We start from the raw sequence: 72,089 nt of genomic DNA on the forward strand, positions 1-72,089 counted from the left end.
AGAAACAAAGCCGCAAGGACAATGTTCCAGGATGGCAAAAGATGAGAAGAACAAAAAGTGTTCTATAGAAATAAGCTCTTGGGAGTAAACTCAGAAATAAATATTCCCAAAGCCAAACCCCACTTTTCATCTGAAGGTGAAATAACTGATGTGCTCCAAAAAGAAGACTGAAAATTTGTTTTAATTTCAATAGGCCATGTTAATCACACTCCCCAGGGTACATATTGGGTTGTGAAGTCACTGCCCCCTTTTGTCCACTTTCCCATCTTTTGCCGGTGAGACCTTCACCAAAACTGTTGCCAGCTGTTCCACGGACTCAGTTTATTGCTAAACTCATGTCTTTAATTACAGTGCAAATTGTTTGTGACAGAGAAAATCGAGCTGATGAAGATCTCAGGAGACAATTTCATCTTTTCCCAATCTTCAAGGCAAAATTATCTATACCATTTTTTTCCTCGTAGACAAAATAGCTTGGCTTTAAAAGGAAAACAAACACCAAAAATAAATAAATCAAAAATCTAGACACCAAGAGTCTCATCAATTATCTGGCCCAGAGCATTTTAATTTTTTTTTCTTACTGTAATTCAATAACACAGTAGATACGGAAGACACTGGATTATACTGGTTTTGCAACAGTCTTTCCAATTTTTCTAGAATTGATTGCATATTTTGCACTCTACTAAACCAAATTCCATCTGTCTTTCCTCAAGGGCCATATCTTTCATATGCCTTCAGTTTCACTTTCTTCCTTAATTCCTATCACCCATGTCTTGAAACAATGAAATTTAGGCACAGCACTCCAGCTCAGGACTTGAGAGTGCTACACAGTGCTACTCCATATGTTTCACATGTGACTCTTCTGTGCTTTTGAGAATTTTGGTGGTTTTCATCCTAGTTAAACAGCATTGGCTTCTATTCAGTTTTCCTTCCAGTACATCTCCCAGATGCCATTTTCTGGAAAAGCTTCCTGTAAATTCCTTCCCAGCTTCTGCTTATTCATAGATTATTCCTACCCATGAATCTCATGCTTCTGCATGAAATGTTCTTTTATTTGTGTAACAAGTTCATAAGAAGTTTCTATTAATTACCAACTCTTTTTATACTTTTTGCACTTACACTGCCTTTCCATGAGTAACGATAATCCTATTGAGTAAAAATAATCTTATATTCAAGCTTTCATTTATTCTGTTATTATTCCTTTCTTTTTCACTAAATATGAACTACTATTCTCTAAATTCTACTACTACTGAGCTACAGAATATCACCATCTCTTTTATGGAAATCTCCTTCCTTGACCTCATTCAGTTTCTCAGGATTAAATGAAGAAATGGCCATCTCCAGTTACTTCTTTTGACTCTTGAAAGAAAATTCTGTTCCTGGCATTTTCCAAGAATTTAAGGGGCATTTTTTTTACCTCTTGTCTCTGTTGCCCACTCAATACTCCTGAACTGATAACCCATTGTGCTGTCTTTCTCCTGACACAGGATGGAAGGCCCTAGAATTAATTACCTGCTTACACAGGGCAGCTTCTCCTCCCTTTCCCTTTCTTTCCTCCTGTCTTTCTGAAATATGTGCATAACAACATCCAGTCCCCTCAACTACCTCTCTAGATCTTTACTGACTTAACTCACCATTTCCATAATATATGAAATTTTCTTGCTCAGAGCATACAGTTTTCAGCAGAATGACTGCCTTCTTTGCTTGATATGATCTTACTCCTTATCTCACTCTATTACTTAGAAGGGAAAAAGAATTAAAAAATCTTTTTTATAAAAAGCAATGAATCACACTGGTTTGACTTTCCTTTTAAGGCAAGAGGAATTATAGTAATCCTGCCAAATTCTTCACACTTATCACTTAAGTGTCACCTAAAACAGACCTACAAACTTCACAGGCAAGAATAAAATGCATTTCTTTGTTCTTATTCCTTGAGAAAATGTGTACTAGAGAACTTGTAAAACTGTTTCAGCATTAATGAATTCTTTCAAGTTGTTCTGTTTAGAAACTGTTATAAATAAATAGCTATCTTTGATGTTAATGTTTAGTTAAAATAATCAGACGTGTTCTTGCTCCTCAGTTTCTGGGAAACCACCAATAATAGTTTTGCTTGGTTACAGCATTAGGGATTTTGGATAACATAGGTCAGTTTTTCTCAGAAAGTTCAAGTGTAGGGACATATTTTTTATCTGATTTTTCATTCTTCCAACTTTCACCTCTACCCAGACCTTCTCCCTTCACTGCATCAAATCTCTAGCAGCCCTACAGCTGTCAATGTGACAGCAGAATAACTGCAACTTTGTTTCAGTTTGGAGAATTGCAACGTTTCGCTGGCTGCTTCCCTTATTAGAGCACTCCATTTATGCCCACCGAAATCCAGTCTCCTAATTCCAGAACTGTGCCATGACTACAGCTACTCCCAGTGATTACTAATAGTTTTACTGTTGAGCTTGAGTAAAGTACAAATGTCACTGTACTGCTGTGGATATGTGGGAGGGGATTATATCTAATGGCCCCCAACCCTACAATAACAATTTTTCACTTTTAGTCTGATTGCCAGCAAATAAATGATAGTATCTTAAAGTGATATCTTAAAGTGATTATGTCAAGTCCTTTCTGGCAGAATCTGGCATAAACAAAAGTCACAAAGCAAGAAAAACCAAAGTGCAACAAGGTCTTTTATAGGTCCTTTCTATGAATTACTAGGCAGCACAAAATATGAAGGTGATCAGCTGTAATTAAGGTAGTGGGCCAAATACTAGCCCTAACTTCCCTCATGTGGTTTCTGAGTGCAGAGAGGTGTCTTGCTGGTGTTCTGCTGGTCTGTTGGAGAAATCACAAAGTGGTTAGGAGCTATGATACCTGTATAATACATTACACATTCTTTGTACTTGACTGTCATTTTGAGGAAATGTTTCAGTAAAGTTGTGTGTCACCTGGTTTTGCACACCGTGTTTTGCATTCTTTTCAGGGTTAATGGTTTTCTTGGGGAAACAAGTCCTCATTTTCAGCTCGTGTAACAGGGTGTTTCTGGTAGGGTGTTTGATCTGCTTGTTTTTAATAATGTGCTTACGGATAATAGTTTTTTAAAGCAGATACATTTTCTAGTGTGTTATGGCTTGTGTTAATTGATTATATTTAATTGTGTTTAATGTTGCTCTTCCTGTCAGTGACAATGTTTGGACAGATGAACCAAACACATGGAGGCATGGGTGTATATTGGCTGTTTGGGATAGAATATTTTTCAGATGCATATAATACTTTCCAAAGATAGAAAATATTTTTGGATAAAGAAAGAATAGCATTTCTTCTCCAAATTGCATGATGATATTTTTACCATAATGTGTTCGTCTCAAAATTACAAAGGCAAAATTGTAAACTACATTTTTTTGTGTTGCTCCTCTCCCTTCTATTGATGGGAGTCTTCTCCATTTTACATGTGCATTTTAGTCCAGAATTTTTGCTTCTGCAAAGATATCAGAGTACGCTGATTTATTTTTAACTTAAGCGTAGAGTGGTTAGCTGTAGCTCAACTACAAGCTCATGTTTCTCAGTAGGTTTGATGGGGAATATTTTTCCAAGAGACCATTTCTTATTCCTTCTTTTTTAAATTTTCTATTTAATCTCTTCTGTCGCTATAGAGCATGACACGGTACAAAAGTACTCGACTCCATCAAAAGGTGCAAGAGAGAGATTTATTATTTGCAACATTGCTTTTATACTTTTTAAGACAGTTACACCCATCCAGCATACACATTCAGTGTCCATTGGTCATATAAGAGAAACAAAGTTCCCAGTAGGTGATCGGGAGCCAGGTCAGGTTGTAAGCTAGCCAGAGTCCATATCTCTTAGCTTTCTCTCCTTTACCTTGTCTCCATGGTGACAACCTTGGTCTTCCTTCAGAAGAGATATGGGGCTTCTCCTTTTCTTCAGGAGGCCTTTGCTAGCTCACAAAAACAGCACAGAATATCTTTCCTACACTCTTTGTTTATAACTTGGGTGGGATTCTTCCTCTTTTGAAGATGCTCATTAGCTTGCATAGAGCATATCATCACTTCCAAAGGAAAAAATGGGGAGAGGAGGAATAGAGAAGGAAACAAATTCCTGCTCAAGAACCCTGTGATTCTTTTTTCTGCATGATCAGTTCTTTGCTCTTCTCCCACTCCATTTTTGGACCAACTTTTCTATGCAGGAGAACTCAGGCACTTTCTTGCCAGGCCTGTGGAGCGCATCGCAATGGATCTGAATTGTGGTTGTAACAGCTTTGTTGTTACTGTGTGCCAATAACTAATAATGAAGCTTTGAAAAGTGAAAGTGTCTTTCACTTTTCAAAAACCCCACTTTTCATCTGAAGGTGAAATAACTGATGTGCTCCAAAAGTAAGACTGAAAATTTGTTTTCAATACCTCCAAAGTGTTTTGGAGGTATTAAGCACTCAGTAGCTGCCAGTGATGCTGAGTACCCTCTGTGAGTATTGCATAGCTCTAAAAGAGGGTCCTAGTGACTTGGGTTCATGCTACTCCATTAATCTACTTTGCTTTTTTGGGGTTCACGCTACTCCATTAATCTACTTTGCTACCTATGTGCTCTCAATCGCACACCAGAAGTCTGCTTTCCTGGTGGGATGTCCCTCTAAAATTTTATATGCAAAGATAGTTTCTTCTGAAAATAATAGTATCATTAACCTGAGAGGGATCTCATCAATGCCTGTGAGCATCTCGTGCCAAGAGGACAAAGCATCTCTTCTCAGTGATGCCACGCAATAGGGTAAAGGGCAACAAGAGAATGTGGAACAGAGAAAGTTGCACCTGAACACGTGGAAGAACTTCTGCATTGTGCTTGTGACCAAGCACTCCAACAGGTTTCCCACAGAGGCTGTGGAGTCCTCCTTCGCAGGGAATATTCAAAATATGTCTGTACCAATCAATCCTAAGTTATGTGCTCTAGATGACTCCACTAGAGCAGAGGGGTTGGGCCATCCAGGATGACATCCAGTGGTCCCCTTCTAAGATTAACTATGCGAGTGTCAGCACGGAAGCGGTGCTGCGGAAGGGGCTGATGGGCTCTCCGTGCGCGCTTTGCAGGCTCGGACACCCTCGGGCGGCTTCTGAAAGGCGACAGAGGGCAGGAGCCGGCCGGCATCCCTCTGCACACCCCTTATCCTGGGCGGCTCTGCCTGGCTGGTGCGGCCTGACCTTCATCTGCAACGCGAGCCGAGAGCAGCTCTGCCCGGCCGCGGCGCCGACCTTCATCTGCAACCCGAGCCGCGGGCGGGAGGGCGGTGCCGCCCCATAAAGGCCGGGACGGGCTCTGCGGAGGCGCCTTGCGGGACCGCGCCGCCGGGGCTGCAGCCACCCACGCGAGCGGCTGGCTGTGCAGGTGAGCTGAAATAACGAGAGGGGAAAACCACGGCCAGAAATCGAACAGGTGTTTTGGGGTTTTTTATTTTGTGGTTTTTTTTTTTTTTCTCTTTATCTGAAGTCGATTAGGCGTTTTCTTACCGATGTTGTTTTAGGCTTCATCAGATTCACTTGTGGCTTTTTGCTAGGGATTTTGTTGCTGTTGTTTGTTGGGGTTTTTTTGTTTGTTTGTTTGTTTGTTTGTTTTTATACATTTGATAGATCTAGAAGAAAAGCCTGGGGAAACTAAGAGCATCACTTATTTACTGCCTCTCTAAATGCATCCTAGTACCACATGGCATAACGAGTGAGTGTCTTATGATCATACTCATGACCATGTTATGCCTGTTTGTTTAGTTCTAATCAAACATAAGGGAATGAGGGAAATCATCTATTTCTGCAAAAAATAGATTGTTTGCAGTAACTTTTATATTAATGATTTCAGGATTTATCATAAAATACTACTAAAACAGGCTACTGACCTAAGTTGCCTAGTAATACTGTGCACTGTTCTTAATAGCTCACTAGTAGTACTTATTTGTTCATGCTTTTTTTTTTTTTTTGTTTTTAATCTTTCTGTTTAAGTAGAATATTGTTGAGACCAAAATGTGATGTGTCATGGGAAAACCCACAGATGTGAAGTCTTTAAATATTTACTAAATCAAAGTGTTCTTTGGGGGGGGCTTATTGCAGGTTCTAACTAATAATTATGCAACAAAAAGAACAATGAAGGATTATTCTGCAAATTCCATGGAACAGAACCTCTCCCATCCTGGTAAGAAGGAACACCACAAATGTGTTTGAGGAATATGTTCCACAGATTTGAAACTAAAGAATGTTGTAAAGCTCTCCTGATTGCCATAGTGATTTTGTAGGTGATAACATGATAAGTTTCCTGCGAATGAGTGAATTGAAGCCACACCTATAAAATATTTTTGTGTGAATCATTCAGTCAAGTTCAGCAAAAATGATTTGTGTTTGTAAAACTGTAGGATTTGTGTTTGTAAAACTAGGACTCAGGAGGGTCCTAGCCTGGGCATGAAAATTCTCCTGAGGTGAGCTGGAAGAACGTTATTGCTTTCAAATTGTTGTCTCAAACAGCTGTTGTGGGCCAACTAACCTTAAAACAGTAGGTAAAAATTCTCCTCTTTGTGAGTCAGCCGTGAAAGTTAAGATAAATGTAAATTGGGAGTGGCTGGTATGGGAAGCACCTTGTCTCCTTTTGTTTTACAGCTAGCTCCTCACTGTGGTTGCTCATCTGTTCCTTTATATATATTTTTGTGTCTTACTTTATGCATTTAGAACCATAAGCTTCCTGGGTAGGATTATGCTTTTATCTAACTTTCTGAAGCTCCCAGCCAGCACAAAGAAAGTGGGACATGTAACAACTACTGCAGTGGAATAGTGAAGATGGTTATTAGAGTCAAGGACATGATTCTTTAGTTAACTGCCACCTGTTCTGTGTTACCTACAGCAAATGTAACCTTCACTTTAAGCAACTCCACTTATTTTGTGAGGACTTCTCACAAATTTGTGTTGAGTTGGGCAGGTATATGAAGGAAGAATTAATTCTTTCTTTTAGCCTTTGATAATCTTTCTGAATAAATACATTGTAATTATGAAAATGAAGTTGTTTCCATCTCAAAAATGGACATGGAAGCTTTTTCTGGGAATAATGATGAACTGAAGAGAAAGAGCCTGGTGAATTTTTCTTGAAACCCCCTCGCAATATTGTGAGAAAAAACGAGTCTTTAAATGCAAAAGAATCAGCAGTGAAAGACCCCAGAAGTTGTACAATAGATGGATTATTTTGCTAAAAAAGTCTTTTTATTTCACAGAATCAGGAAGCAAGGAGTGTGATGATCCTTCTTTCCAGCGTGAAGAACATGTAGAACAAATTGACCAGTTAAAGCCCAAGAAGGAAATGTAGGTATTTTTTAACTTAAAGTTAACTGGGTGTATGGGGATGTCAGAGGGGCAGGAGGAGGAGGAGGAGGAGAAGAGCTTAATACAGGTTTGCTAAAAACCCCCTCATCTTAATTAGTCTTTTGTACTCTACTCTAGGAAGGAAGATGAGAAGCCAGAGAAACGAATGGTTGGCATTTTTGAATTGGTTAGTGTCCTGTCTGATGGTCTGCTTTATACTTTCTTTTCTTTCTTTGACATTGTGAGCTTTTTATGAATGATAATCCATAGGCAACTAAAAATTGGAGAAGAAGCCTGAGGACTACTGATTCTAGAGCTGCTATCTGAGAACCAGTGATAATGGTTTTGTGGCAGTTTTCTGTAGGACAGCTATTCCCAAACAAAATAGTTCTTACATGTGGACTTGATTACTCTGAAATGAGAAAAGTTTTATTCTTCTGTGGTTTATTCCATGTATGTTTGCACTTTATGAGATGGTTAGGCCAGTCAGGAATAAAATGCTCTGATTTCAGATTAACCACATCCTGGGATATCTATAGCAGTTCAAATTCACACCCTTCTTCAAACAAAACAAAGCTTCAGGGGTAGACAACTCTTAAGATACAGTCTATCTCTGCTTAAAACATTTTCTACTGGTAGGTATAAGCCAGGTGCTGGTCAATAACTCACTCTTGTTTACATAGTAGAGGCATTATCTTAGTAAATATGTAACTCAATTGAACATAAAATGCAATATATTCTACAAAGGTCATCATCACTTGCAAGCATGTTGTTTTTTCCCAGACTGAGAATCTGTGTCCTGCCAGTGTTCTCTTAGCAGCCTGGGTACTAATTTGAAGATGTGTTGCATTACTACAAAATCCTTGTGTACTGAGTTTGCCTTCAGTTGGAGTGCTGCTACTTAGAATATGTGGATGGAGCATGTTCTGAGAGTCTGCTGTACTGTAGCAAATGCATGAACTGTCAGGTGTAATGTCATTCTTTTCTCTTTTTTCTTTTTCTTTCTAATGCTTACCTAGTTTCGCTATGCTGATGAGGTGGATGTCCTGTTGATGGTAGTTGGTTTGGTTGCAGCAGCTGCAAATGGTACTGGAATGCCACTTATGATCATTATCTTTGGAGAGATGACAAACAGCTTTGTGCTAAGTGGCGTGCAATCCAATGGTAAAAAGTTTAAATTTAATTTCTCTACATGTCAGCTGTGCTTGCTACTGAGGCTAAGATTCTTTTTTCCCTCCAGACTATACACTGATACATATCTCAGGAAGCATATAATGAGCAACACTCATCCTGCTGGAAATAACCCAGTCATTTCAATCCATCTTTAATGACTAGACCAGGGCAAAACCAAAGCATTGGATGTGCACATTATGAATGTACTTTGTTGAGACAGTAGGGAGTACGATCAACCTCAATTATCACTAATTGCTTAAAAATGTGTATTTGCAAATTATTTTGTATTTAAGTTTGTATTGCAAGACCCCACTTGCAAAATACAAAGCATTCCCAAACTTGACGACCCCATATTGCCATGAATCAATTCTTCTATATAGCACTTCCACAAATATTCCTACTGTTTGTTTCCTCTTCACAGATACTTCAGTAAACAATTCCAACTGCCCATCAAATCCAGGTGTGGATATAGAAGGTGAAATGACAAAGTAAGGGTCTGTAGTTATCCTGTTAATAATGTATTAGAGGGTTTTCTTTTACTGTGCTATCTGTTTGAGCAGAAGCCACGTTTGCTTTCCCAATAATGCATCACAAGCTTCAGTGTTTCCTTTGGTGTGATTAATGAAGACTAGCTGCTGCTCTGTGTGTCTAACTTCTCTCATGACCTACAGTGGGATCACATGGACTTTTGTTCCCTTGTCCCAGGTACGCTTACTACTACGTGGCAATTGGCTTTGCTGTGATGATCCTGAGCACCATCCAAGTGTGGACATTTCTGGTTACTGCTGCAAGGCAAACCACAAGGATCCGGCAGAAGTTCTTTTTTGCAGTGCTCCATCAGGAGATGGCTTGGTTTGATATTACCCAGATAGGAGCACTGAACACCAGACTGACAGAGTGAGGGTTCTGTTTTGTTTTTGCTTTTTTTTTTTTACACGCATACACACACCCCCAAGTGCGGCACTTAAAAGAAAACTGACATTTATCTCAGCAGAATAGCCTATAGAGAGTTTAAAAACAAAAAAACAAAAAAACAACAAAAAAAAAAAGTCTACCAAACCTAAAGTGTGACATATTGCAGCTCAAAGTGAGAAATTCATTGTCCTTTTCTGCCTCATTTGTTCAGTTTGTGACATGTGCATTGGAAGGGGTTTTTTTCATGAAATGCCTGATACTGGATTTCTGAAGTCCATGAAGTACATGTTCAGCCACTGCTAAACAAACAGCTCTGCTGTCTCCACCTAGTTTATACACACCAAGAGCTGACACTTAATTGAATGGAAATGAGCCTGTACTTCAGTATCAGTACTTGTACGAGTTTGGCTTGTACTTGTATCTCAGGCACTAGTCTATCTAGCCAGTTAAAGTCTTTGGAGCTGTTCCATAAATTTAAATAGATTTAGGGGTGAGGAGTGTAATGCCTGTGTACTATGGGATTATATGTGTGAGCAGTATTTTTTTAAAAAATACTTTCTGGATTTTGTAGTAGCTTTGGACACAGAAAAAAAGTGTACAAGAAGCTTAAATGAAACCACTCTCAACTCTAATATCTGTGTGTTCTGGGAAGAGAAAATAAGGAAGAAAATTTGTAATAAAAATTGAGGTTATTCCAAATAATGGCATGATGGAATGGAGGTAGCTCTTTATCTGAGTCAGTAGCCAAAATTACGAATATAAAATGCATCAGAGAGCTGAGCAGAATAAATCATTTAGAGATGGTCAAGTTGGGTGAAGAGGTCACTTGATTGTTTACTTATATTGCTCTATTTGGATGCCAGATGAGGAAACTAGGTCATTGGTGACCTAGTGACATGGCACAGAAGCAGCAGAGAATGTTGAGAATACAGAAAATGAATCTTTAAAACCAGGAGGTTTCTGCTGTGTTTTGGCTACAGAAGAGCCTAATGGTACAGTTCAGTAGCTGTGGTTAGAAATTTTCTTATGCCAGTTAGGAAATGGCAAAGCTCCTGACATGAGGCCACAGAGCAAGAAAAGGGGGAGGGAGTCAAAATGAGAGTCATTCTATGCTAACAGATCTTTTTTTTATTATTGTTATTTAAAGTGATATCAACACCATCCGTGAAGGCATCGGAGACAAGATCAGTATATTTCTGCAGTTTTTTTCCACGTTTGTGTCAGGGCTTATTATAGGATTCATCTATGGGTGGAAGCTGACACTGGTGGTTTTGTCAGTCAGCCCACTTCTTGCTGCATCAGCAGCAGTTTGGTCAACTGTAAGTGTGTGGGGATTTTTAAACAAAGAAACCAGAAATACCTTACAATTCTTATGCACAGAAAAGGGGCAGAGAACGGGAGAAACCCTAATGTGGTTTCTAATTTGGGAGATTGGCCCCACTCTTACTTTGATTTCTACTCTTCCTGCAGCCTTTCTCTGGGTTCCCAAGCACACTCTTGTAAGTTGTGTTCCTTCTGTCTGCGTATCCTCTCCTCATGCCATGTTGCATGAGGGTAATCTACATCAGAGCATCTTTCTGGCACAGCAATTTCCTCATGGCAAGCACTGGGGAAGCCCAGCTTTTCCCTCCTAGCACAAATACCTTTCAACCTCTTTCCATCTGCACATGCATGTACCACTCTCTTGCAAATAATTTACCAAGTTTCATGCTGTGTGCAGAATAAATCTATACAGCTATGCAGATACATACAGGTGCTGAAAACTGAAGTGGTATAAATCAGTGAGATGGCTGGAGAGTTTTCCCTTTCAGATCGGAAAGCTTTCCCCTTATGTACTATTTAGCCACATTCATGTGTATGGCTCATACTCCTGAGTGGCTATTTTTATGATTTTGTGGGTTTTTTCCTACTTGAAGCATTACAAATAAGCTAAGAGAAAGCATGTTAGAGGCTGTAATGTGATTTTCTTGCTTTCTTCAATATCTGCTGGTGCTTTAGTGTCTGAACACCTCAGAAAGTCAGAGCAGCTACAGCAATCCCTGCTTCACTCTTCCCAGTGTAGTTTGTAGGCTTGGGAGGAAAGCAGATGGATCAGAAAGCTCACCTGATGTTTGTGTAGCCTTTGATTGTAATGAGGAGATGATGATAAATTGAACTCTATTTGAGGGAAATTCAGGGTATGGGGAGGAGCTGAGCCTCATGTTGCTAGAGTCTTGTCTTGTGCACCTTTTGGGATTGTTCTTATTTAACAAAGCAGTGTGTGTATTCTTTCAGTAGGCTGCAATAACAGCTGTTTTCCAACTTTTCAGCTCCTGGCATCCCTTACTGCTAAAGAGCTGTCTGCTTATGCCAAAGCAGGAGCAGTGGCAGAAGAAATTTTGACAGCAATCAGGACTGTTGTGGCTTTCAATGGACAGCAAAAGGCATTAGAGAAGTAAGTTTTAAAATCAATAATTATATTTAAATGTGGCAAGGACATTTAGTTGTGGATTTATTTTGTGGGAATATTTTTTTTTTATTTTTTGGAGTGGCAGAGGGATGAGATTCTCCTGAGTGTCATTTTGTCTTTCTGTAAGTGGAAAAATCAGCTGAAAACAAAGGTGTGCAAATAGACCTAGTCAGTGAATATGGACTACTTGGTGTTGTCACTGCAGCAGAGATGAAAATTTCTCCTTTGATGGAGATCTGGAGTTGAACTAAATGTGAAAGTGGTGGGAAGGTTACCTTTACCCATGAGTCAGATTCAGCAAAGCATGCAATCAGTTGCTTATCTTCTAGAGTATAAGCTCTGATCTTTGATTACTGAGCTTATTTTTAAACTACACTGGATATCAGCCTTGGGCAAAATCACATTACTGGCTTTTACAATGATTTGCAGCTTTAATGACTTGCAAACAACTGTAGCTGCCCAGTGTTGGCCCTAGTCATGCATAAAAGGTGGAATGATTGTGGCTGGCCACAAACTTTTTGACGTGTATATCAGATAACTCCACAAGCATAAGCAATAAATTTTTTCACACCAATACAAATTTATACAAATACATAATCACTGATTCCATGCAGTTGGGAAAGGCAAAGCAGATGAGCTGATCCATATGCCCCATGAAACTCTTCTATCTTTTTCAGCTCATATTTGCCTTCATCTTGTGCAGAGTTTTTAAGGTGGTGTGAACCCTAGCTTAGGATCCTGTGGCCTGTTCCTGTATTTGCTTCCAGGGACTGAGCTCTGACTATCTTATAGCCCTGTCTTCTGCTTACTGGAATTTGTTTTTAAGATGCAATAGCATTTGTACTGTTCCTGTTGCACAGTAAAGGCAAAAAAAGCCCTAAGATGAGCCAGATAAGTTGCTCCCTGCCCTTCTCCCCGTATTCTGCAATTACCAGTGTTAGAAATTTAAATTACAGGAGCTGTCAATATTAATTTAAAATATTTTGTCTAAAGACAAAATAACTGATAACTGAGTCAAGTAAAGCCTTTCCTTTTTATGATTACCCAGTCAGTTTCTTCCACAGTTCTACTTTCGTTTAATCTAAAACAAACAAGCACAGTGGCTCCCTTGGGAACATCTTCTACTTGGGACAAACTCCTTCCAGAGAGTCCATTTTTCAGATAGTGGATTGTGACTCCTTCACAGCTCTTGAATGCTGACCTCAGAGTTAGGAAAAGCATCCTTTCACTGCACAGTGCTTCCACTGACAGCAAAAGTTTACTCTTGCAAGGGATCCTCAGTCACCTTTAGTTTCAGGTAGTGGCTTGGCTTTTCCTCAGTACTTGAGTGATCACCTGTATTTATCACACTACTTAAATACAATACCCATTTCCCTGGAAGACCTATGATGCTGCTGACTCAAACCTAGAGCCTGGTTTTAAGAACACAATCAAGTTAAAATATTTCAATATGTTTGGCTAACAAATACAGTGCTAGTGGAATCTTAGAAATTTATATGAACAAAATTAATGCATTTTTTTTAAGATTGCCTCCCAGCTGAATGAATTGCATGTCTTCCTAGGATGGGATTGTACTTTATTGAGAATACATATTGGGAAAAGTGTGCAAGCTACTGAGCATGTTGATTACAGGTAGAAAGTTATACTATTCCTAGGCTACACTTTGCATAATGAGCTTGAGTAAATGAAAGCTACTTGCTGAAAACTATGGATGAGTGAATGAATTTGAACCATCCTTGGAAAAAATAATTCTCTAGTTGAACTTTTTAGTCTCTATACTGATCTTCCATTGGTTATATATGTTAATCAGTAAACTGACCTAAGGGAAAAATACTTGACATCCAAAAATGGCCGGTAAGAGAACAACTTTGCACTTGGAGGGAGCTCTCATTTATCTCCTTCCCTACTGCCTGGGATTTTTAGAGGATTTTCTTTTTATTTTGCCTATTTTAAATGTGGACAACTAACTTTTACTTTTCTGATGAACAATGCTGCTAAAACCTTTTCAAGGTTTCCTTTCAGGATTAATGGAAACAATGAGTTCAAGAGTGCTATTGCATCTTCTGTTGTGATAACAAAGTTGTGATGCATAATTGTTTTCTGAATGTCTTCGATAACAGTATGGCAATATTGTTGGCATATGTCAGAGCAGATTTATTCAAATTAATTACCTCCCCTAAAAGTCCTCTTTAAAAAAAAAAAAAGAAAACCCCCTGTATTCTCTTTGAGATTTTAATTGTTTTTCTTACATAAATCCTGTTAATTAGGAAAAGGGCACTGGGAAGTATTAACCAGAATGGCACGTGGTACCTGTCAAATTAATGGTTTCCTTACTCACTTTCAGATATGATGGTAACTTAGAGATGGCTAAACGTGTTGGAATGAAAAAATCAATTACCACTAACACATGCCTAGGTCTTTCACAATTTTTTATCTTTGGATCCTATGCTCTTGCATTTTGGTATGGGACCAAGCTCACTGCTGAGGATCCACATTATGACATCGGCCGTGTATTAATTGTAAGTACAGCAAAATGCAGCTTTTGAAAAATCTTTTGTATCCTCAGGGAAAGTTATGTAAGTGGTGTCTCTGTTTTCTGCCATGTGCTTGCTAAATTAGCTGTCAGAGACTCACTTAGTATAAAACAACTGAATGGTATTCATCTTGCCTAGCTTTTAATAAAACAAGTTTGATTGTCTTGGACTCTATTTGTAAGGTGGGATGAATCACCTAAAGCTGGTGCTTAAGTCTTTCTAGTGCCCATGTAGGCACTGGTGGCACTGTAATCATTGACTGCAATGCTCCTCTCTGTCTCCCACAGGTGTTCTTCTCTGTGCTTGTTGGAGCTTTCTGCCTGGGCCAGGCAGCTCCTAACCTGGAGAGTGTGGCCAGTGCACGTGGGGCTGCCTATGAAGTATATAAGATTATCAATAAGGTAAACATCTAACCACATAGAATGGAAGTCTTTCAACTAACTTAACTTCCCTTCCTTCTCCTTTTTATTCTTTTTCCCTTGAGAAATGTAACAAAAGCACTCTAAAGCCCCAAATCATCAGCTCTATAGATATTTACTACAGAAACACACAATATTTTCATCGATCTAAAAAACCCCAGCCTCTTTGTTACAGTGAAAGCTGTACAAAAACCTGGTATGTGTGTCTGAGATATAAGGTTGAGGTATTTCTCTAATACTAGACTTTCAGCACAAGAGGGAAAGTAGTATGGCACTATACTAATTTTTAAAAATGCATGTATGCACAAATTCAGCTGAGATGGGGTTTATTGGGGAGAGGGAATTGGTGAGGAGGGGATTAATCATCACTATTGAAAGTTACAGCAATAATAATCTGTAATGCTGAAGTTACTATAAAAAAGGTTTTCCTCATCATTATCTTGATGTTGCTGTGCTATGCAGCAATTGCATATCTGTGTATATAAAATATTTTAAAGTAGGAATCAAAAGTTCATGGAGAAATGGCTACATCATTCTTTTTGATGCAAGTATAAAACCCTCCTTTACAGATTACTGAGGCCCATGATTTGGTTGCAAGAGAATGCAGTTAAGTTCTGCAGTTACAGATTTTCTGCTGTGGATGTTGTTGCTTTTGAAAATGCACTATATTTGTCAAGTAGAATTCTTGATTTGGTGTTCCCCCATATTCAGCATTCTGCAGGTAAAATGCAGCAGTTCTGCAACAATGCACTGCAGTGTAAACCAGCCTCTGAGAAAGTAAAGTGTAATGCATGTAGCAGAAATAACAGCTCCAAAAGTGAAATAACCACCAATTTATTTTCCAAACCTCTTTCCAGAAACGGCTCATAGATAGCAGTTCTAAGGAAGGTTACAAGCCAGACAAACTCATAGGAGAAATTGAATTCAGAAACATCCATTTCAGTTACCCTTCCAGACCTGATGCTAAAGTAAGTGTTCTCTTTAGACTACTGAACTTATTCAACTTGTGTCCATATTGTCTAATTTTGTCTTTGAATGTGAAAGGCATTCCTGGTTTGGGGGATGGGGCATAATTTTCCCCCCAGTGATGCACAAAGACAAAGCTCTAGATCTGCTGTCACTGTGTACCTCATTCTTTTCTGCAGGACAAATCTAATGTTTGTTGTTCCTAGTCTGAATTTCTATGATAAAGAGTTTTGATAAATCAAGTAAGATTTTTCAAAATCTTTCATTAAGGCTTCCAGACTTTAAGCAGTTAAACCAGAAAATTACTTTTTTCTGGTTTCTTGGCTCTTTGGAGTTATGACATCCTGTGTGAAAAATTATCAGAGATAGACTTTCAATACATTGATAGTGTATTTTTGTGAACATATCATCTTAAATGTACATTTGGAAGTCAAACATGGTTTTGGGAATATGTTGAAATTGCTGTTCAAGAGACTGTTGTGCCTGCTCTTTGCTAGTTCAGTTTCCACAGTGACCTGTGTACATCATGTCATGGTGATTGCTTTTGTGGTGGCACAGTTGGTTTGACCTCTCTGCCGTATTTTTTTGCAATCTTTTAAACACCTTGATGAAGGTGAAAGGGAAAGGAATTTGCTGCTCTTCTTTCTTTCTTGGTGAAGAACAAGGTGGAAATAGAGATTTCAAATGTCAACAATTAAAAACTTGACGTGATGATTTAGTGGTGAGCATGGGAATGTTTATACTTCTCTGGCTGTTTTTTCAGGTGGCTTTTCCCATTGAGGGAAAAGGTCTGAGGTCTGTCCCATTGTGCATCAAATCTGTTTGCAGGACACTGTGATGTCTGGAGGGCAGATTCAGAGCTGGGCTTTCTCCTCAACTGAATTTTTTACAATGCATCTTCTATCCCTCTTGGCTCAGAAATCTGAAGGGACAGAGCAGAGTCTTCATCCTTCTTCCTAAAAATCCTATTCAAGCTGCTTTGCTATGTTGTGTGTCAGCATACCAAGTGGGAGGGAAATAAAAAATATTTCTCATCCTTCCCAAATCTGAGTCAGCATCTCTCCCTACTAAGAGCATCATTGTTATTTAGCAGAGCCAAAGGAATCAGCAAAGCTGTGTAGAAGTTACCCACAATCTCAAGCAGTTGATGCAACACATTATAACCTTTCCTGTCCAGGTTAAACCACATCAAAGAGATCTAAGTAGTACAGTTTCTGTTGGTTTAATCTTGGCAATGCATTGCCAGGTGAAAAAGAGTTAGAACTAGCCTAGTGTAGCAATTATTTGCATCTGGAGATATTGTGGTATCTAGAATCAAGTTTATTCTTGATAATGCAGGCACCAGGATATCAGCTTCCTGGGGATGTAAAACTGTGTGGATGTAATACTGGGATAGGAGAGGAATATTGTAACTATTTTAATCTCTCATTGAAAAAACATGTGTAGGCAAACTTATAAATCAGCCTGGTATAAACAAGAAGAGTTCCCATAGCAGCCAAATATTTTGGCAACTACACAGCATAACTTGTAGTGACATGGACATCTTTTGAGGTAAAATGTTCTCTAAATGTGTAAACAGCAAAAACGATATCATTAACTGCAGCTACTCTGCAGGTTGCTGAGCCTGTTAAAAATAAGGAATGGGACTTATTAAGGGCTTCCCAGCAATTACTTTGTCAAAACAGCCATTTATATTTTAAAAATAGAAGAAAGCAGACCTGGTTTTCAGTGATACCTCTTAGCACCTGAAAATAATTTTCTGTGAGATTCATAATTATTATGCTCTGGAAAATGGAGGACAGCAGGATAATTTAAAACCCCAAGCTTGCTACTAGATCACACAAATCAGAGAAAATTAGCTATGAAGTTCAGAGTAGTGTGGCTGTGTCTATATTAGTTTGAGCGTGCTGGGGAATTTTCCCAGGCAATGGAATGCAATGGTCTATGCAAGGGAACTCTTAAAATGTTTCTTGGCATGAACTTGGCCTGTTCCAGTTATCAATCTTCTCAAAAAATTCCCAGGCTTGTTTTGGTAGCCAGAAGGATCTACGGGCCATTCCCAAAAGGCAGGTTGCATGCAACCCTCCTGTTTCAAAGGCTAATACATTTCACAAGCATAGATGAAGACTTTTTGCTATCAGTGCTCCAGGATATTCCCAGGTAAAATTATTATATTATGGTTGTCAATAATACAATACAATTATACGTTCATAATATTAATGTTGCCATACCTTCAAACGGTGGCCCTCACTACTGCCTTGATAGCAACAGCTATACTTACCTTGACAGACAGTTCTCTAATCAAACTTCTTAAACTAATATGTATATACTTTTTTATTTCTAGATCCTCGAAGGTCTAAACTTGAAAGTTCAAACTGGGAATACCATTGCTTTAGTTGGTGCCAGTGGCTGTGGAAAAAGCACTACTGTTCAGTTGCTGCAGAGATTCTATGATCCTGACCAGGGAGAAGTGAGTGTCTCCAAAGGAATTGTAAAAACTCAGAGCTATTAAGACGTGCATGAGTTTCCCATATGGACTCAAACTTGCTTTCTATTTTAGGTGAATTTCACCATATATCTGCATAGTTCATATTTCCACAATTTAAATTTCAAATGAACTATCTTCTCTTGTTGGCTTGACTTCATTATTCTGCTCCTTCTTACAGTACTCCGTCACAAATAGCAAATGCCACAAGTCTTGGAGTAGACTTGCAAGATCTGAATTTAAAATAATTATAAACTGTTCATTTGAAAAATTCCCTAAACATTTTTAGGTAAAGCATAATCCAATAGAGTCCTGCTGTATTTTGCTTCCTTTTTATTGAAAGTAAGCAAAAACCTGGGGAGAGTTTTCCTATTTTAAATGGCTGATTTCTTGTTTTTCACTGTCTGCTAATCCACAGCAGAAGTTTCCATCACTATGCATTGTATGTTTTTTACCACTAAACACTAAATCCAGTTGGTAAATGGTAAATACTTCCCCCGTGAAATTTCCAAAGGGAAAAAGAGAGAAATGAAACAATTTATTTTTAAGAAAATTTGCTTTTTGTTCTTTATATTTGAAGGATGCTAGTTGAAATTGGGTAAACATTTCAAATATGAAAAATTGAATTATCAGTTCTAAGGTATCAAGGCAGCTGTTTTCAACACAATTCTTTCTTAAATTTAGTTTTCTTGTGGCTGTTCATTCCTGCCCCCATGCCTCATTTTGCTGTGTCAATGCCAATGTTCATAGGACCGCACTGCAAATTACCTAGGTTAAAAATTACTTTCCCTTTCCTTTTAGTCAACTTGGATTCTCTTTGATCTGGTGCTAAGCACAGCCACAGAGATGATTGTGTAGCTGCAATAGTGAGGACATCAAACTGGCACAGGGGCATGAGAATCATGTACAAAGTGTGCAAGGAAGCTGTAAAATTCCTAAGCCAACTCAGACACGATGGTTATTGGGGGATAACAAATGGGGGGGGAAAAAAGCCCCTGATGTCTTCTATGTTTATGCTGCTCATCATAATTTTCTGTCTTGTGCAATGAATGGAAAAACTGCAGTTGTAGCTTCTCCCCCAACATAGTTTTCTATTAAAGACTTTAAAAAAAGTCTTTAAAAACCTTCTGATTGATGCTTCATTCTAGTAAGAGTAATTAGTTGCTTTATTATGAACAGAGTGCATTTCCTTGACTTCTTTGACACACTCTTTTCCTCTCAGATTTTATTAGATGGTCGGGATATTCGGACCCTTAACATAAAGTGGCTACGAGAAAATATTGGCATTGTGAGCCAAGAGCCTGTTTTGTTTGCAACCACAATAGCTGAGAACATTCGCTATGGCAGAGAAGACATTACTGATGCTGAAATTGAGCAAGCAGCCAAGGAAGCCAATGCTTTTGACTTTATATCTAGACTGCCTGATGTAAGTTCATGAACTTATTTTGAGTATAAGAATGAAAGGTCCATTTAGGCTGGTGTCCTGTTTCTGAGAGGCAGAGCATGGGAATTGAAGTTAACTGCAACTTCTCAAAATATACTTATTGCCTCCAGCCGCATTCAGTTTAGAGAGTTTTTCAACTAGATTGGTTGCTCTCAAAGGACTTGTGCTGGAGTCTGAGAAAAAATGTCAATGCCTTAACTCAGGAGAAAGGAAGCTTCACAGTGGTATTGCCATCCCTACCCATCTCATAAGGCATAGAAGAGTTGGCTTTTGAAAAGAAGATCCAGAAATCTAGAACCCTTTGTCAGGAGCTGTCTGTACTTTAACAGGAAATGGGGGGAGTGGGTGGAGGTAAGTAAGTATGCCCTGAACTAAATAAGTATGCCCTTTTAGCAGCTACAAAGCTCTTCCTCACTGCTTTGAGCCCTCTCTTACCAGTAGATGCCTTACTCCTTTCAGGATGGGGCTGAGAAGGAAGGTCAAGCATTCTAAACACATCCTCATAAATGGATAATATGTCCTTGCCTTTGCTCCTGAAGTTAAAAAATGTGGGAAAAGTGCCCACCTGGGATTTGATTTCAAATCCTTTTACTGCTTTACAGAACTTGGCTCCATCTCTCAAGCAGGTGCCATTTCAAACATATCAATCTGTTCCAAGGTTCCTTCTTCTCAGGAAGAATTATTTGTTCATATTTACTTTTAAATAGTATGTAATACTCTGTGTAATCAAAAACTACAGTGGACTTTGGGACTTGTGACTTTGAAGTAAGTGATATGGTCAGTAGGAACCAAACCATGGCTACAAGGGGGAGTGTCTCAGATTCAAAAGAGGCACACTATTAGTGTGTCCTTATAATTCCTTTTGGAAAGGTAGGCAATCCTCAGAAAATATAGAGATCCCTTACCTTGAGAAACCCCAGGGTTTGGAGCAATGATTGAGCAATAAAGATAAATATATAATAAATATATATAATAAAGATATTGAAAGAATCATAAGTTCAAAGTTAGGCAGGCACAATGTGGGGGTAGGAGGGTGGGGTGGATGGATGTCTTTCCCTGTTTGCTCTGCCTGTGCTCAAGTCAGCTGGAAGAAGCTACCCTTCTAGAAGATGAGTACTTAGGGTTGAGAAGTGAGGATTTGAGGTGTCTCACAACTTGTGTTCTGTTCTTTATCAGAAATTTAACACCATGGTGGGTGAAAGAGGGGCTCAACTGAGTGGAGGCCAGAAGCAACGAATAGCTATTGCCCGTGCCCTAGCAAGAAATCCCAAGATTCTTCTTCTGGATGAAGCTACATCTGCGTTAGATACTCAGAGTGAATCCATAGTGCAAGCAGCTCTTGATAAGGTAGGACTCACTGAAGCTAGCAGCTGCCATGGAAAAGTGCAACAAGCACTTAAGGAAACTCAGCCTACAATTTTCAGTGCAGGCTTCCATCAGAATCAAGAACACTGGAAAATAAAATTTGGATGGATGCTCAATTTCAGTGTTTTAACAGAGAGTTTGAACCATCAAAAATTCATTTGAAAATTGGGTTTGATTTTTTTAGGGGCTTTGGTTTTGCCTTATTAATAATTAGGAAGACAGTCATGTGGAACTGTAACTTAGGTCTCCTGCACTCCCTTTCTCAAATCATAATTGTTCATTTGCTGGTAAAATCTTATCAAAGCAAGGTATGAGGATGGAATGGCCTTTTTCAGGTGAATTAATAGAAAAGTATATGTTATTGATATCCCTAGTATTTTTTCTTTATTAAAGAGTTGCTTCATAATTTTAAGAAAGCTCTTGAAATTTAGTCATTTTTGTTCTTTTCCTGCTTTTAGCAGCCTGACAGCTCTAGGGTGGGTGCTGCTGCAGAGCAGAGCTGTCAGATCTTGTACCCATGTCTCTGATCAGCACATGATACCTTCTTCACAGCCCACCTTCTTCAGCAGTTTCCATCAACATACATAGAACCCAGAGGCTTTGATTGAAAAAGAACTTCATGGTTTGGCTTGAATGTTTTTTCTTTTGTCTAATAATTTTTTAAATATATTTTTCAAAATGAGGTGAAAAATCCTGCCTTTCATTTCAGTAGTTATGCAGAGAAATATGAATTACATTACAGTTCAAGGGAAACACAGAATTTGTCATCTTCACTTGCGAGTGAGTTTAAATCTGAGGTAGAGTGCAGCTCTTTGTTATAGTCATATAATTCCGGGAATATTAGTATTGAAGTAACACATAGATACAAAAATAATATTCATATAATCTTTCTTCTGCATGTTTTGGTTTTTGTTGGTTTTTTGTTTGTTTGTTTGTTTTTAATTTTGTAATCAAGTACTTAGCTTTTCCAGAAGCTTATTGCTTCATTTAGTGCATAACAGAGGGAGGTCACTCAATGAAGTGAACTCTTTCTCATCCTTCTTCATGTGTTCAGAACACACCAAAATGAGCCCTGAATCATAACTTAGTCATGTTTTCACAGCATTTTGATGTCCATCAGAGTAGTCCCCTAATGAGATTTCCAAATTTCATTTCAACATCCCTGAGTGGAAGAAGTGGTGCTACTATTGTTCATTATTTTTACAGCTGAGGAGCAGAGATGCTAACCTCATGAACCCTCACTGTTTCAAGGCATTCCTGTGCGGTTCCTTGTAGCCAGCTGTTTTTAGATAACTTTGTACCTTACAAAGCATTTTGCTAGCTCTGATCACAGCTCCCAGCTGCAGTGGTGAAGGCTTTGTGCATTAGGCCAGAGGAATAAAAACCACACTGTGGCAAACTTCCTAGGAGTGACCTGCATCAGGTCCATGAGAATGGCCGGTGTAGAGGGAAGAATTCAAATTTCTATGGAAGCAGTCCTCTACTGCAGATGGCCTCATCTTCTTCATGCCCCTGTTCCGGGGCCTGTATGATGTACAACTTCTGCAGCAAGAAACTTTCAGCAGGTTCCAGGTTCACAGAACATATTTGTTGTGTGAGGTTCCCTTGGATCTCTCCTCCTGCCAAGCTGCCATCTGCTCCAGGCATCAGGATGGAGGGAAGCCAGCCTCTCCAGCAGTCACAAGGTGGCCTGTGTTTGTTTGCTGCGTGAGGGCTGTGTGTGCCTCTGGTCTGTGTGAGAGTGCTGGAGAGGGGTGGAACACATAACCTGCCAAATGGGACTTCAGCAGCTCTTCCTGCCAAATCCCAGTAGGATTATTGTCAAATAAGTTTGTTTCAGAAGGGAGTGGCTCAAATCCATTTTTGATGCAAGTTTGCTCCTCTATTCTTTCCTGCTAAGTCTTGTCAGAAATTATGGTGATGTTGTATTTCCAAAAATTTGCGGGGACAAAGAAAATATCTGCTCTTTATATATTTGTTGTCCTAGCTTTGTTTTCAGAAAGATCTAACTATTCTTAGAGCATTTCCCCATCATGCTTATATGCACTTGGAAGCACTTTATGAGCAACTTTAGCTCAAACAGTCCAAATATTACAAAAGTCAAATAATAAATAAATTTTAATTATGGTCTTTAGTATTTGTTGCCTGTCTAAAAGATTCACGTGGCTTTCTCTACCTAAATTAGTCAAACGAAACTGTTCTTGGCCTGCTAAACAAGGACACAAAGCCAGGAAAAAATAACAGTCTTTGCTTTTAAAAGAAAGAAAAGTATTTTTAAATTTTCTACTTATTATATGTTACAGGTGGCTAAAATAACTTTCTTTCTGTGCTGTTTTCTTGCACATCTTAACTGTAACTGGGTTTTGTGTGTTTCTGTAGGCTCGGGCTGGACGTACCACCATTGTGATTGCTCACAGACTGTCAACCATCAGGACTGCTGACACTATTGCTGGATTTGAGAAAGGTGTCATGGTTGAACAAGGGACACACAGTGAACTGATGCTGCAGAAAGGAGTCTACTATTCCCTTGTAATGCAGCAGGTAAGGGCAAATTTATTTAATTTCTTTCTCCATTTCACAAAGTTGCCAAATGGTTGGTGGAGCTATTTTCTCTCTAGTTCCTGCATGTTATCCAGCTGGCAGCTACTCAGTTATTCTAGTCTGGGCACAGACACGGGCTTGGAATTCTTGGGGGGGTTTTACCCATAAGTGTTTCATATTTACGCAATCCAATATGACAAAAACACAAGTGAGTTTATGGCACAGACTGCATAATCAGGGCATAACCACAGAGGTGTTAGATTCCAGATGGATTCCATAGATGGCTTTAAAGGAAAAGAGGGGGACAAAATCATATAGTCTACTGCTCTGTAATTGCAGACTGGAATATATGAGGCCTATAGACAGCTACAGTTACACAATTGAAACAGCAGTATTCAGGAGGGGAAAAAAAGTCTTTCTAGCCAAAATGCCTTGTAAATGTATATCCTGAATTCTCACTAGGGTTTTACCAGTGATGTTCAAGATGATGGCACATCAGAAGATAGTGAAGGTGCAGGAGCTGAGGAATATGAGGAAAACATAAATCCTGTAGAAGAGCTGACTCTTCAAAATCATTTTGAAACCTCTGTGATGCCAGGGAGAGGCAGCATGCGAAGAAGATCCAGCCAATATAAGAGCAAGAAGAGTTCATCTAAAAATCCCTTTGGGAAAAAGAAGAAACAAAAGGAGGTGGAGGTTGGTATCAGAACTTCAGTTTAGAATTTTAATTATAAGATGTAAGCATAAAAAAAAAAAGCCATGTAACTTGGATTGCTTTTAGATAGCTGTCTTTTATGCAACCCTTACTCAGGTGCTATTGCAGTCAGTACTCACCAGACTGAGGATAATTTGTCTTAACAAAGATCTTCATTTTAACACTACTGAGTTAATGTGGAACTTGAAAAAAATTGCTATTGATTTGTCACATTGCTTTGTACAATTTAAGAGAATTATTTCAGTGGTACAGATATTTATTTATGTATCTAATTGAAGCTAGTTATGAGATTTAATTTGCAAGATTCTTTACTCCCTGGTACTTGAGTTGCAAATATTGCTGGACAATATAATCCCTGGAGTGGGCATACCGAGATTGAAGGCACTTTGGGGTATCACACTACATTAATGTCAAGCAAAAAAAAAATAATTGAACCCCTGACATTTTGAAGAGCATTTCCATTAAAAGACTCATTACTCTTTCTATTTTAGTACATGTTTCAGTTTTGCAGGGTTTTTACAGATAAAACAACTTGGTTGACATATGTTGACATACATCAATAAAAGTCACGTAGGAAGTTTGGGTTTAAGAAAAGTTATTTCATTTCATCAAAGCTGAATAAAACTTGCTCATAGCATCAAAAAGAGCAGATTTCTAGCACATTCTGAAGCAGACTTAGGATGAGCAGCTCAACAGAAACTTGATTTTGTTTTTTATTTTGTAGTACTTTTTTCATGAAGTACTACAAAATAGTAGTACTTCATGTTTTTTCATGAAACATATTGGAAGAGTGATTTGATATATTAAGGTTGCTTGAGTTTTTTGTTCAGTTTTTGGGGGTTTTTTTTCCTGATTTCAAGACCTTTGAAGTGAAAAACTAAAATTTAAATTCCAGTGTAAAACCATTAATTCCTCTAAGTCTGTGGAAGTTAGGATCTCATCAGTAATAAATATTAAAATCATACTAAGGATTTCATAAATATTTTAATATGTTGATTTTCCTCCTCTCTAAAATACAACTTCCAGTTAAAGAATATTTCAAATAGCAAGAACTAGCTGGACCCATTCCCATTATCATATAAAATGTCATATAACTTCAAAAGATACTTTTTGGCTGTATATTAGTACTGCTTAATACCTTAGAGGAAGTAGTGGGTGTTCATGCTCAAGAGTACAATATTCATCACATTCAGAAAAATTAAGTCAAACATCCAGCAGTTGTAATTATTTCAGAAAAAAATCAGCCCAGTTTTATAGTTTAGACTTAGCCACCCTTATTCAGCATCTAAAACACAGGATAAAATAACCAGGAAGCAAGAGCAACTTGCTTATAATCCTGACTAATATTTTGTCTAATTTCGGATGCTTTCATTATTTACTTTTCCAGAAATATCCCTTTGGAGGCATAGGCATTGAAATAAAGTGGTAAAGCAAGACAGAACATTTTTTGTGCCTTGAAAGCACAAACAGGCTAACTGACTCAAACAAATGCCTTGTTCCTGGCTTTGGTAATGATTCATTGGATATAGTTTGCCAAAGGGAAAAATGACCTCTACCCAATTGTTCTACTGCCAGCCCACTGGCATTTAGCTGAACTGGAGGAGTCTCTTCTGTCCTCTGAACTGTGAGACGTTCAGTTCCTCATAATGATTGAAATATTAGTTGCCATTCATGGTGACCAGTCCTATCTGGCTTCCAGTGAACTGTCCTGGCCCCTCTCCCCTCATGACTTAGCCTTTTGTTAAGTTTTTTGCCTACACGTTTTTGCAGTGCAGTTGATGTCCTAGGACATGAAACAGCAAAGCAGCAAATCTCCAGCATGTTTGCTTGACCTGAGTGCACAGAGAGGGCTTTCAGCATTTTACCAGTTCACTGCTCCAGGCCTAATGAACACCCACTGTCTGGAGGACTTTATGTTCTCCAGCTTTCCAAGGAAAACTTACAACTTTTTCCTGCAGGAAGAAAATATCCCTGATGTGCCTTACTTAAAAATCTTGGCCCTGAACAAACCTGAGTGGTTCTATGTACTGCTGGGAGTGATTGCTGCTGCTGTCATAGGTGCAGTCCATCCTGCATTTGCTGTTGTATTTGGAAAAATCATTGGGGTAAGTTTTTTGGGGGTTTAGGGGTTTTCTTTGCTTTTGTTGTTGGTTTTGTGGGGTTTTGTTTTTTTTTGGGAGGGGGGTGGTTTTTGTTTTTTTTTGCAACTGGAAGTTGTACTCCTGAGCTTTCTTCATACTCAACCACTCACTTCTTTCCATGTAAGTCCCTGAGTGGGATTAACTCATATAAATGCATCCACTGAAAAATGTTGAAGGGACTCTTTAGAAGCAGAGAATGGTGGAACTGCATCTGACTAGGGGAGGAAAGGAGGAACATTGATGTATCTGGGAGAAAAAATTAGTGCAATGTAGGTTAAATGGAAAGTTCAACTATCATCTGTGTCCTCAACAGAAAGTTGACTGCAGACTCATTTTAGCATCCAGGATACTTGCTAAAAGAAATTAAAGTAGACAAGCTTCTTGAGGTGAAGGCTGGCTTATGTAATGGATGCTTGTCTGTGTACTCATTTTTGTGGGTTTTTTCCTTTTCATAGGCTTTTCAAGAAACAGATCCAGAAAAAAGGAGTAAAAACACCGTGTTGTTTTCTTTAATATTTCTTTTACTTGGAGTGATTATCTTAGCAGCATACATAATCCAAGTAAGTGTCACTACACTGAAATCTTAAAAGCTCTGACCTCTCCAGCAGGCTGCAGGTATAACTCATATCAACACAATCTGAGAAGTAAAAAACCAATCAGAGCTTACAAAAATATGCACAAGTGCCAGGGTCTTCCTGAGATACTTAGATTTAATGTTTACCTAAAGACAGGGGTCTATGTTTGCTCTTGGTTTAAATAATCCACTAAAGGAAATGTTAATTCAACATGATTGAAATCAAAGTTGAAGGTCTGGGCTTAAAAGTCAAAGTTAATACTGATATTTCTCACTGACTAGTCTGTAGGCTCTTGCCAAAGTAAGTATAAAGCAGACTCACTCTTTCCATTGCAGACAGTGCTTTTCATACCATCAAGTAAATTCCATCATTTCCCGTGCTCCTAAAGCTTGCAGAAAGCACTGCGTGCTCTCTGATGCCCACATCATAAAAATCCATCAGTATGACTGCTGTGAGTGAATGTTTCTGGTCACAGTCAGGGTAGGGAGGCCAATCACTAGACAGGTTGATTTATATTGCAGTCTGTGTGTGCAAGATTGACCAGAAAAGTTTAATCTCCCTTTGCTTGGGTGATTGTGATACAAATATGTAATATATAGATGCCTTCTTTGGTATGTTGCTTCCTTTCTCTGAGAAAATCAAGTTTCAGGTTCAGGAATGTGAATGGTGCTTCTCCCAAGACATATATATTCACAGGGGGTTGTAGGTGTGATGGCTTTTGTTGAGCTTCTTGGTGCGATTGCTTTTGTTGTGCAGATTTATAAACAGAGTTACAGCATCAGATGAGAAAATGTGACTGGTTTTCCTCCCCCAGGGATTCATGTTTGGGAAGTCTGGGGAAACCCTAACAATGAGACTGCGCTCTTTGTCCTTCAGAACATTACTTCAGCAGGTATGAATTAGGCAATTCATATCGAGAGAGAAATGGGTGTGGACAAGAACCTGCATGTTTGTAGAAACATCTGAAAGGGACCAGAAGACAGTAAATTGGTGATTGGAAGAAAAAAGAACCCTACTATAGCCTTTGCAAATAAAAGAAGCTTCCTTTCCTTTCTGTATGTACAAATCATGGTGGGTCCCTTCCAACTCAGGATATTCTGATTCTGTAGCTGATGGGATAGGTAATTTGTAAGAGAATGGTTAATCTCTTCAGGACCAAGGAATGTTTAAATAAATGGGGGCTATAATAAAAGTTTCTAAATAGGCATGTTCAGGAAAACATCATAGCCAAGAGCACTTTGATTATCAACAATTATATCTCCATGAAAGAATAATATTTTTTAAGCTTTTCTTTTAATTTACTTGGAAATGCTGAATACATGGAGAGAATATTCAGTTAGACATCCTGTTTTGTACTTTCATGTAATTTTTTGAAACAAAAGTCAATATCTTTTCTTTCAGGAGATTGGGTGGTATGATGACCAGAAAAATGCTGTTGGTGTTCTGCTAACTCGTCTTGCTACAGATGCTTCCCAAGTTAAAGGCGTATGTTGATTCTTTAATGTGTATTTTTCAAATATCTTTTTCCTTACAAATATTAATTGCAATTAGCAAGGAATTCCGAGATTATTTCAGAAAACAAAGTAGGAAATCTACCCCACAGACTAGTAGATGCCTTTACACAGCATGCTACAGGACACATTGGAAATGGTTGCTCAGCTGATAATTTACAACTTTCAAAAATCCTGCTGATGTTCATGTACCTGGAAGTCTTTAAGCTAAATATTTAATAACTGTAGACCATTTCACTGTGCAAAGTGAAATCTGCATATATGCTTGGAACATACTCACTGGACCCTAGGTTTTTTACACTGTCTTGTGAGTGTCACCTGAATGCCACAAAGAGGTTGCATTTGCAGAGGATACAAACTCTTACCCACCTCAGGGAAGAGAATTCTTCTTCCCATTGACACAAAATGTGCTTTACAAACAGTAAGAAATAGACTAGCACAATTAAAAAGTGCCACAGAGGGCAATGGCTAAGGAAGGGAACTACTCAAGGGGCTGGTATAAGAGGTGGCCACTGGACACTGGACAGAGGATATGGCAAATTCTGCAAATTCTTCCTTCAACTTCTCACCTCACCTGCAGAACCTGACAGTCTGCCAAACATTTGTTTCTTTCTGTCTCTTTGCAGGGAAAAGCAAATCACTGCAGGACTTGGGGGGGAAGGTTTACTAGTGTATTTTTTCCCCCTTCGTATTTGTACATCGCTAATCCTTCAATCCCTACATTTCTCAGTCTCCATAGGTTTTTGTTTCTCTCCAGCCCTCCTTCATTGAGTGCTTGCAGGGATGAAATAGTCTTTGACAAAATTTAGTAATCTTCATCTTTTAAAGTTTGTTTGCTTCAGTGGCAATGAAGTCTGTCATCCTGTCAGGGCAGTAAAAAGGAGGGGTGCACACAGTTCTCTAACTACAAAAAATGACTAAGGCATGAATGGATCTCCAGAGCTATTGGGATGTCTGGAGAACCAGACGTCAGTAAGTCAGTACCATGCCTCATGCTGTTTCCAAATCCATCTTTATGTGCAACCCCTAAAACATATGGCAACAATCCACCTTGGCATTGGTTAAATTGTTAGTATTTTAAATTTATTGAACAAGCAAAGTCTTTTCAGGGCAGGAAACACTTTGGCAAAAAAAAGAATATTTGCTTCCCACTCAAGATTTTTTGTTTTTACCACCATGCCAAGGTCTGGAGGATGAACTATTTCCACAGGACTGTTTGCAGAAGTTCTTTCTGCAGATCAGAGCCCACCTGGATGCTGGATGCTAATCAACTCTTATTTAAAAAAGATTTTGGTGAAAAGGTTATACAGGCTGGGAGGAGGTGAAAATTCTTCAGTTGGAGTTAGTCTTTCCTACACTTTATCCCATTGAGATAAAACATTTCTGTAGTGTGGACAGATTCAGATTTCTTTTCTCTAAGAACACAACCTCAAGTGCAGCAATGTCAGAAGCTGAGGATGAATATTTTTCACCACTGTTAGTGTGGAGGGTCTCAATGGTTGGCTCCTGTTAGAACCAAGCCACTCTTGCCTACTGCTGGACATCGAACGGCCAACTTGCCCTGCTCTCACAGCGGTCACAATTTTCTCTACTTTGGGCAGAGCGTGAAGTCCCAGATACATTTCATTAAACAACTATCATGTCCAGCTCTCTAGACTACATTAATACCTCTTGAAGGCCTGAATGCTGTCAGGTGTGAGGAATCTCTAGGAATGGTTACAGAAGTTGGTGCGTAATGCCCACGCCTGTGATCGCACATGGTTTCATTTTCCAGCCAAACCTTTGTCCTTGATTACAGCAATTTGAAGTTGTAATTTAAGCAACAAAAATTTAAAATCTAATTACATATATTTGGGGGGGTTCTGGGGTTTTCTTAGGCAACTGGAAGCCGACTTGCACTGATGACTATGACTGTCTTTACCCTTGTGACTGCCATCATTATTTCATTTGTATATGGCTGGCAGCTAACTCTGCTTATCCTGGCCAGCATTCCTTTTATTGTTGGTGCAAATGCTGTGAGTACCAGCTCTATGTCTGGTCATGCTGCAGAAGATCAAAAAGCTTTGGAAGAGGCTGGAAGAGTAAGTTCTTCAGTTTTAACTACAGGGTTCTGTGTGAGATCACTTTTAAGGACAACATTGTAGTTATAATATAGCTGACTCAATTGTCCAAGATAAATGAAAGGCGTTGAGAGGAATATTTATATATCTTCAAGAAAAGCAAAACACTGATAACACAAACCATCTGCAAGTTAAAATATAAAAATGCATTTGAAAAACTCCATAGTGGATTTCTGGGTGGTGGCAGCTGCAGCAGAAGCAGTCCCAGCACTGGTGTCTAGTGTGAGCAATGTGGCTCAGCGCTGCTCTGCTGCAGCCAGAAGTGTTGCAATGTTGATACCTTTCTATTCTGTCATGAAGGCAAGCCATTAATGTGCTCGAGAGCTTCAGGGTACTGCCTTCACTCACCTGATAGTGCTCTTCCAGGAGAGAGAAGTAGTCCATGAAAAAGAGCAAACTGTGTCCAGAGTGCTAGTGCTTGTCCCCATTTTATTAAATTGGGTTTAATTCATGAGGGCCACAACCCATGGTTTAGGAAAGAGACTGCTGATAAATAATTTCATTCCTTAGGACTTTTCTTCACCTTCATCCTTACTCTTAAACAAGCACGTTCTGGTCTAAAATAATAAATGCTAGAGAAGAAATCAAGTGTTCAGAAGGCATCTTGCAGATTTCAGTTATAAGAGATTTCCTCTTATTTGTTTAATCTCTTTGTTTAGATTTCAACAGAGTCCATTGAAAACATAAGAACAGTAGCTTCACTGACCAAGGAAGAAGCATTTTATGAAAGATATGTTGCTTGTTTGAATAATACCTATAGGTGGGTGTTTTTTTTTCTTTACAGTGTACTTTAATCTTTCAGATTTACTGTAAATACCTTTTTTGAAACTTAGGCAATACCCAAAAGACTGGGAAGAATATCAATAGCTGTTCGTATAGGTTTGGAATTTATATAGTCTCTATATTTTAATAAACATTATCTAAGTGTAGAACAAAAAAAAAAACATTTGCAGGATTTGTCTTTTATTATGCAAACACTTGAGAAACTGCATTCTCTGGATATGTGTTGCAGAATATTGTGTTTGCCTACAATATAGGATATATGTTCACTCCATGTCAGTGTACTGCACTGATGCTACTTAACTTAGGAACTGACAGTTCCACCTCACCCTTTAGAACATAAACAAGTTTTATTTCCCTCATATGACTTTGAAACCTTGGAAAGAACTTCATACATTTCCCTTGTTTGCTCCACTACATCCCACTGACTTTTTTCCACTGAAATGCATTTGAGTCACTAGGGTTGCCAGGTGTTTCTAGTTCCATTTTATTTAATTAAAATAGCGCAAAATATAAATTGCTTCTAATGTAAAAGAAGGAATTGAAAATAATGTATTGCACAATCTGTCCTCAGCCAAAATATTGTTAAAATTCAATGTCTGGTGAACTGCTAAATGCCCAGATTTGGGCAGGATGCTTGCTTGGACTGTCACAGGTCTGATTTACAGCTCAAACTAGAAAGGAGATATCCCCTTCCTCTGAGAGCATCCTAAACAATGAGGACAGAGAGTTCACCAGATTGTTATTTGGTGTGTGTTCAATTAGCTACACAAAATGAAACCCTTCCAGAGGGATAGATTGAGAAATAGTGGCATAGTCTGAATTCTAGTGGGGATACCCAGCAATGTGTTCATGCTCTGCTCAGATGGAATGAGCTGCTGGAGCCCGCAGGCAACTCTCAGGCCAGGCTTGAGCCTGCTTGTTTTCTTAATAAAATGGGTCATATGAGGAAGTTAATTAACTTATCTCATTTTAACTAACCGCTCTAGTGACCTGTCCTGCTATAAAAGCAAAGGAAGGGGATTCAATTTAACATAAATGAGGATCAAGGTTTTCATTGCTTTCTGTCCTGAGGGTGGTTCTATGTCCTGAAGACAGGGGTTCTCTTAGGGTCTGGAAAGGATTGTTTGTGAGTGTGTGTGTTGTGGGCTGATTTGTTGTGGGTTTGGGGGTGAGCTGGGTTGCTTGAAGATTTTATTCCAGAAGTCTGGCTATCCCCCAGCCAGTGTCTTTTCTCTTTTACAAGTCATTTATGGAAAGTCTCTTCTTTTATCAGAAAATCTCTGAGAAAAGCTCCTTTCTATGGATTTACCTATGGAATAGCTCAATCTTCAGAGTACCTTATTAATGCAGCAGTCTTCAGATTTGGAGCCTGGCTCATTGCTAATTGTCTGACCAACTTTGAAAATGTATTTATGTGAGTATACTTTAAAAAACATTAAAAAGATCAAAATTAGTACACAGTGTAGTGATTTCAATGCATGTAAATTATTTTATCAAATTGCAGAGGTAATGGGGCATGGGAATCCAGGAATTCAGTCTAGTTGGAAGTTTTCTTTGGGCATAAGGGCTGTTTTGGGGAATGGTGCTCCTTTGGGCAGTGAAACATCAAAAGTAAGCAGCAAGCTCAACACATCTACTCTGGAGAAGCCTTTGCCCTTTGACATCACTTCCAGACAGAAGGTGTTAAAAAGCAAAGTGATATGATACTGCTGTCCAGCTATAAAGGAGCTGTGGGAACAAGCTGACCTTTCTAGTACTGGATGACATCATGGAGTGTGAGGAGCTCCAGAAATATCATGACCTAAAGATGTTAGAAAGCTTTATTCTGAAGGTATGTTTTATGCATTGTTCTACCTGGAATGAATCACTCTTTGTCCTTTGCTTTTTAGAGTCTACTCTTCTGTCATATTTGCAGCTATAAATGTTGGGCAGTCTTCTTCCCTGGCACCAGACTATGGCAAAGCTCGAATGTCAGCTCAAAGAATCTTTCAGCTTTTGGAGAGAAAACCTTTAATTGACAGTTACAGTGAACAAGGTGAAAAATTGGTAAGGATTGGTGTCATTTTGCATGGGAGCTTGGCAGGGTATTGGAGATCTGTTTCTTTGGGATTTTGAGTGTATTTTTTTGGAAGGAGTGTTCTTTTTTCACAGGAAAATATGTTGTAACAATCTAAATTAGTAATTATTGTCAGCAATTGTATTCACAGGTGTCTATTTCTTAGAGTGTCACAAAAGGATGCTGAATTAGGATGTCCTAATTCTGACCTGAAGGGACCCTACAGGAAAGATGGAGAGGGACTTGTTACAAAAACATGTAGTGATGGGACAAGGGGTAATGGCTTCAAACTGAAAGAGAGTAGATTCAGATGAGATACTAGAAAATTCATTCCTGTGAGTATGGAATGAGTTGCCCAGAGAAGTTTTGGATATCCCATCCCTGGAGGTCTTCAAGGCCAGGTGGATGGATCTCTGAACAATCTGGTCCAGGGAAAGGTGTCCCTGCCCATGGCAGAGGGGTTGAAACTAGATGGACTTTAAGGCCCCATCCAATCCAAACCATTCTATGGTTCTGTCAAAAGACAGACACTATAAATGGTGGTACTGACTTATTAAGGAACCATATTATTTCTGGGTATCAGACAAAAGTGTATGGCCTTTAAGGTAGTTTTCTCTAAATGATTAAAAAAAAGATACTTTTTTCTCTACTGAATCACAGTGTAAATGGCTTCAGGAAAGCACTGAAAATGTCACTTCCAATAAAAGTTTTGTCTTTATAAGAGTTTAGAAGAGAAATAAAATACTAATGCATTTTTCTAATTATTATGTAAATAAGAGGGATTAGTTCCTTTACAGACAGGCACTTTGCAAAAAGCCATCCTATTCCATCTGTGGAAACTTTTACAATTAAAAATGTGCTCTTGTGAAGTCAAAGCAAGCTTAATGAATTATTTAGTTTGCTCTAAAGCTGGGGGAAGAAAGACAACAAGCAAAAACCAATAAAAAGTAAAATCAGAAAACACTCAAAAATTCCCCAAGGAGCCTTGCTTCTAAACCAAAACTATCATTAAGGAGCCTGACCTCACCACTTGTCAAATTTCTTCATGTAATGCTTTCAATTTACATGTTCTGGAAGGATTACAATGGCACATCCAGGTTCATCTAAATTTAAAATTAACTTCCCATGTAGGTTTAGACAGTAGCTCCTACTCAGGAAGCCATAATCCAGTTTTCTGTAACTTCAAGCTTATATACAGGATTTTCAGCCTTTAAAGTTCTGAGCATGCTTGCATATTTTCTTGAACCAGGGTTCTCTGACACAGACATTGAAAGACTTGGCAGAAGGTCTCCAGAAAAATAAAACCTAAGTGAAAACATTTTTAGTGTAGACTGGACTTAACTGCCAGCAATGCTTATGACTTAGCAAAGCAAATGTTTGAGTCCATCAAATAAGGTTATTACCTGCTGTGAGAGCAAAGTATTAGTGGTGCTGCTGGCATGTACCCCAAAGAACAGGACAGCCTTGGCACGTTCCCCCTTTCTTCTACTTGTGCTTAAATATCAATCTGCCTAGGATGTCTAATTAACTATCACTACTCTTTTAAACACAGCTTGTCCTTTCTGCTCGTGAATAAACTACTGAAGAATTTAGCTCTGCTATCTTAATCTCTGATTTTGACCTTGTGTTACATTTGTTCAAATTGTGCTGCCTGCAGGGTAAGATCAGGAGAGCAAATGATACAGTTTATATCACAAGTAGAAGTATCTCAATTAAATGTATTAGAAATGAAAAACCTGGATATTTTCTACTTTTCTTAAGAGGGTGGTTGGGCACTGGAACAGCCTCCCCAGGGAAGTTGTCACAGCACCAAGACTGACAGAGTTCAAGAACTGTTTGGACAACACTCTCAGGCATATGGTGTGATTCTTGGGGATGGTGTTGTGTGGGGCCAGGAGTTGGAGTCTGATCCTGCAGAGTCCCTTCCACCTCAGCTTATTCTGTGCTTCTGTGATACTTTTTACAAAGACCAAGTGAAAAATAGACACAAGAGATGCAGAAAACTTCTCCAGAAGGATGTCGTGGCTTACAGATCATCCTATAACTAGTGATACTATGCTCAGTCCAACATATCATTTAAAAGAATTTCAAAAGCACTTTTGAAAACACCTTCCCAAGCTTTCTTGGATCTCTCACTTTAATAATCAAGTCTTAACAAGTGTTGTTACAGCTAAGGCTAATAAGTGTTAATATGAGCATGTGAACTCTCTACTGCTTTTCAGAGCCATTTTGAAGGCAACATTGAATTCAGAAACGTCCATTTTGCATATCCAACAAGGCCAGAAGTTCAGGTTTTGCAAGGACTCAGTGTGAAAGTTAAAAAAGGACAGACTCTGGCATTAGTAGGAAGCAGCGGCTGTGGCAAAAGCACATCCATTCAGCTCTTGGAGAGATTTTATGACCCTGCAGAAGGACAAGTGGTAAGAATAGATTTGTCTGGCTATTAATAGTAATTAGATCTACAGAACTCTTTATCTGCCAAGGTTTCAGAGGCTTTTGACAAGCCTGGCTGTCCCTCTGTTGAGATGCCTTTTTTAGAGGTGTGAGTTATGGAGGCTGTGCCTCCGGTGGATCTGTAGACAATCCCCCAAACCCCTGTCATTGCCTGCCCTGGGCATTTGCCCACATGTACCAGCAGTGGCATCCATGCTGGCACAATGTGCATCCTCAGGTCACAGGTCTTGCCTGGGAAAGGAATGACCAGGTCTGACTGCATTTCCTCCCCAAGGCTCAGACAGGGGCATAGCACTACTAATGTATCTTGCTTGTCAATGTGTGAGTTTTCTTGCTGATGTGAACACCTTAGGGACACATGTACATGCTTCAGATAAGACAACCACAATCTCAGATGGATGTTATTGTGTCACCATCAGGACATCTCAATTGGCTTTTTGATAGAACCCTTGTTAATGGTATAAAAAGTGGAAAGAAACCTCCTTTGGAGGTTGCAAGATCCAAAGGCCTACTGCTGAGGACATATTTATTGTTGTGCTCAACTTCGTAAGGAGCGAGGGGCAGGCTTTCCCATTAGCTTCCTGGTGCTTCTTGTGGTCAGTAGGGCTGGAAGGACCACAAGAACCTGTTACCTGCATGTTGTTTCTGCTTGCTAGCAAATGGAAGCAAAACAACAAAAAAATAAAAATCAATGCAGGAAAATATTTAGTCTATTCTGCTGGTTCTTTTTCATTTAGCATGCAAAAAATTTACTTGATTACATCAGGAAAAATAACAAATAATGGGCTTTCTCTTAGAATTCACATTTCCTGTTTACAGCAGCTGTTTGTGGATGAATTCAGTAGCCAGCTTGGCATCATGTTTCTGTTGCTTTTTCTAGCTAGCAGATGGATTTGATACTAAGACTCTGCACTTACAATGGCTGAGGTCCAGGCTGGGCCTGGTGTCACAGGAGCCCATTTTGTTTGACTGCAGCATTGCTGAAAATATTCAATATGGAGACAACAGTAGGGTGGTTAGTCAGGAAGAAATTGAAGAAGCAGCTAAAGCAGCAAATATTCATGCCTTCATTGAAAAACTGCCAGAGGTAAGAGACAGAGATGTTCTCTTCACAGTGAGATCATATGCTTGGAATGCCATGGAGTTACCAAGGTAGTGCTCACTTTTGTTTTCCCTAATATAATAGCCTTTATGTTTTTAAATGTCAGTGTGTTTCAAGCTTAAAGGCCTTCTTAGTTTGGTAAAAAAGAAAAAAAGCCAATGTTTTCATTCTTACAGTGGTATTCAACCCAGAATATTTGGGGGGTGAGGAGAGGGAAATGAGAGGATGTTCTGTGTATAAGTAAGTGCTCATAACAATTTTTTACATATTTTTCCTTTGATAGAAGAAACTCTTCAAGTTACTCTTGATATTTTCTTTCAGATAATTTTATTTTTATTTAAGATATTTTATTTTTCTAAAAAAAATAGTAAAAGAAAGCAGTCTATTTCTAACTGAATGGATATGCACAGGGAATCTTTCATAATAAATACAAAGAGGCAGTAAATCAAAACTGAATGGCATGGCATTTGACCTTCATGCCTGATAAGAATTTGGTTCTAACAAGGAAAAATGCTTTGATAGCTTGTTTTCACTGTAGTTCTGGGTACAGGAAATTGAGGCAATAATGCTGAAAAGTATTTCATTTTCATTACTACAAATAACGTTTGAGATTATTAATTCACAGTCAATGCAACTTCAAACTCTTTGTGAATATGTCAGTAAGAATTAAATTTTTAGTTAATCCTATGAACATGCCCTCTTTGGATGCCTCACTTCTGGTACCATTCAAGACCTATTCCAGCCTCTGAGGGAGTAAATTTTCAGACTGGCCATGAGTATGTGTGGCTCTATATATAACTGCTTGTACTAGAAATGTTTATAAAGCCTTAACTTTCTTAAAACTACTTGCACTATTCTTTCTTTCAAGATGAAAATGCTTAACTCTTATAGCTGTGAATGATTTTATTTTCCTAATCTTCCTTCTCAGAGTATTAACTGGTGATCTTTTTTATTTTTTAACATCCAGAAATATAATACACGGGTGGGTGAGAAAGGGACACAACTTTCTGGAGGTCAAAAACAAAGAATAGCAATTGCCCGTGCTTTGGTTCGTAATCCTGCTGTTCTGCTTCTGGATGAAGCTACATCTGCTCTTGACACAGAAAGTGAAAAGGTGAATAATGATTATGTGAAATACTTATGCCTATGTACATAGCTAGTTGCTCTCTGTAGAATAAAATTAAAGCTAACATGCTACAAATGCTCAATTGTGAAACAAGTCAGGTGTGTCACAGTAGCTTTTCCACCTGAAAGGCTTGAATTGAGCTATACTGGAAAGATGTTTATATTTACTGAATAAAAAGTAGAAAATACCTGGAACTTTAAGTATAAAACTCCACATTGATTTGATACATGTCAGATGTCTTCCTATCAGATGCATTTGATGGTAAATACTGAAATTGTCTTCTGACCCAAGCTGGAAGCCCAAGAACCCACTTCTCACATCTGTTTGATCAGGCTCACTGATCACAGTGAGAAATCCTGTTGAGTAAAGGTCTCCTGCGTGCACTGACATGTATGTCTGTGGGGCATGTATTCAGGTGATAAGAAGTGAGAAATCAAAGGCAGTTCCTAGGACAAGGGAAGGCTTTTCAGGTGCTAACAGCATTGTTGTGTTCTCTGTGGACAGATTGTCCAGAAAGCTCTGGATAATGCCCGGCAAGGTCGGACCTGCATCGTCATTGCTCATCGCCTGTCCACCGTGCAGACAGCCGACATCATCGTGGTGATCCAGAACGGCAGGGTGGTCGAGCAGGGCACCCACAGCCAGCTGCTGGCCAAGGAAGGACACTACTATGCCCTTGCAAATGCACAAGTCTCTTAATTAGTAGTACTTACTGAATTTTTAGGGTTTTTTGTTTTGATTTTTTTTATGGGAAGACATTAAAATCTCTACAGAGGGTTACTGTGCTGACCGAGCAGGAGCTGTGTTGCAGCCTGGTTGCTGTATCCAGTGTAGCCCTTGGCCCACACATCCGTGGGGATGAGCAGTGCATGCCCAGTGCTGGGTCACAGAAGGGTCACAGAGGAGTCCTAGGGACTGAATGTGTTGAGCAGTTTGGTGTGTCACATGCTCTGGAAGGTGTCAGACCTGATGTAGTCTCACCAAACCCTGACCCACAAAAGCTGCCATAGACCAAGGTGATAACAAAGTATAACAGCAGTTAAGCATCGTGGATAAACAAAAAGCTGGTGCTTCTGATTGCTCTTTGGGTTTCTCCACCAGTCAGATGAAGTCATAAATTCTTCTTTAACTAAAGATGATTACCTATTCTCACTGAAAATTGAGATTCCAAAGAAATTATATTAAAGAGAAAGATATTGATGCATGGGTTTGGTTTTATTCCCTACTTTATGCCACATTTCTCATATTACTGTACTTCAGACATTTCTTGGATGTTCAATACTCTAATTCAGACAATAATTATAAAAGTTACAACCTTTTCACCTCAAACTTTATAAAAATACCATTGTTTTGTTTAGTATTTTTCAAATACTGACCTAATAGAATTCAGTCATTTTTTTTAATCCATCAAGATAATTTCTAAAGTTTTGTGGGGAGCTAGGATGGCATCTATTGGAGTGGATTCCTGCCAGCCAAGTAAAGAGCTTTTCTTTAAAGAAAAAAGGAAAAGTTGTTTTCAATAGAAGTTCCTTTCTTTTTAATAGGCATAGTAGTTAGGGTGACGGTTTAGTAGAAGACCTGATAGTGTTTGGTTAACATTTGGACTTGATAATTTAAAGAGTCTTTGCCATTCTAAATGAGCTTGTTATTTTATGAACAATTTCAAAGATTTTTTTAAGTGTTGGCAAAGCTTGTTTATACATGTGCTTTAATATTTTTTTATTCCTCTGATATATTCCTCAGGGTGTTGCAATACATCCTTTAACTGTTGAAGAATATGTACTGTGTAGTCAGAGTGACTCAGCAGCTGGGGTTTTTTGGCTGGTTAAACCAAATTGCAGCATTTCAATTTTCCAAGGCTTTGCATGTGACTTTGGGTTAGGATTTATAGCCTGGAGCAACCTGCAGTACTTTATAATTTCCAGATTGTAGCAGACAAATGTACAGTAATTACCATCTCCTTTGCTCGTTTCAATTATTTTCTGGTATCAGGATCTGCAAAGGGAATAAAACACACACAAAAAAATCTGATCTCAGATTTGCCAAAATAAATACAGTTGCTCTCCCTCACAGTTTCTCTCAGAGACTGTTTCAAGAGGAATATTTACTCATTCGGGTATCCCTCTTGTGTGATCTCTTAATTTTCTTGTGATAGGCACATGCTATGGAACTGCTGCCCTTATTACTTTTCCAATTATCTAATGTGGGCTCCAATTCATTCCCTTTTCCCTGTTTTATTTCTGCACTGCAGTTAAAAGTACAAGCACTAGATTTTGATTCTCAGTTTTGAAAATAAAAAAGGGAAGTAGCCACTACTTTTCTTAGCAGTGGGTAATTTTTGCCCAATTCCCTTTCCCATTACCAGTCTCAATTTTTTTGGAGCTTTTCAGTAGTGGAGGTTGGAAACAGCTCCCAACTCTGAGGATCTTACCAGACCTCAACCTCTGTAACAGCCAGCCTGATCCTCAGGGATCTGAGGATGCTGCATAGATGCCCAAGGAGCTGAAGAGGTGTAAACTGCTTTGACAGTTCTTTTGTTCTGCCTTGGGCCCACCATGAGCAGAGAACACCCTTGGTGGGATGAAAGGAACCCTCTCCCTGGTGCAGGATCAGTGCAGACACCCGGGCCCTCAACACTGCTGTGCCTGCCCACTAGCACACAGATTGACCTGGGTGCCTTTACTGACTCCGTGAGATATAAAGAGATAAATATGTTCAGCTTGTAGGCACTAATAGTAAATTCTATGCTCTGATAGTTGATTTCAGACCATCCAAGTCACCTTCCTGGCTGGGTATGCCCATAGAGCTTGTAAACTGACTATGCTCTGATTAAAAGTAGACCTAAATTAAGAGAGAGGTACATCAAAAGCACCCATTTCAGTACCAAGCCCTATATATGATACAGAGATCAAAAGAATCAACCTTGACAGATTTGTTGGCTCCACTAAGTAAACACTCAATTTCTCCTTCAAAAAGCCTTCTGAATGCTTTCTCTGAAGTCTCTTTTCTGGGAAGTCATATCTTAGTAATTCCATAGAAGACTTAGATCGTTGCTGGCCTTAAGCAAGTTTCTGAGCTAAGTGCTTCTCTTCTAGTCATGAATGAGGCCTTTGGTGTTCCTTGACAAGCCCAGGCTAATATGTTCCCTTCACCCCTATCCTTGTGGCAGTCGTTTTAGGGGTGAAGTCCCCGGTGACACCAGCAGTGACCCACCATATTATGGGCATGTTTGGAAACCACCAACACTTGTGCCAAGTTAGGGGAGACTTTTAATTCTGACACCTGGAATATAAAGCAGGACAGAGCAAACATTTCAGAAAAAAAAATGTCATTAGGAACATGTCCTGGTCCTGGCCAGGATAGGGTTAGTTTTTGCAGCAGCAAGGAGGGGGCCTGTCCAGGACCCAAAGGCTATGCTATACCATCTCATCATCATTGCCACGTGTGGGGCAAACAGAGTTTCTTCTGGGAAGAAGGGGTTCTTTTTGGTCGAGTAAGTGTGGTTTTGTTAAAGCAATGCTCCAGCTTAGCCCCCATTTAGGGCTCATCTGCTGCCTGCAACCATGGGCACTCTGCCCAGGGAGATGAAACAGCTTACCTAAGGGAGACCAAGAAAAAGCTGGAGAGGGACTTTTTGCAAGGACATGCAGTGGTAGGCCAGTGCTTTAAACTGAGGAAGTAGACTAAGAGCAGATATTAGGAAAAAATTCTTTACTAAGGGAGTGGTAAAGCACTGACATGGGCTGCCCAGAGAAGGGTGGATGCCCCACCCCTGAAAGTCTTCAAGGCCAAGGTAGATGGGACTGTGAACAAAGTGGTCATTTCAAGGTGTTCCTGCCTATGATGGGGAGGTTTGGACTGGATGATCTTCCATGTCCCTTCCAACCCAAACCAACCTGTGATTCCATGGAGAGCAGAAAAATTACCACAGTTTATCTGGAGATGTGGTTGTGCCTTGATGAAGCAGGAAATACAGTGGCAGCTTTTCCAAGATATTTCCAAACTCTTCTGTTTCTTAATGGATTTGCATAATATTAGAAGAATGTGGTCTGGCAATCACTAGAACTATACACAAACTGAATAAACTGGACAAAACAATGGATAAAAGCCTGTGCTTTAGCTCTTTCTGTGTGTCCCTGCTGCTGCATGTAAACAAACCAGACTTCTGTAAAACACATCTTCTCTATGTCTGAGACATTAACGTGTTTCTAAAATCATAGTAGTCAACATAGTAAAGAAGAAAAACAGCTGGGCAACAAGGTCACAAACAGCATCTGTGTAGTTTCTTCTTACAAAATGCAGTTGAAGAGCTTATTTTGTTTAGTCCTGATCCTTTGGTACTTCTAAATGACTTGTAGTTTTAGATGCAAAGGTAGAAGAATCCAGTTGCCTTGTTATCATTTATCACCTTCCAGCTGCCCTATGTATAAGCTTCACCACACACTGCCCATCATCCTGACATTTTCCAGGGTTATGGCTCTCCCTGACTGTTCTCTTCCAGTCGCCTGGACTGCTTTTCCTCCTCAAGCACCTTGCCTAGCACACACAACAGATGCTGCACCATGTGAACTGGTGCCAAACACAGAGGTGAGAGGGGAAGTGATTAAAACAATAGCAAAGCTAAAGGATTACTTTCTAAAATCAACAAAAATTTCTCAGCAGAAAACTGGTCACTGCATTCAGTAAATTAATCACTTACACTGGATTGCTTTCATCTGCCTCTGTACTGTGCTTTGTTATCCAGAGTGCAGACAGCTCCCATCTACCTGAAACCCAAGCAATTAGCTCATTTTAGCATTTTACTGCCTACCTGGTTCATCAGCAGTTAAGTCCAGAAACTATTTTCTGAAGTGTATCTTTCCACTTGGAAATATTATTTGTTTTCCCCTTAGGGAAGCTCACAGATCATTTGGAGTTATCCCCAGCCTGCTCAGTGACATCAGTATCACAAGCTCCAAAGCAAACTTGCTGAGCCTTCCTGTATTTCTCCTGAAGATGCCAGTCTTTACGGAATGCTTTCACAGAAAGATGTTTTAAAGTCATGTTTGCTCAACAAATAGATTTTGTGGACTTGTTTAAATTGACCAATATACTTTTCATTGCACTGTTCTTTCCATAGGAGTAACATTCTCAATTCCTTCTAATCCTTATAAACAGAATGTGTTTTTACTGCCCTGTCTCTCCTATGCTATCCAAAGCAAAATCACCTTGCAGTCAATCACCACTGGAATAGTCCCTCTTGTTATGGTCCTTGATATCTGAAAGAATGACTATATGAATATGGCTATTTTTGTGGAAATAATTGTTCAAATTTGCCCCAAGGAGAAAAGGATATCCTCAGTATTTGATCCACTGTGAGCAGCATTCATGGAGAATGCATATGTTATTCTACTAAGAGAGTAACAAGGGGGAAGAGACATGGCTGTGGGGCACTTACCACTTAACTGCACATGTTTGGGTCTGAAGCAATCAATCAGATTGCCTTTAAAGTGTTCTAGAACATGACTCTTCTGTTTCCAAATGTCTGCCTGAACAGACAGTGAAGTACATCAGGGAAGTGCCTATTTCTTACCATAAATTCAAAAGAGTATCAGTTTTTAGTCAGAGTATGCATTTACATTTCCATCAGGGAAGGGAGTTCAAATTTGAATGTTTAATATTTCTTAAAGAGATGGCTAGGTTAGTTTATCACTCCTGCAAATAACTCTTGGAGATCCTTACCTGGGATCTCCAGGCCTCTCCAGATAGGCACTAAGGAGCCCAGTCTTGCAGACAAGTGCTTTGAGGAAGAGGAAGGGTCTATGCAGTAAAAAAGGCCAAGTTTTCTTCATCTAGATATTAGCTGTGCAAGAAGCTTTGGAGTGAAGGAAGAACATTCAGGAACCAGGAAATATTTATCCAGAATATGCAAAAATGGAAAGGAAGCATACAGGTTTCAGAAGAACCCAAACCAGATTTTAACCATGAGTGAATTGGGAGAATCTGCATTTTTTTCCCTCTTGGATGGCATGTGGAAAATTTTAAACAAGGAGTTAACATTTTCAGGAATCAAAATAGTTGATGTCTCTGACATCTGCATATAATGCCTTTTATGAAATCACACTAAAAATGATAAGTAGAGTTCCCATTTTCACATCTGTTACCCATATGAACACATCCCTGACAATGCAGTGTGTGTGTTTCTTCAAACTCAACCAAAAAATTATCACTTTATACAGAACTAATAGGTTTGGTTGTAAACCCCCTATATGTGTTTACTACAAATGAAGTGTATATCAGCAACACTGAATATGGAAACAAAATTATAATGGGTGACTTTTATTCCAGAGCAATATGAAGAGATATCTGTAATTTGGTTTACTTTTTAGTATTCAGTAAGGTAGTTTTAGTTGGAATAAATAGGATTCCAAATACAAACTTACACTATTTTCTTCAATTTCCTATATCACACATACTTTGAGATCTGGGACAACTTTTCCCATGAATTGATGACAATTCTTTTGGGACTCTTCCAGTGTCATGTTTTAATGCTTTCTTTCTTTTTCTCTTTCTCTCCATCTATCTTTCTTTCTTTTTTTTTTTTTTTTTTTAGGGTATATCTTATGGCCTCACTGCAATTATTTACATTCATAAATTTAGATGCACACGGTGATAGTGTATTTTGATTTTGATAAATTTGTCTGCATCCACCACCATCATTTAATCTTTGGATCTATCACTTCAGAATTGTTTTTAACAAATAAACACAGTTATGAATATGCTTTTCTAATAGGAAAATGTCTAATCTGCCCCATTTATAGAAAAGAGGAAAGGTGAAATTTTTCAAAAATATGCGAGAGCAGACTTCAATGGTTATATAGTTCTATATACATAAAATCTATATTACTGTATACTTATATACATTGTAGATTGCTTTATGATAAGAAGTTTGAAAATTATACAGGAAAAAATTCTAATTAATCACGGCAAAATTCCATTTGCTGTCTGCATTTTATTTCAATTTTGCAGAGTCAAAACTATCTTTTTCTCCTGCAAATCTCTCTCATCAAGCTTTGATGATGCAGTTTCTCTTTTCAGCTTAATCAGACTCTTAAATTCTCCCTTGACTCACATACAGCACTTGCCCACATGATGCCAGTGACTCACACGTATTTATTCAATTTTTCAGTAGATGAACCATTGTTAGTTTTATGTCTAGGCCTTTTAGCTGTGCCTCCTGAGAAAGCAATTAAACTCCTTGCACTTGAAAAGCCCAGACAGCTCAGACTATGCCAGCAGCAGTGGGTCTGTCCAGCTGCCCCCAGCTTTCATGAGAGACGATATTGTGAAAAAACTACACAACTCAAAACAGCTTATCTGAAATATTTACAGCAAAATTAAACCTTTCCTCATCTCTCTGCTTTGCCAGAGGCTTCCTTTCTTCCAGTTTTCCTGGGAAGGCTTCATATTTCATTCTTCCCCATCCATCCTACAGTTGCACATTGTTCTGGAACAACTGGGGAACTGGGGAGCAGAAATGCCCTGCTGCTGCTCAGGACCCCACTCAATGGTAGAAAATGCTCAGCACAGAAAGATCCTAGAAGTGCCACCCACCATGGCCAACACCCTCACACTGAGTGTCCTTAAAAACTGTGTCAAGCCAATGGCAGCACAGCTTATCCCACCCTGGTCACCATCACACAGTGCTGCCAAGCACCAGTGAAGAAATGCGTTGTGTAGTGATATTTAAAATGCATTTTATTAAAGTTCAGCTTTCACTGTGACTTCTTTTGCTTGTTTTCATCTTGATGGGGAGCATAGTTCACATAAAACTGCATTTTATCCTCTTTCATGCTAAGTACACTCAATCAGAATGCTACTAGGAGTGGCATATTTGCATAAATATCCACAGTTTATAATAGACTTATGCTAACACTAGTCATATTTTGTCTGAATCTCAGATTTTTAATAAAAAAACACAAAAGTTCAAGAACAGACATTGATTTTTTTTTTAATGTTGCATATAAAAGGTTGTGTTCTTTGATTGCAAGTGATTTGTAAATAGTTAAACACTGCTAAAAGCTACCTACTGCATTATGTACGTAGGCATTTGAGGTTTTTTAATACCAGTAGCTCCATTTGTTTTCCCCCAAAACTGATGGAATTTCCTTCTTCTCCACTATTTATTCTCAGATTGCCCCAGGTTTTAGTCAATGCTTCAGTGGCAAAAGCTGCCACACAGAAGAAACTAAGGTAGCTCCATCCTTCACTAAGAATATCTTGGCCCCATTTAGTGAGACATTACTTGAAATAAAGTTTCTCTGGAAACAGAGGCACACAAAAAAGTGACTTGCTGTGTTTTACCTACTGTGCAGGGAGATAAGGATGTCCTGATCAACTGTTGGCAGTGGAAATGTCTGGGAACTTCCAGTACTGAGATGCAGTTACTGCATGTAAACCTAGTCTGATGGCAAGTCAGAGTCAGAGTCAGATAATTGTTACCATATTTATTATTTGGACAATTGCCTCTAAAATGTACCAGCCTTGTTCTGATGAGGCAAGGAAAATCCTGTCCCAAATGAGATCAATCTAACAAAAAAAAAAAAAAAAAAAAAAAAAAACAGGAAAAAAACCCCAAACCTTAAATACTTGAAGTACATGGATAGGTAAATACACACAAACAGAAGTGTCTTCAAATCTTTCTCAGGACTCTGCACTATTTTAACCTTTCAAAAAAACTTGGCAAGCATTCAAGGTTGAATTGAATGATAGTCAGATGTGGGTGTTTTCTGGAAATATTTCATGAGGCTTGAGGCGTAAATTATGTTCTGCAAGGACATTAGCCATCCATCTTTCCCGTGGCCTTCCTTCTTTCAGCTCATTATATTCTCTTGTCCTATCTTGCTTCAGAATAAACGGCAAGCATGTCAAGAGAGGGGGAGGAATTTCCCCAGGTTGTTTGTGAAATGACTGGCCCCATCCAGCTTCAGTCCTGTCAGAATACTTTCAAGCACAGGAAACACAATAATAACCCTCAGTGTGCCTCTCCCAGTGCTCGCCACACAAAAACTGGTTTTGCCATGATGAGGGTCTCTGTGCCACTCTGAACCTGCCCAGCACAGCCACCACCAGCACTGTCCCAGGGAATCCCTGCAGTGCTGCTCCTTTCCCACCCTTCTCCCATGGGAGACTGCGGGGGTCCAGGGCTGCTGGCAGTGCCTGTATGGACCTTCTGAGCCCCCTGGATCTGGAGGAGAAAAGGTGACATCTATTTTTTCATCCTGATTTCATTTGATTTTCTGATTTTAATAACTTTACTATTAAAAAACCAACACCCAATTTCCTCTTATTGATGAAGTGCCACCTTTCCTCCTTGCTTTACACAGGTCCAAGAACTCTCAGGGCTTTTTAATGCTTGAGTAGATAGTAAAATATTTTTAAGTGTCAATAAATCAATGGTTTTAGCCAAAATAGGTCTTGAGCTACATTTTCATGAGAAATTCTCTGAGTCCTCAATGCAGGATATATCTGAGATTCCTGAAGAAGAGCAGCATTAGCAGAGCAAGGTGATGGTAATCACTCTGCATTTCCATCTTTTGTTCTTGGGATGAGAAAGGTTTCAAGGCAGCTTAAGCTTAAGGAATTCTGGCTTCTGACATAAGTTTAGTAACTCACATGCTCCAAGAGTTAAATTCCAATAATTTAGCAGAAAGGTTATTTTAACTTGGACAGAGAAAAGGATAATTGGATATAATTGCCCTGACTTAAAGTCTCATCTGGTTTTTTCCTTTTTTTATTTTTAAGTATATATCTTGTGAGTTGCATAACATACAATATGACTGGGGGAGGAAGAAAAAAAGGAAAACAAACAAAAAACTCAGGAGAACAAAACCTCTCACCCATTGGGCATTTTTGTATAATTTACAAAGCAACTTCCTCAGGTCAGAGTCTCATCTTCGGGGATTTTCAACTTCCCCTCTCTGGAGGAGAGCAGAACCTATTATTACACATGAGCACACACTGACCCCCCACAGAGAAGTGAGCTGGCAGATAAGAGATTGCTTTCCGTTCCCTCCCAGCTCCCAGGAAGGTATGCAGTGCACAGAGCAGTGTTTGTATTACTGCTGAAGGGAAGGATTTCTGCCAAAAGAAATTGCCAGCCCTGGCTTTTTAATGAACCATGTGCTGACAGGCCTGGTTGTGAACTGTTACAGATGTGCACTGGACAGTCTAATGAGACGCAGGAAATTCAGGAGGCCAAAAAGTCTCTGAATTTTCTGCTGGGCTGGTCATATCAAAACTGCTTGTGTTCCACCTGGCATTGCCAAGCAAGGGGTATGCCAGCTCTCCTCGATCAAAACATTTCCATTTGGGGTAAAGGCACTGATGTGTGTTGATTGCCATAAGGGGGAATAAAAGGGCTGAGTCACTAGTCAAGAATGAGAGCACAGGCAGGACAGGATCCTGCAGTGGCACATTAATTATAGTAACATTTTCTGTGTTTCCCCTGCTACGTAACCACAGATGCAGGAGCATGAGTGGGGGCTGCAGTGGAAATGGAATTGGCCAGGATGAATGATGTGGCAAGCAAGGGAAAACAAACCCCTGGTGAGAGAACAAAAACCCCTGAAAAATTCTCCTTCCTGCATAGTGGAGTCTCCCACTGATGTGTCCAGTGTGGAAGAGGCACCTTTTCCCAGTGCTTTAGCAGAGGAGTGCTCTGGTATTTCTCTTAGAGCATGACTCAGACCCAGGGGTTGCCAAAAATACATGCCAAGTCCCTCTCTCAGTTTCGTGTGCCCACAACAACTCAGCACATGAGCAGCATCAACTGAGCCATCAGGGCAGCTGTGGGCTGCTCTGTGCAGCTCTGCAGCTCCTCCATTTCACCTCTGTTCTCTCTCTGAAGTCTGATTAGTAACAGGATTGCAGATGGTATTTCTAATTGTCTGGCCTGCAAATTTAATCAGATCAATGAAAGAAGCCTGCTTTTACTGTTATTTGACAGATAAAACTTATTTATAACTATCTAACTGATGAAGAACTAGCCAGCAGATGCCCCAGTTTACTTGTTCTTTGTCATATGGACAGGCTTAGATGCAAAAAAAAAAGCATAGACAAGAGCCCATGAAACAAAACAGGACACATACACAGATCTTTCCCAGCAGAGCTAGCATTTGCCAAAACTGTAAAGCTACATAAGATATGTAACACTGACATCTGTTGGCAAACAAACTGTGTACTGATCTCTGCTGGCTTATTCTGTGGCAATATTTTTAGCTGCATTAGCAGTGCCGCCAGTGCATGGCCCACACTGCTGCAGTAGCATGCAGCCACTCCAGGGCACAGCCCCACAAACTGGCAGAGCTGCCCTGTCAAGAGCCTCTGGGATAACTTGCCAGTAGGGCAATGAAAAATTCAGTCTAGTTTGTAATGGCCTATTCCCTTTGCTGCAATCCCCACTCACAGTGGTCCCCCTCTTTTTAGCTTTTTTTTTTTTTTTTTAAGATGTTTCTACTTGAGTAAACATTCATTTGTCAACATTCATTTGACCACAGCATTGTCTTATGCTGTATTCTGGGGAATTCTGGGGAGTGCTGCATTCTGGGGCAAGACTTCACTTCAAGAATCTCTTCTCTCTTGGAAACCCAGTGCTTCTACAAGGGCCAGAAGTTAGAAATGAGACTGCTACTAAAAATATTCCCTCTAGATGTTAAATCTTTGAGGTTGCATGTAAGCCCAGCCACAGGATACTGCAATGTTTTTCAACCTTCTGATTTCCCACCCCAAGAGGTAATTATTAGCTTGTGAATTTTGAAAGTCCTGGGCTGGGGTTTTTAGATTGCTTGACTTGCCATGCCCATATGTTCAAAAAACAAAATTTGCACCGCAGTAGAAACTTTCCTGAGGAAGAGTCCCAGGGAATTTTGCAGTCAGATCCTGTGCTACATGTGTCTGTCAATAAGCCTGTCCACTGAGAGGACAAGTGAGATTTAGTCAAGGCAATAGTTAGCACATGAGCATTGGAGACTTTATCTGCTGCTCCTTGCTCCTTCTGATGTCCTCTGAAGGAGCAAGGAGCAGCAGATAAACCACCTAAGCAGGTGGTTTTAGTTCTTGCTTATCATTGTTGTCGAAACTTTTCTTATTTAAGGTGGCATGATTTGAGTTTTTAGAGGTTTGCTTCTAACTAAAGCTGCCTGCTTACTGAGACCCCAAAATAATGGTTTTAGCTCAGTATGTGGTTTAATAGACATTAACTCCTGGTTATCTTTCCTCCTTTTTTCCCATGATTATATCTTCACTATGTAGTTCAAGGCAAGAAGATAAACTGAGTTCCTGGAATAAAGTGTGCTTTAGTATTGTAGGAGTATTGAGTCAATTTAAATCTCCTATTCTGCTAGGTTTTTAGGGTTTTTTGAGACTTCTTTCAGTGACATTATTTTCTGATTATCTCAGTTGCAAGGAATTTATCTTCTACCATGTGGGTCTGAAGAGATGCTGGGAAAACTTAAAGGATGATATACTTTAATCAAGAAACATTGGTTTGCTTTCCTTGTGTCAGCAGAGAAACCTGGGGAAAAAAGAGAAGAGATCCTATAAAACTGATTTTCTATTTTATGTATTTCTGGTAATAAAGTGTTGTCAAGTTTTATTGTATGAAGTTTATTGTATGAGTTTTAGGTTTCTCACCTCCAAGCCAGCTGTCTGTAAAGAAACCTAAACTGAGTAAGACTGCACATCATGAACCTCATGAAATCTTCTGTATCAAAAGCAGAGAAGTCAAGCACAGTGAGGAGACTGGATTTCCATTGCTGTTTTCTCAGGAGAAGCAATAACTGTTGCATTTACTGCTAATGACTAATAAAATGGAGCACAAGCAGAGACAAATACTGCCATTAGAAGAGAATAGCTTTCCTTTATAGCAATGCAAAAAACTCTGATGTCAGTGGCATCAGAGCTGTCCTGAGTGAAAACTTTTATGCATGCAGGACATGATAATACCAGCTGGGTGACAAGTTTTTCCCTCTTCCCATGACTGATCATCCTGCTACATGACAACTCGCTAAGGAGCCCCTGGAGCCAGAGCCAAAGAAAGGCAAGAGAGAACAAATTTAGTTTTCCACAAAGCTTCATTACTTTTTATTTTTCTTATTAAAATTAAAATATTGCTTTTATCTGAGTGCTTTCTACAGATCTCATAACTGGTTATATTTGTGAATTCAGACATATGGCTCTTGATCCTGGCTGTAAACTGAGTCACTGTTTTAGGAGCTACAATGGCCCACACAGATTAGATGATCCACCATTACAAAGCAAAGGGAAGAAGCCAGAGTCAGCAAGGTATCTTGTTAATGACCTATATTTCTTTATTAAAAAGTTCATTAAATTGCAATACTTTCTTCATCAATTATGCAGATAATTGGCTTTTAAAAGTCTCTGCAGCAAAACCAACAAAATCTGGCAGCAAAGACAGTTTGCTGGAGTTCAGAAAAACCCCTCATGTTTCCTCCTTGGCTTCTTTCTTACACACATCCTTCCTTGATAAAGCTTTCCAGCACAGCATTGCCTGGGGAGCCATCAAGCAAAACATTCCATCAGCCACATGAACATTAGGGGGACCAGCCAGTGAAATTGATATTAAAGAAATATTTACATGGAGACAAGTGTGAGGAGAAAAAACCCCACAGAATTAAAGGGTAGTCCAACAGCTTCTCTCCTTTTCTCAATATTTAACTTGGTGGCTTTTCCTGGGGTACCAAAACTAATATTCACAGACTCACAGAGTTTTCTGAGTTGAAAGGGAACCACAAGGATTATTGAGTCTTAAGTGAATGGCTCATACAGGATCAAACCCATGACCTCACCATTACTAGTCAGAGCCTAGGCATGGAAAGAAGTCCTAATCTTTAGTTTTGTCCCTAAAATAAAATCCTGACAGGTATTGACGTATGTGATGAATTTGGAGAGCTGGAATGGACTCTGGGTAAATGAAGATGGACGTTATTGCAAGGAGAGATGGACATGCAACTTTTTGTATTTTTTTCATTCCTTTGTATTTTCCAATATGTTCTGCAAATAATGTTTTTTATAGGGTTGAAACACAGGGTCCCTCTCTAACCAGGTTTACCCAAGTGTCTTGCTGAGATGAAAAACATTGCAGGAGAAATGTCCTAAATAACATATCTTCTCCAAAATGTATCACATCTGTCCTTTATCCAAGTACAGCAACTTTCCCAATTCTGGGAAAAAATGGCTTGTCATTTAAAAATAAATGTATTGTTTCAGAAAACATCTTCCTTCTCCAGGCTCCAAGCTGTCTTCAGGCGTGTTCCTTCCATCATTTCAAATTAAATATGTTAAAATATGAAGCTTATTTTTATGGTATATGGTTATGAACTTTTTATTCACTTTTGTCAGCATGGGAATGTTTACTTTCATTAGAATTTTCTTGTAAATTCACTAACCCAGAAAAAAAAACAGAAAAAAAGGAGAAGAAAAATAGAGAAAAAAAAGAAAAAAAAACACATAAAAAGAAAAAAAAAGAAAAATATTTTAATCCAAAAATGTTTCTGTATAAAATTGAGAAGATATCCCACTGAACTTATGTTTTAGGTGACTATTGATTATATGCTCAGGTTCAAATGCCTCACCGAGAAACACAGATAAGATACTAAAAAGAAAACCCTTTCAATACATGATTTGGAGAGTTGGCAGAATTGCTCTAGGAGTCAAGAGTATTCATCTTGGGGAAGGGACAGGAAAGGTCTGTGTGGAATCTGTTCAGAAAAAAAATATAATTTACTGGTATTTCAAAGGAAAGGTGCAAAAGACAGCAATGCCCATTAGCCAAAAGCAAGCCTGTAAGCACAACATGAAAAAATAGATCACAGCTCTTATTTCAAGTTATACTCTAAAATCAAGGATTTTATTAACTCGTGAAGAAAATACCATATACTGACCCAAATCTCTGTACTCTTTCTGGAGAAACAAATGTATATATGTATCTTCAGACAAAAGAAAATATTAATTTTATAGCACATACATGGTGTATAAATACATACCATATGCAATTATGCATTTAGTTCATTTAATATATTACATGTCATATAATATTTATGATATGTGGTGGTATTTATTTAATTGCAAATACTTTAAAGTGTGTAAGTAGGTTCATAATTTCAAATACAAAGAAAAATTAAAGTAATTTACAGAATTTTCCAAGAATCATAGAATCATTAAGACTGGAAAAGACTTTTAAGATCATCAGGTCTAACTGTCAATCTAGTGCCACTGCTATGTTCACCATAAAACTATGTCCTCAAGTGCTATATCCATACATTTTTTGAACACTTCAGGATGGTGACTCCACCACTTCAAATAAAAACATTTTTCACAAGAGTGTATTTATTAGCATAGCTCTTTGTAAATCAGGTTGTGTTCTCTACACCTCATGTGAATTGCGTCATTTGTGATGTTATATTTATATATGTGTATTTATGAATTAGCAGTCCTAGAGGTGCTCTAATACCAGATAAAAGCACAGTGAAATAATAATTTCTGGCCTGAGCATCTGTTTTATATACAAGAGTAGTGGTATGAATCACTAGCCTTAAAGAGGAACTTCATATGCTATAATACACAATGTGAATTTCAAGGAGTTTCAGATTTCATTTTATGTGTCCTATGAATGCTGGTGGTAGTAGCCAGTATTTATTCTACACCATTATAAAGGGGTTTTTTTTCTGGATTTACAGGTCATACTCATAATTGGCCTAACACAGAAAATTTGTACCAAAAATCCTTCTATGTATTGGAAGATTCTATTTATTTAACCTGGTGACATAAAGTTCAGTTTTTTCTGATGTGGGAAGAGTTCAATAAATTAAATTACTTGTCATCAATTTGAATACAAATTGCACTTTCCCTTGATTTGTCTTACACATACTATTTATCCAGTAAAATCAATTTAGGATTACCTAAACTATTCACATAAGCCTAGAATATGACTCAGTCATTTTTAATCAGTTTCTTCACATCCAAAAAAAGTTGTGATGTCTGCTTTCTGCCAAGTAAAGCATACCATGTACCTCTGATGTACCCAGAATGTCCCAAACTGGCTGCCTCTGGGCAGAATCACAGATGTCATTTCCTTTCCGGAACAGAGATTATCCAAGCTGAGCCCACAAGCTCCCTGACCATGGTCATTTCCATTTCCATGCTGTCTGACCCCTTTGTGATTCTGCCTTTCCCACATACATGACATCATCAGCTTCCTGGGAAGCTGACACAAGGTAATAACTTTGTGGTTACTTAATGCCTACATTATGCAGTCATGGTGGAGGCAATTATTCACAATGGCCTTGCTCCTTCTTTCATTTTCACTCTCTCTGTCTTGAGAACTACTTGATATTTAATTTTTTGCAGCATCCTCTTCTGCTTGATTTGACACTATTCTAGCTTCATTTTTATGATCCTGACATCCAAAATACACCTACATTCGGTGATAAATATATTTTTCCCTTTCCCCAGGTTCTTTGTTCACTTGTAGTCTTTTTTTGAGATGAGAATTTGGCTTAAGGCAGTTTAACTTTTGTTGGTTTTTGCTTCTGATTAGAACGACCTTTCAAATTCCATCTCTGAGCTCTATAGCCCAGTTGACTCTGCTGGATATTTAATCCACCTGAATACAAATTCATATTAAACTTTTTTAGTTAGCATATTTATGATCCTGATAACAGGTGAACTAAATGGAGGAATGGTATAGGGTGGCTAGAAAATTAATCCATCTGTCTTTCAGTTTTAAAAACATATCCCATCTATTGCTAACTTTGTGTTGCCAATCATCCTAAAATTAATTCAAGAAATCTCTTTCAAGACTACAGTCTTTTCTGTCTTGGTATGGATCTGCAGTACTTCAGTGGTTAAATTCATGGATTAGGTATCGCCATATATTTTAAAAGTATCTTCAACCACATTTTATCCTCTGTCTTGGAGATTCTATCCCATGCTCATTTCCCTGCCGTAGAATTGAAAGCAAGAATTGAAAGCAGTTTTTCTTACTCTGCAGTGCTTTTAATTTTTTATACTGACACTCAGTTCTTCACCCTTATACCTCTGACAGTTCTTTTCAGCTTACAGGTGAGTCAGGTGGTGGCCACACCTGGCCTCCTAGCACACCTTGCATAAACATACTCCATGAAACAATGCTGTAGAGTGGCATTGTGGCTTTATTTGCTTCTAGAGGTAAAATACAGAGGTAAGAAAATGCATATCTGAAGGTGAAAAGGTCTCAAGAGGTTGATTGCAATGGATACTTCAGCCCTCAAATTCAAATTGTCACGGGACAGCCTCAGGAGTTCTTAGGGACCCTCAACTACTGTCAGCAGCAAAGGCTCAGGGCACCAAAGAAGCAATCTTTGTGAGTGCCCCCTTGTCCACCACATGCAAAGCCAGCAGCTTGGGTGGAGGACTTTGTTTTAAATTGAGTTTTCTTGGCATAGATGGCCTAACATGGCATAACAGGCTGTATCTGCCAGAGAAGCTGGTCTTTCTCTATGTTTTTCTCATCAGCGCCTAAGACTTTACTTTCATAATATTTTGCACCAGCTCTTTCAACATGTCTTTTGCTATGATTTTTTTGCTTGTAAAATAAAAGGCAACAGTATTCTTTGTCCCTTTATATCCAGTCTGAATAAGTCCATTTTTCCAAGTTAACATTTGCTTTGATAAACTGAAGGCAGTACGCCTGCAGCTACCACAACACAGTAAAGAAATAACCCAAGTTTTAAATAGACTAATGCAAAATAGCGTCCCAAGGCAAAGGGCAGGAAATTGGTTGCAGTTGAACTAATATTTCTCTTGAAATGATCTGTAGCTGCTATTTGCTGCACAGCCCCTGCTCATCCCTGGGCAATTCCTGATGCCTTTGGAAAACCCTCTCAAACTTCATGCTGTGCTGCCTATATATGGTGTGATTCCTCTGGTACAGGAAAAATGTGTGTCTTTACATATGAGGGGTGTAGAAAGTGACTATTGTATGAGATGACTCATTCATAGTATTTCCCCTTGGAGTGAAGAATAAAGGAAGTGCATGACAAAACTGGGAACTTCCATTCAGGCTTGTAAACTCTTCTCTCCTGGATGTTTTAAACAGATAAATTGAGGGAAAATTACACAAAAAGACATGGGTGATCCAGTACAATGTTACTATACAAGCTTGAAACAATTTTTGGAAATAGATATCATGTTCATTTACAAAAGTGAAGCTTGATTTGCTAGTTGATGCAAGTTTATAAATGAAATAGTGATGTTTACAATGTAGCCAATGTAAAACTTGCTGCAATAATAACTATTTTTTCCTGTAATAGTAACTGCTTTTTTAGGCTGATAAATATCTAAGAATTACCTTCTTGTTGTCATTTTGTGATAATCACTTTTTCTCCACAGGAGACGAGTAATCCTGAAAGCAATCTATTTACCAGTGTCTAACAATTCAGCCCACAAAGCATTTTTAGTTTAAACTTTATCATTTTTACAATTAATGCAGTCATTATTTGACCTAGCTTTAGCCATCCATCCAGAATTTTGATGTCTAACTATCTGCAGGCATATTTGAACACCCACCTAAAGGAGACATTACTTAATGGCTTGTTATTCTGAAATCAGATTGCCCTATCATATATATCAGTCTGATCTAGAGGTGAAAGGTCATAAAGTAGAATCTTGTACTTTGATCAAGTGGGGAGTTTCTGTAGATCATCCTGAAGGAACATAACCTAAAGATTATTTTGTATTAGAGGTTTCTGAGAACTCATAAGCATGGTCAGACAGGCAGCCATCATTTTTGGACAACTAATAAAACAGGTGTAAGACCTGGCAGAGAAAACACAATGTATGAACAAGCTGTAACCAGAACAACCAAATAATGTGTTTATGTTAACCTAATGGATTTTCTGTTATGAGATTTAAATCTATTTCTTCCTTGGAAGTTAATTGAAATGAAGTTCAATGCTGCATAGGAGCTGGGGGTTTTGTCATGTGTGTAGTGGAGTTTTGTGTGCTCGTCTATAAACCAGTTAGTTTATCTCTAACTTTTCTCTAAACTCAATGAAATGAAAATGAAGGCATTTACATGCACACTGGGAATAGAGAAATTAAGATCAGCCAGGCAATAAGAGCAAAGTCCAAAGCTACAGAGTGGCTGAGGGAATGTAAAAGCAGTAGAAATGTTGGAGGGACATCAGAGCAGAAAAGAGAGCTACATGCCACTCCCAAGTGGACCACATCTGCCTCCCTGCAAATCCAGTAAAACACAGGGGGATAGAGGGTGTGTGTATGAATTTAAACCACAAACTGATTTTCTGCAGCCACCTTGTGTTGAAAATGGAAAATGCAGCTCTCAAAAATGTTTTTGAAATCCCGGTGCCCTGCTTCATCAAGGTGTTGCACCCAAGAGACTTAAAGCTCATTAATGTTGCTGCTGCTGCTGCCAGGAGACCTGCTCACCCATGAGGAGTTTTGCCAGTAGGAAAACACCCTGAATTAGGGTGGATTTTCACCGATACTCAGTTTCTAGGAGGAAAATGTCACCTAGTGAGAAAATATTAATTTTAGATCCCATTCCTTTGCAGCCTGAACTTTGCAGAATCAAAGGGGATCTTGCCATTTATCTTAATGCTCAATTATGTCCTATTAGACATTATTTGTTCACAGTGCAAAAAGTGATAGATCTTACACCCTTTTTCTCAAAACATGCTTCTTTGGTTGAAAGAAGAAATCTGCAGAAATCAGCGGTCAGAAACCAGAAATGGCTATTGACTGAGCTTTAGTGCAATCCCTAAATTCTCTTACTAGATAACTTTGCATCTGCTCTAGAGATAGGTGAGACATTGCTAGCTCACACTGGACTAGGAAAAGTAACTGCTTTGTCATTGATATGTCTCTCATTTTTCTTTCTCCAATCATGAATTTAATTTAAATTCAGAGAGAAGATATAAGTGATAGTTATCATCTTCCTTGACAGGTTTGTAACAAGGACAAGGATTATTTCCCATTCAGGGCAAAAAGCTGCCTACTGTTCTTCTGTGACAATATTCTCATCTCTTCCACCTCACCAGCACTGCATTAATGATTTCCATCTGCCTCATCTAGCTGGGGACTGGGCTGGCACCACGGCCCTAAGACAGGAGGAACCCTCACTGCAACACTCCAGACAGTTTAACTGCCCTGAGTGATTCCCAACAGTTCATTTGGAAGAATACTGAGTAAGATGCATTTTGGAAAAGGTCTTTGTCTCTCTTCTTTGGTTGTATAGGCAGTCTGCTGGAACTAATCTGTATGTTTACTCCTGAAAATTTGTCATTTGCGCTTATGTGAGGTGAATAGCTTTCCTCCATAAATTACCAAATTATAACCTCTATATTTTTGTGTGGCAAGAGGAAGCCCAAAGCTGCCTATTTAAGGTAAACATATTGCCTTCAGCCAGATGATGCTGAGCAAGATTTAGCAGTGGCAAATAACTGGTGTCATGCAGTTAGACTCTGTGAGACACTGGGAGCAGTCGTGTCCCTCGACAGTGAGCCATTCTCTGTGGAAATGCTCCCGACTTTGTACATCTTGGCTGGGCTTTCCAACAGTATTTTATAAAACACACTCCAAGAAAAGCAGAAGCAGACAATAAGCCAAAAGAGAGAACAGGTGATGACTTCAGTCTGCCAGGGAAAGGAGCAAGCTGTCATTTAGGTTAGCAGGGAGAGAATCATGGATTATACAGATATTCAGCAGATGGGATCAATGGGATGTAACAGCAGTATCAATATGACAAATTAGAGGAATTACTCCAAACTACCAAACAACAGGGGACATGAATTACAGTTTGGTGTTTTGTTTACAGGCTACATGAGGTCAAACTACTCTTATTATTGCTCATTGGCTCTCCACTGCTCAGACTGTGGCTGTGACAGTGGGCACTGTAGATGGCACAGTGGTTGAAATAGGAACGCACAAAGCGCTGGTGGAGAAAAAGGAGCCATATTATTCACTTGTAACCTCACAGGTACGTTGATTTTCATTGCTTTTATTACTTGCATAAACATAGAATGCAGGCTGCATTTATCATGGATCAAATCCCTACTGAGCCATATTTTAGATATGGGAGCTGGAAATATGATCATGCATAGGTTCATTTGTCACACAGCAATTTTACAAATGCTGGTTGAAGGTCATCTGAGCCATTCAGAAACTAGGAGAGTCATAGTGGTGAATCTGCTAATTTCTGAATGGCTCAGATGACCTTCAAAATGCAAAATGATCCATGATTCAAGCATAATCTGGCATGTGCTTTGAAGTGACACACACAGATGTGGACACACAGACCAAACAGCTTCATCATGGCCATCATCAGGAAAAACCCTTGGTGCTCTGCTGTCAGCGCTGCCTGGTACTGAGACACCAAAATCAACTCACCTCCAAATAAGATTGCACCTCTTTTGCATTTCTCTGCAATCTTCTGCAAAAATTTTGCCTGTAGTCTCAGTTAGAATTGTGGGTGAATGTTTCCACTGTTCAGAGTAAGCTGTAAAGACAAGAGCAGTAGCTGAGGCTGTAATTCTGAGCCCTATATGTACATAGGAGCCAAAGCAAAATCAAGAAGACGCGGAAAACGTTCCCTCCGTTTTTATTTTTTTGGTGCGGAAATATTAACAATTTGGACCCTTTTTCCATACTGATCTACCTCCAACAGCAAAATGAAAGGTGCAAATGGAAGTATTTGACAGGTGTGGTTCTGCCATTGCTGTCAGTGTGCCCTGGCCAGGGATTTTCAAGCATACTGTCTAGAATTAAAACTGCGGGGGGAAAGGTGGTTAAAACTAGAAAGACTCAAAAAGAAAATGAGTGAAAAATTTTAAGAGTGAAATCTGGCTCTACTTGACTTAATGTTAGCTTTGGTAGACTGTAGACACTGACAAAAATGTACTTGTGAATTGTAGCAGCCACCAAAAACATTTCATCAAGAATTTAACAAAATTCCAGAAAATGGAATTAGAAATTGTCAGTCGATGCAAGAATCTATTGTTTGCTTGCAAACTTGGTAATTTGAAGAGGTGCTAAGTAATTATTACATCATTGTAGTCAATGAATACTTGCAGGAAACTTTCAAAGTCACACAGAATGAATCCCTTTGAGGAAAAAAAAGTACTTTTTCCCTAGGGCTTAAAAAAACATTTGCTTTTTTATTCTATACTGTAGATTTGTATGTGGATTCCTAATGAATAGGGGAAAGTTTTATAATGTTACAGAGAATCATAGAATTGTTAGGTTGGAAAAGACATCTAAGATCACCAAGTCCCATAAGAAATAGCTTTTAGAAGTAAGGCTGATTTGGTGAGATTAATAAATCTAAAACTGAATACCAGAGTACTTATGTGAAACTACAAAGAGAAATCAGTGCACTTTTCAGAGCTTCAGTGACCAACACAATATGTTTCTGACTGACTGGATTTTTTTCTTGTCTTATCCTTCTTGAATTAGTTTGAATGGATGTTTCTAGAGGAACTAGTGACCATAGAAGATCCTAAGGCTGGATCAAGTATCAACAATTTGAAGCCAAATAGAACAAAAGGGAAATCATGCTCCATAATTAGAAGATGAAGAATAAACACCTCAACTAGTAATGAACAATACAGGCTAAAATGTCCAGGGTTCTCACTGAACCCTAAAACAACTAACATGGAAAGGACAAATATTTGTCAAGCAGTGTACTGCTTGTGGGCTCTCCATCCTTGGAGCTGGTGAAGACTCAAGCAGTGAGGCCCCAGGCAGAAGGCTCTGGGTGCAGGGTGTACTGGATGACCTCTGGAGTTTCCTTCTGACCAGCAAGGTTCTGTGAACTTATGACAGCTGGTGAGAGCTCCTGCTCACCACTTCCCCTTTCACACTAACATCACTTCTTCCGAAGAACATGTCAAGGACTATTTCAGTACTGATCAGGAGGACTGTTTCCTTTTTCTAAAATTAGTGTCAGTGACACAGCACATTTATTAAGGTTGGATTCTGTTGTTATTTGTGGTCCTGAGGCAGCATTATGAAATAATTCATACCTGTATCCTCACCCTTGTTCTCTGCTGCTTCAAGATCCTTCTGTTTGATTCCTCCTGCAGCTTAAGACAGCACTAAGAGCAGTTTATCCTAAAAATGTAGAAATAACCGTAATTTCAAACTATTTTTTGTTTTCTTATTTCTGAAGATAATAAAATTAAAGTGTGAAGGATCATTTACTGGTCTGTGAGCACTGGCCATAGTTTGAAAGTGGCCTGGTCCCCTGTTTTGCATCACACTTCCTGAAGGTGTAAAGTAATTACCTTTACTATCATAATTAAACTGAAAAAATAAATGAGTAAAGTGACATGGTAGTACCTTTAATTGTCTTTGATTATCCATAACACAAGGAAATACCAGTTAGAAATGTTTCTGAGACTGATTATTAAACATTATTGCCATAACTTCCCTGGTCTTTAATCTCCCAGCTTAAAAAGGATGTGACTGATCTCCAAAATGGTCCTGAATGTGGTCCTGCTTCGTTCAGGAAAAGAATGCATGGGTTCTACTACTCAAAATAGTTGTTCTTGACATAGTTTTTCAATGTTATATTGAGTCCTAGCACACATGTGGCACATTTCCCATTTACAAAGCATGAAGAATTAATGACTGAGCTTTTACAGTATATTTGAGAATGTTTTCCCTGGAGTACTCTTTGCTATGTCTCAGGAACATAAGAGGCTTTTGCTAATTTTATTTCCCTTAAAGGTGAATACTTGGAGTCTCCACCTTCCAGTTGTTGTGTTTACACTGCTGAATCATTCCTTTTTCCAGCATCCCCTAGTGCAAACAGAAGTATTTCTCAACAGAGAGGCTCGCAGCCCCAGCCCTAAACTGTGGTGTGATTTTATTTGATCCAACCCTTGCTCAAAGCAGAGAGAACTGTGAAACAAGGTCAGGTTACTCAGGGCTCTTGAACACACTCCTGAATAGCCCTAGAGCTGGCAAACTAGCCCCTAGAGCCCCTCTGGACAATCTGAGAGACTGCTTGGCCACTCCCTTGTGAATACTGCTCTCCTATTATTCAGTGCTTCCTTTGTGTAGTTGGCATCTTCTGCCCATCATCGTTTTTCTATGCACCCCTAACAAAAATGTGGTGCCAGCTCCTCTGGATCTTCCCATTACCCAGTTGGAGACAGCAATGATTGTACTTGGTTTCTCCAAACTGAACACACATTTCCCTCAGCATCTCAGTAGCTTCTCATACAGCATGTTCAAGAGCCCTCTTTGTATTTGAACCCCTCTGTGCTGCTCACTTGAAGAGTGTCAATGTCTTTTTTGTTTGCAGTGGGAAGCCCAAGGTTTGACAGCTCCTCACATGCTCCCAGTTTCTGAACAGAGCAGAATAATTTCCTCTCTCCAACTTCTGACTGCACTCCTTCACCAATCACTAATCATATCCCCTGTTGTCCTGGTTTGAAAGGAAGTGGTTTTTTTGGAGACAGTGGTTAGCCCCGTGGGGGCTCAGGTGTGAATACTGGCACCTGTTTGGGCCAATGAGGAGATGGTTCCGCCTCTGAGAACACAGGGTATAAAAAGAAGAACTCACAGGAAGTGACTCTCTTGGCTTTTCGGTGAGCAAAGGGATCAGTCAGTTCTCTCTCCCCCTCCAGCTGTAGGCCGGGTGGGGGAGGGGAAAAGGCCACGAGGCGGCATGAGGTAGGCCGGAGGCCTTGGATCTTGGAGAGAGAGAGAGACCGGGGGGGTAAGTGAAAGGAAGGAGGGGTGGAAGTAGTGAGGAGCACCGAGCAATTCCCCCCCGCCACCCCGCTTCCTAGAGAGAGAGAGAGAGAGAAAGGAGTGAAAAGAGATAAGACGCGCCGTACAGCTCCTGGGAAGTCGGCCAAAAGTGAGAAGACAGTCCGGCACCTATAAAAGATGATTTTAACCCTTTTTTTTTCCCTCATGATGGAAACCTTCCAAACGTTGATCTTCCCGGAGGACAGAGATAAGAACAAGAAGAAATGGACAAGTGAAATGAGAGGTTTGTGTGAGTAGGGAGTAGTGGAGATAATGAGAAGAATGTACTTGGGAAGAGATAAACGGAGGAGCAGTTTTTTTCGGCTGCGGATGGACTAACTTTCTAGTGTAACACAGAGACTGCGGTTTTGGGGGGAAAGCAATGGCTCGGATCCAAGAAAGGCAGTGAAGAGTAGTGGTGGGCAGAGATCAGAAATGAAGAGGATCTCTATCGTGAAGCCCTAGCCCCGGGGGAAATGGGGGGGATTTTGTTATCCCAAAATGGAGAGACTGTTGTTTTGTGGAACTGACCAAAGTATCCTTAAAAAGAGAAACCCCAAAAGCAATCTTCTGGTCCATTTCCATGGTGAGAGCATGGAATATGGAAAGGGGTTAGTCAAGAAATGGCACAAGGAGAAGACTCCTTCCTCTTTAATAGAATGTATTGATTGTTTGAAGAAGGATAATGGACTGAGAATTAAAACCTGGGAGATGGGGACTGAAGGGAGATTTGAGTTTGTACGGTATGCTGTAATGTGGGTTGAGAGGGGGAGGAGATATGTGTTTGAAAGATTTCCATTCTGTTCTCTGTGTGTGTGTGTGTGTGTGTGTGTGTGTGTGTTAATAAAGCTTTTTTCCCCTTTATTCCTAAGTTGGAGTTTGCTTGCTCTGTTTCTGGTCACATCTCACAGTAGACCCCAGGGTGGATGTGTTTTCATGGAGGCACTGGCATTGTGCCCAGTCTAAAACCGTGACATTTCTGGTTCCCTGACCGGGAAAGGAGCCCAGAGTTGGAGATAAGATAAGACTGTGAGATGAGATCAAAAAGAAATAAGAGCAAAGCATGTATTAGGTTAAGGTAGATTGATAGAGAAATTTAGGAATAGAGGTTTAGTGTAAGTTATTGTTTTAATGAAGAGTGTTTAATGTAAATTTTAAGAAAGTGTGTTCTCAGAGGCAAGGGGTGGAGTGTCCTGGTTTGAAAGGAAGTGGTTTTTTTTGGAGACAGTGGTTAGCCCAGTGGGGGCTCAGGTGTGAATATTGGCACCTGTTTGGACCAATGAGGAGATGGTTCTGCCTCTGAGAACACAGGGTATAAAAAGAAGAACTCACAGGAAGTGACTCTCTTGGCTTTTCGGTGAGCAAAGGGATCGGTCAGTTCTCTCTCCCCCTCCAGCTGTAGGCCGGGTGGGGGAGGGGAAAAGGCCACGAGGTGGCGTGAGGTAGGCCGGAGGCCTTGGATCTTGGAGAGAGAGAGAGACCGGGGGGGGGAAGTGAAAGGAAGGAGGGGTGGAAGTAGTGAGGAGCACCGAGCAATTCCACCCCCCCACCCCGCTTCCTAGAAATGTCACGGTTTTAGACTGGGCGCAATGCCAGTGCTTCCATGAAAACACATCCACCCTGGTGTCTCCAAAAAAAACACTTCCTTTCAAACCAGGACACCTGTGCTGGTGCCCTCTTTGCTGGGAGGGCACACTGCTCATCATGCTCGCCTTGTGGTCCACCAGGATCCCCAGATACTTACAAAACAGGGAAGACTGATGATCCAGGAGTGAGAAGATGAAAACTGGCAGTAAGATAATCTCACTTAGGGCAATCAAAGCCATGGTCAAGAAACCTTAAAAGTGTAATACAAAAAAATATGTGCATAAATAATTTCCTGCATGTGACTGAACTATGTACCTATATGTATATCTGAATGTATTTTAAATACATATACTCAGTGTAGATAAACCCAAAACATTCTTGTGAGGTCTAAACAAAACTATAATGACTGCATATTTTCAACAAAGCTACATAAAATCTATTTCTGTTTCTATTGCTGTTTTTCCTGTGGAAATACTCGATGTAAACATAATCTGTTTCCCAAATCAGTACCCTAACTTTCAGCAGAACATCTTGCTTTAATTCTCATAGGAGTGACTCTCATAAGAGTTCACTCAGCAAGAGTGAACTAATTTTATTGATCAGTCTGTAGGGAAAAAAAAGCAAAATTAATCTTAATATAAACCTACAAAAAAATTTCCCTGATACATGTTGTACATGATCTAGAAATATCCTTTTTATTTCCATTCTCATTTAATTTGGGCTTCCTTTTAAAGATTTCATCTAAATATTGATGAGTGGGAAACAATTCCCATAAAAGTACTATACATAAATCTTTAATTCAAATTGAAAGTTTCCCCATTTTTTCTAATGCAGCAAACAGCCAAACCCTATTACCCTGAACAGTCTGAAATCATAAATATTTATCTGAGCTCAGTGGTGATTTGTTATAGAGAGGTTAGACTGTGTCTTCAATACAAATTAATTTCTGCAGTTGTAGTTGGAGCTAATGAAGTCCATATTGTCACACCGATGATGTTCTTTCAAAATGCAAACTAGAACCCAATGTCTTTTATCAAGTTTGCAACACAAATGCTTTGAAAAACTTTATAATGAATGTACATTCTCAATCTGGAAATTATCACTCATATAGTATTTTCTTCCCTTCTCTATTCCACTATCAAGACTGTGACTGATAATTGTATAAAATTCATGAACTCCAGCACTCCTCAGTGAGTATTAAATCAGTTTTATTTTTTGCTAGTTTTTTTTATTTTTTGTACACAAAGAATGATTATTAGGGGACTCAGAAGAAACCAAATGGTTTTTTCTATTACATTAGTAATTCTTTGCTAATCACTGAAGTCTTGCAGATAATGCTTAGGTTTAATAGAATAAGATTTAGAAAAAACAGTTTCTTGACATAAGAGGCAAGGAAGTGTTTGACTATGCAACTGTCTTTATCCAGTCTCTTTAGAATTTACCTGTAATATTCTAGTCCTAAAGGCTACAACAATAACCTATATAGAGTATGTAAAAATGGCAGAGTGCCTGTAAGTGCAAAAGGGGAATATAATACACACACAGTTACTTTTTGCAAGGATTTCATTATAGGAAAGTGGGAGAAATTCTGCTAACATTGCTCAGGTGTATAGAATTTAAAGTCTTACTTTAGTGAGTTGTTGTCAAGCACACTACTGAAAACAAAAACCAAACTATTAGTAAGTAGTTCCATTTACATTATACTATTGTCCAGTTCAATTTTATTGTATCCATTTCAGTGGTAAAAAAATGGTACTTGAAGCATTTGCTACCTACCTACCTTCTGGTGTACCTGTCAGTCTCAGAGACCTTTGCTAGGTACACCCACAATGGAACACTGTCTTCTCACACAATTTCCCTGACCCATCATGGCACTAAAATGCAGTGGGAATGGAGCTCAACTTCATTTTAATAACTGGCTCAACTAACCAAACATGTTGCAGTAAGTGTTTGTATGTGTAGCCCCAACATACATCATACATATCTGTGCCCAGAAAGTCTGCAAGAATCTCCACTATTTGGCCACAATCCCCATTTTGCTGATTAAGACACAAGACATTGTTTCTTATTTTTAGCAGCTGTAACTCTGCCTGCCAAGAGCAAATGATTAATCAGGTCCTTAAAATGACTGAACAGCTGTAAATCAAGTAGTAATTTTAAGAAGCAGAGCTCATGGACAAAATAGCTGTTTCATTTGCCAGGGAGCAGAAAGATATATTTAGTCACCTCTGGATGCTAACATTTTGCCTCCATCAGATCTTTTAGAAGGTCAAGTTGATTATTCCCCAGGTCTTGTCTGCATGTTGCTACTGAAAAAAATCTCACAGCAACATGCATAGAATCCAAATTTTTTCAGGGTTTCTGAGTATCACAGCCACAAGTCTCTTTGAACCTGGACCTTGCTTGAGGAAATAGGAGGCATTTCCCCACATTTCTGGCTGTGTGTCCTGGACTTCACTCTTCATGTGTCTCTGAGGCTGTTGTCACTGCCTGCTTACCATGCTGCTCCTTGCATCTTCTGCCAAATCTATTAGGTAAGATCAAACAAGCAAATCTGGCTGAAAGTAATCATTTTTCTTCAGAATTACCTGTATGTCTCTTTATCTTGTATCCCAGTACTCATGACTATTCTGGGGGCTCATTTCTGGCCATCTCAATGCCAGGTTCAGCAGGTTATTTCAGGGTCACTTTACAGAAAACCATTCCCAAGGTGTCCATGGTATACCAATGACATGCACTTTCCTGGGTGGGAATGACTGTGCTTACAAATGTGACCAGGGAAGCAATTTAGGGTGCACACTTGGAATGGTGAATAGTTGAAAAGGGAGAATTCCTGTGTATCTATTGCCCAGCAGTATTTGCCATAACCAAATTACCTGCTACAGCAGACCCTCAAATGAGAGTTTATATGGTATTCTGATTATTTTGCAACTGACTTTTGTTTAAAAGGCCTGCTTCTCCACCCAGCAGAGCCAATGGAGCCTCTCTGTGGTTTTTCGGGTGAGACTAATCTTATCTCACATCAAGAAAAATGACATATTATATTTTGTGAGCTCTGCAATACATCCACTGGAAAGCTTTTAGCAATGATTTTGTAACTCCTTCTTTAAACCTCTAGAAGGCTAAAAACCTAGAAAAACTTCAAAAACATATTTTTCAGACCACGATGATGTCATTTGGACCACAACATTTTCTAATCAAATGCAACACGGCCCATAGTGACACAATGGAAACAGTCTCAGCAGGAATCAACATCTGCATCAAAATAGCCTGCTCACTGTTAGAGCAGAGCTTTAGCTGGACAAATATTTGAAAAATTAAGCCTTTTCCAGATCTTCATTTTGCAGCTGCATTCACTCCAGTCTTGGAAACAGACTGCAGGGCATAGGGCATAGTCTGAGCTCATAGGGAGAAAGAGGAGCTTCAGCATATAGAACTTGTAGGCAATGCAAATCCAGGCCATCATTAGAGTCAGACACTGTCTTTCCTAGGAGTGCAAAATCTCAACTTTTTAAAACAAGTCTTTAACTGTGTCTATAATTCCACAAGAATGAAAATTGCCTGAAAAAAAACCCATGGAATAATTCTGTAGCAAACATGAACCAGCATAGTTTGACTGTAGCCTGTGGAGTTATCCCAGTTCACAACAGGTTAAGATCTGGCCTCAGTTGGACATTTGCATGCATAAATCAAGTAATTGCATGCACAAACTGATAGTTATTTTGATTTGCATGTAAGTGTTCATACTAATTAGCAAGAGCACTATTGAACTAATCCTTGTCCTAGTTTTTTCATGTGCAAACAGATGCATTTGCAGACATTGAAGACTTTGTTAATATTAACAATGTGGGAAGGAGAGAAGAGGCCTCTTACATGCTGAATAATCTCTTTTCTTCTTTCTCAGCCTTTGCTCCTTAAGTCTGTTCATATATGAAAACCCCACTTTATAAAAAAAATTACTGGACCTTTGGGGGCAAGTTAGCCAGAGAAAGAGGAAAAAATCTTACCCCCGTCTGTTTATGATATTTCTGTGTCAGTTTTACCTTGACATTAACTATGGGTCAGTCTTAAAGGATATCACACATCAAATTCAGTACAGAGTGCATATTTCTATGGTGAAGCATTGCAAAGCAAGCAATGAGTCACATTAGGGAGAGAAAAAGAGGCAGATTTTAGACAGGAGGGAAAGTAACCCAAGTGAACCCAAAGTGTACTTGCAAGAAATTAATGTAAAGTGCATGTGTTTCAATCAAATTCTAATTAGGCTCAAAGGATGAAGAGGTAACACTTATCAAGCTGTGAAGTTAAGTTTGCACCACAACTTTTCAAAAGCTTGAGTCTTCTCAGACATTGGATTAAGAGGTCAGGCAACAGTGAGGAATGAGAAACTGTAAGGTTCTTCAAAGTTTAAGGGTACCTGAACACAAGAATTCAGACTAGCCCAGTTCCAAAAAAAGAACCAATCAGTGAGAAGGAGGGAGACAGAATGCATGAATTAATGTGTTTCAATTGAACTGTTACAGGAACCAATCCCAGACAGGAAACAGATTTTTTAAAAAATTAAAAATTTAAATCTGCCCATATGGTCACATTTCTCAAGAATCAAAAAAATTCTTACATTCATCAAGAGACAGAAAAGAGAAGAAGGAATTTGCAAAAGGCAAAACATTTTATTTTGTTATTTTCAAACTGAAACTTTCTGTTTCAAAGCACTATTTTCAGTCCAAGCTGAGCTTCAGCTTTTAGAATATCACCCAAAGAGAGCTGAGTATTTAAAGAAGGAAAAGAAAGAACTTTGGGGTTATAGACATTAACTTTTTTTTAATAACCAAAAAATACACTGATTTTCTGATTTGGACTGATTTTGAGCTATGTGTGATTTCCTTATTTTGTGGTTCAGCTGCCAGACTAAAAATTGACATTATTTTCAATATCTTTAATTCTGTATTCCAGTCTGAACTGATAAACATAAAATCATGTACTGAACTGATAATATGAAATTCTGGAATGGGTTACTTTTCTGGAGTTAAAATACAAAGCTAGAGTGGGAGAAGAGAAATTGTGTCATCTCAAAATGTCCTAACAAGGGCAGTGTGATTCTGTGCTCCAAACCAATCAGTTCCAGCTCTGTGTGACCAGCAGTTCTGTGCACACAGACTAAAGATGCACACAGCCTGGGAGGGTGTTTTAAAAAATGGTCACTGCCTGGTTGACAGATTGCAATACACAATTCTGTCAGGGGAGATGAGGCCATGGAGAATGACTTCCATGACATGTTCATGGCCTCTTATTTTTCTTCTCTTCATTTCACAACCCTTTTATAGTTCTTGCTGTGATCTAGAGGATGAGATTTTGAATTAATATTTAGCACTCAGTGGTAAACTATTTTTTCTTTAATTTCCTGATTATAGCTTACTGGCAGAAGACTTGGAGCTACATAAAACATCTCTATTTTTGAAGTTTCTGTCATTGTCTCCTTTACATAATCTCCTTTATATATGTATAACTGCTGATCTTTTCCATAGCATCTCTGCTTCCTGTTGCAGGAATGCTGTAAGTACATAGATGATGTAAATTCCATGGACAACCAGGATGAAAAGAGGCTTGCAGGCATTAGGGAAGGAAAGTCAGTGCCACTCCTGATCTTCAGAATTTAAATTTAAGCATGTGGCCTTGTAAGGATGTGTTTTCTTTACAGCATTCTTCCCCTTTTTTCTGTGCAATATTTGTCACAGTGACATCCTATAAATGAAGCTCTTTGAGCTACCACAATGATGACAGCACAGTATTAGCACAGTAACACAAATGGCCCAAAACCTGTAATATTTTACATATGTATACTTTATACAAACTTTATAATATTGTCAGTCAGTTGGGGGGGACATCAACTTTATTTTTAATAAAGAGAATGTTAAAACTCAAAAAAACCACAAGAAAATTACAAGATACAAGTCAAACACAGTCAGACTGCTCAGAAGCAGAAAGGAGGAGGGAAAAGCTAGCAAAAATCTTTCTGTTGTAGATGAGCACAGAGGTTTCTTAGGGAGGAAACAGCCTTCAATTCCAAATTGAAAGTGAAATAAAATAATGCAGAAGAAAGACCATACAGACCATATGGTATCATACATTGCCATTTGCTAGCCCTTTTGTAGCCAGCTATTACAGTTCTGGTGACCATCATTTCTCATATTTAGGCAGTTCTTATGTTGGAAAGATGTTATATTTGGGTGATTAGAGGTTAAATGCTGACCTGTTAAAAACAGTTGAAAGCAACATTTATTTTTGTAGCTCTGTGACTTCATCCTGCAAATATTCTGCTTTTTTTTTGTGAAAGAAAGGTCTCTTTTCCTTTGGGTACCTGAAGCAGATTGAGACCAAGTCCCTGTTGATTTCTTAGAAGCAGAAGGAGAAGTGTTCAGAGTAACTGACCTCTCACTGAAACTGTCAGGAATAGACTGACAGACCAGCTTTCAAGGCATATTGATGGAGTGATAGGTTGTTAGCAATATTGCCCAGATGCCTTGCTTGAAGGATGCTGTTTTTAAAGATTCCAGAAAGATTTTTTTCATCCTTCTTCAAGTGATGGGTGGCTTTGGTGATATGAGGTCGGGACAGAATCAGGGGATTATAGAATTATAGAATCATACAATAGTTTGTGTTGGAAGAGACCTTTAATAGTCATCTAGACCCTGCATTGAGCAGGGACTTCTTCAACTTGATCTGGCTCTTCAGAGCCTTTCAACCTGATCTTGAATGTTTCCAGGGATGGGGCATCCACCCCTAATCTGAGCAATCTATTCCAGTGTTTTACTACACTCTGTGTACCATCTTCCTTGTATCTAGTCTTAATTTACCCTCTTTTAGTTTAAAATCATTATGACTTGTCTTGTAGCAATAGACCCTACTAAAAAGTTTGTCCTTGTCTTTCTTATAAGGCCCCTTTAAGTATTGAAAGTTTGCTGTAAGGTCTCCCCAGAACCTTCTCTTCTCCAGTCTGAACAGCCCCAGCTCTCTCAGCCTGTCCTCATAGGAAACATATTCTAGTTTTGTGGTTGTTTGTGGGGCCCTCCTCTGGATCTTCCCCAATGTGTCCATGTCTTTCATGTCTGAGGACTCCAGAGTGGGATGCAGTACTCCGGCTGACTTTTCACAAGTTTGGATCTGTTTCACAAGAGTGGATCTGTACTTACAGGTGCTCTGTATTAAATAATGGATTTTCAGGTTTTCACCAAGCACTCATTTGCATCTGGATTTGCCACATCTTATACAGGCTCCCTAGTGAAAGCAATACAAGAGATTAGCAAATATTATCTGTGTTTCCATTTGTGCATGCAGTCTGTGTGTGGTGCAGCTTACTGTGCACAGGATCTGCCTGCATATATGAACCACATCTACAAGTAAAACTGTCTCATTTATGGGACTCCCTGACTCTCCAAATGGAGATGATGAGTTTTCTCAACTGAGTTATGCTTCTCAATAGTGAGTAT

The 72,089-nt window shown here is 39.1% G+C and overlaps 1 protein-coding gene across 5 annotated transcripts; it reads left to right on the forward strand.

Moving 5' to 3' along the window:
* Positions 1-5,293: 5,293 nt before the first annotated feature.
* On the forward strand, positions 5,294-40,266 carry ABCB5 (ATP binding cassette subfamily B member 5). Of its 5 annotated transcripts, none has more exons than XM_009086034.4 (29): positions 5,294-5,376; positions 6,090-6,171; positions 7,235-7,322; positions 7,461-7,509; positions 8,342-8,486; positions 8,917-8,983; positions 9,201-9,392; positions 10,558-10,729; positions 11,720-11,844; positions 14,204-14,378; positions 14,681-14,794; positions 15,670-15,780; positions 18,123-18,248; positions 19,486-19,689; positions 20,884-21,054; positions 23,452-23,613; positions 24,076-24,309; positions 26,287-26,433; positions 26,925-27,029; positions 27,859-27,936; positions 28,446-28,529; positions 30,433-30,636; positions 31,335-31,435; positions 32,732-32,872; positions 33,348-33,504; positions 35,737-35,934; positions 36,849-37,055; positions 38,038-38,184; positions 38,701-40,266. In XM_009086034.4, the coding sequence occupies exons 2-29, from the start codon at positions 6,123-6,125 to the stop codon at positions 38,893-38,895; spliced, it is 3,948 nt and encodes a 1,315-aa protein (XP_009084282.3). In that variant the 5' UTR covers positions 5,294-5,376; positions 6,090-6,122; the 3' UTR covers positions 38,896-40,266. The 5 variants fall into 5 exon arrangements, with proteins under 5 accessions (XP_009084282.3, XP_030088446.2, XP_050827222.1 ...); XM_050971265.1 differs by having other exon boundaries at positions 5,312-5,424; XM_030232586.2 differs by lacking the exon at positions 30,433-30,636.
* Positions 40,267-72,089: the final 31,823 nt, after the last annotated feature.

This window comes from Serinus canaria, chromosome 2 (assembly GCF_022539315.1).
Source record: "Serinus canaria isolate serCan28SL12 chromosome 2, serCan2020, whole genome shotgun sequence".
Lineage (NCBI taxonomy): Eukaryota > Metazoa > Chordata > Aves > Passeriformes > Fringillidae > Serinus > Serinus canaria.

What these genes read in the sequence shown, in the direction of transcription:
- ABCB5 (XM_009086034.4), top strand. Translation starts at nt 6,123, where the DNA reads ATGAAGGATTATTCTGCAAATTCCATGGAACAGAACCTCTCCCATCCT. An exon ending in GTGAACAAGGTGAAAAATTG is followed by an intron (nt 33,505 to 35,736) that starts GTAAGGATTGGT and finishes ACTGCTTTTCAG; the next exon opens with AGCCATTTTGAAGGCAACAT. An exon ending in TTGACACAGAAAGTGAAAAG is followed by an intron (nt 38,185 to 38,700) that starts GTGAATAATGAT and finishes CTCTGTGGACAG; the next exon opens with ATTGTCCAGAAAGCTCTGGA.